The sequence below is a fragment of the Pristis pectinata genome, chromosome 3 (assembly GCF_009764475.1).
Source record: "Pristis pectinata isolate sPriPec2 chromosome 3, sPriPec2.1.pri, whole genome shotgun sequence".
Taxonomy (NCBI): domain Eukaryota; kingdom Metazoa; phylum Chordata; class Chondrichthyes; order Rhinopristiformes; family Pristidae; genus Pristis; species Pristis pectinata.
In genome coordinates, this window is record NC_067407.1 from 55474523 (window position 1) to 55546611 (window position 72089).

At 40.5% G+C, this 72089-nt stretch overlaps 2 protein-coding genes across 4 annotated transcripts; one reads left to right on the forward strand and one right to left on the reverse strand.

Annotated features, from left to right (window-relative positions):
• Nucleotides 1–7183: 7183 nt before the first annotated feature.
• Nucleotides 7184–19649, reverse strand: fam78bb (family with sequence similarity 78 member Bb). Its single transcript, XM_052010994.1, has 2 exons — nucleotides 18749–19649; nucleotides 7184–9661 (listed from the first exon to the last, which is right to left on the reverse strand). The coding sequence occupies exons 1-2, from the start codon at nucleotides 19009–19011 to the stop codon at nucleotides 9139–9141; spliced, it is 786 nt and encodes a 261-aa protein (XP_051866954.1). The 5' UTR covers nucleotides 19012–19649; the 3' UTR covers nucleotides 7184–9138.
• A 9533-nt stretch (nucleotides 19650–29182) lies between these two features.
• Nucleotides 29183–52533, forward strand: plpp6 (phospholipid phosphatase 6). 3 transcript variants are annotated; one of them, XR_007955953.1, is made up of 3 exons: nucleotides 29183–33253; nucleotides 39547–39687; nucleotides 47439–47574. XR_007955953.1 is itself a non-coding variant. In XM_052010993.1 (2 exons), exons 1-2 carry the CDS (start codon nucleotides 32764–32766, stop codon nucleotides 49256–49258), a joined length of 519 nt encoding a protein of 172 aa, XP_051866953.1. In that variant the 5' UTR covers nucleotides 29184–32763; the 3' UTR covers nucleotides 49259–52533. The 3 variants fall into 3 exon arrangements, 2 of the variants coding, with proteins under 2 accessions (XP_051866953.1, XP_051866951.1); XM_052010993.1 differs by lacking the exons at nucleotides 39547–39687; nucleotides 47439–47574 and adding an exon at nucleotides 49230–52533 and having other exon boundaries at nucleotides 29184–33253; XM_052010991.1 differs by lacking the exon at nucleotides 39547–39687 and having other exon boundaries at nucleotides 29185–33253; nucleotides 47439–52533.
• Nucleotides 52534–72089: the final 19556 nt, after the last annotated feature.

The following is a 72089-nucleotide window of genomic DNA, read 5'->3' on the forward strand; positions in this document are numbered from 1 at the left end:
ATACTTATGTTTTGAAATTATCTCTCTGGATGGCTTGCAAAACAGAATTTTTCACTGTATCTCAGTACACATGCCAATAATAATTATCAATTACCATAGAGTCATAAAGCACAGAAACAGGCCCTTCGGCCCAACTGGTCCATGACAACGAAGATGCCCCATCCAAGCTAGTCCCATTTGCCAGCGTTTGGCCCATAACCTCCTAAACCTTTCCCATCCATGTACCTGTCCAACCTTCTTTTAAAAGTTGTTATTGTATCTGCCTCAACCACTTCCCCTGGTAGCTCATTCCACATAGATACCACCCTTTGTGTAAAAAAGTTGCCCCTCAATTTCCTATTAAATCTTTCCCTCTCACCTTAAAACCTATGCCCTCTAGTTATTGATTCCCCAACCTGGGAAAAAAGTCAATCACCCTATCTATGCCCCTCATGATTTTATACACCTCTATAAGATCACCTCTCAGTCTCCTACACTCCAAGGAATAAAGTCCTCGCCTGTCCACCCTCTCCCTATAACTCAGTCCCTCAAGTCTTGGCAACATCCTTGTAAATCTTTTCTGCACTCTTTCCAGTTTAATAACATCTTTGCTATAGTAGGGCGACCAAAACTGAATGCTATACTCCAAGTGCAGCCTCATCAGAGTCTTGTAGAACTGCACCGTGACCTCCCAACTTTTATACTTGATGCCCTGACTTATGAAGGCCTGCATGCAAAAGCCTTCTTCACCACTCTGTCTACCTGTGACTCCACTTTCTGTGAAACATGTACTTGTACTCCAAGGTCCCTCTGTTCTACAACGCTCCCCAGGGCCCTGCCGTTCACTGTGAAAGTCCTACCTGGATGTGACTTTCCAAAATGCAACACCTCGCGCTTTTCCAAATTAAACTCCATTTGCCATTCCTCGGCCCACTTACTCAGCTGATCAAGATCCCCCTGTAATTTTTGATAACTTTCTTCATTGTCCACTATACCAAATACTTTGGTGTAGTGTTACTATTCCAATTATTCAGAGAGTGAGGTTGTTGTATTTCTGGTGTTAATGATCAATCTCCTTTCACCCCTGCAGGATGTTTATGCAGAAGTAAAGGTAGCTGGTACACATGCAGGTTTCAAAGTGGGAAGAAATTACTTTCAATTCTGTTACCTACAGTAATCCCCTGGTAACTCATGCAAGAAGGTGATGGTTTACTTATGCCATAAAACTGCACTGCTAAAGCACAAGGGTACTTATTTAACAAAGGCAATCCCAAAGCAATCTGACTTCAAAGTGGATTGTCATCGCTCCAGTTACTGGGGTCATGAAAAGAATCCCTGGGTAAGAAGGCACATCCAGGCAGCATCTCAAGAGGGGCTCCCTCAATCCATTTGATGTATATGATCCTCAGCACGACAAGGTTCTTGAAAATAGGACAGAACAGACAGAGCCACCAAAACCAGCAAAAAGGCAGAATGTCAAACCTGTGGACATGAGCAAGGAACGGCAAATGGAGTTTAATTCGGAAAAGCACGAGGTGTTGCACTTTGGAAAGTCACATCCAGGTAGGACTTTCACAGTGAACGGCAGGGCCCTGGGGAGCGTTGTAGAACAGAGGGACCTTGGAGTACAAGTACATGTTTTACAGAAAGTGGAGTCACAGGTAGACAGAGTGGTGAAGAAGGCTTTTGCATGCAGGCCTTCATAAGTCAGAGCATCAAGTATAAAAGTTGCCATCCGATTACAGGCTCCACCTCTGCCTGCTCTTTTTCCTTTTAATGCTGGATGGTTTCCAGGAGGAGTTATGCCTCGTGGTGGCAAGATTGTGGGGCATGCAACATATAATGACAAAGCATGTGATCTCCCGCCATCTGCAGGGTGCCCCTGATCAGTCCTGGAAGGATGAGATAATCCTTGAACCTGAAAGGCCAGCTCTCTATGCAGTGTTGCGGATAAGCGTGCTGTGGCTGCCTGAAAATAAAAGAGTCATGCAACTCCCTGTAAACATGGCATTGGCCAGAAGAAATCTCACTGGGCAACACAGTGGCAGCATAGTTGAGATGCTGCCTCGCGGTGCCAGAGACCCAGGTTCAATACTGACTACGGATGCTGTCTGTATGGAGGTCACAGGAGATCTCCCTGTGACTGAGTGGGTTTCCTCTGGATGCTCCAGTTTCCTCCCACATCCCAAAGGTGTGCAGATTGTGAGTTAATAGGCCACTATAAATTGCTCCTAGTGTGTAGGTGAGTGGTAGAATCTGGGGGAAGTTGATGAAAATATGGGAAGATTAAAAAAAAGTAGAGTTAATGTGAACGGTATGGCCAAGGAAGCACAGCAGTGCCTCTCCTTCCTCAAAACACTAAGGAAATTCGACATGTCTCCAATGACTCTCAACAATTTTTACAGATGCACCAGAGAAAGCATCCTATCCAGATGCATCACAGCTTGGTATGGCAACTGCTCTGCCCATGAAAGCAAGAAACTGCAGAGAGTTGTGCACACAGCTGAGCACATCACACAAACCAGCCTCCCCTCCATGGACTCTGTCTACACTTCCCGCTGCCTTGGGAAAGAAGCCAACATAATCAAGGACCTCTGCCACCCTGGTCATTCTCTCTTCTCCCCCCCTCCCATCGGGCAGAAGATACAGAAGCTTGAGAACATATAGCACCAGGCTCAAGACTCTTGAATGGAACTCTTATACGCTGAAGATGAAATCTTGATCTCTTAATCTACTTCGCCATGGCCCTTGCACCTTATTTATCTACCTGCGCTGCACTTTCTCTGTAACTGTAAAACTATATTCTGCATTCTGTTTTTTACTCTCCTTTTGCACTACCTCTATGTATTTATATATGGAATGATCTGTCAGGATGGCATGCAGACAAATGCTTTTCTCTGTATCTTGGTACATGTGACAATAATAAACCAATTACCAACTAATGTCGGACTAGTGTAAATGGGTGGTTGATGATGGTGAGCTGAAGTGCCTATTTCTGTGCTGTATCTCTCTATAGCTCCATGGTTCTATCTTTTGGCTGCAAAGAGAAATAGTCCTTGCAATGCATTAAGAGCTCTGGGAAGCTCCCTGTGAATGCAGTCCATCATTCACTGAACTTTCAGCAAGCCCACAGACCTCACAAATCCATGAGCTCACTGAACCCACTGGTTGCTCCTCAAGGAGAAGGAGGTAAAGTTGCTGTTCCTTCAGTAACAGCAGAACTGATGTTCCTAATGCAGTGGAGAGCTGTTAATGGAGATATAATAGTGATCAGCCCCTGCCACTCACCATAGTTCAGAATTAAGAAGTACAACATGTCATGGGTTTCATAAGCAGGGCAGTCTAGACCCAGATTCATGGCTGCAGCTTTAGTTGCATAAGGTTACAGATCCATGACACCACTAATTCTGAAAACCTTAACCTCCAGATAAGTTGCTAAGGGTAGAAGTGTTGTTCCATCTATATTCTTGGGGGATAGGGTCAGTAGACATGAGCCCTTCGTTCCTTAGGTTCCTTACGAGCCCTTAGGGTTCTCAGGCATGCCAGGTTTATCTGTCACACCTTGCCTTTAGCTCCTACTTGTGGAGCACTGTGAGACCATGGTTGGCAGGGAAGTAAAAACTGGAGAAATGACAGCACTCACCAGAAGCTACTCTGACTCCACTACACAGGCCCCTGCCAGCTTTTATACTCAGGTGCCAGACACTCCACTAAAAGTGTCTGTTTAAATAATTGGGTGCCAGTCGTGAAACACTGTGAAAAGTTAGCTCCCTCTGGATGACCTAAGCCACTTACAAATATGATACGGGTTCAGCAGAGGAGATTCAAAAAGAGGATTGAGTCACCCGTGTACGTCCTACATTGTGACAAGCACACAGAAATTCTATCAAGAATTGTCACACAAATCATGGAATTTATCAGGTTATGATGTACAAGCATTCAATCATATAGCACATGAACACTTTGCATTACCTGATAGGAGTGTTTTTCTTAGAAGTTCTATTTATTAATTTACTTTCTTCACCAGGATTGTCACAAATCTAACATCTTCAATATCTTTAAAGGTACGAGATCCAAATCATTGTGTACTTTTAAACACATAATACAAAACTACCAAGGAATCATGTAAAACTACAGACTAGATTAATTAGGCAGATCTTTAAAAAAATGTATCTGCAGCCTCAAGCAGATTACACAGGGAGCACTATCTTTCCAATATTTCTACAATGAGAATTTCTGAAAATATTGCAGCATCGCGTCTCTCAGGCAATAGCTTTAAAACCACCTTTTATCTGTGTTTGAAGCATGTGACTGAAAACAATTGATGCTAATCTGTTCGCTGAGCTGTTGAAATCATTTATAATTGTGAAGTTCACTATATCCAAGATGCATGGTTCCTAAGTTGTGTTGAGCTTTTGGGCATAGAGCTTTTTACAATTGCAAAGATGCCCATTTTGTAATTTAAACAAATCCAGAGATCTATGTGATATATAATTGGATGAGAAGTGAGCTGCCAGTTAATTGATTTATTCAGAGGACAGCTGGCTGCTGAAGTGAACTCTAGTCTGCCTCAACACTCAGGGGACCTGGGGGAGGATCCAGTGCAGACGGTTGAGAGGGAAAAATCTTCTTGCTGAAGGTAATTAAGGGACCTAAAAGAAAGGCAAGTTTGATTATCTTAATCCAGCTCCCGAAGGTATCCATCAATCTACAATGGGATTCATTTGAGAAACTTCATTCAAAGAGCTATTTACAATAACTGCTAAATAAAAGGATAATGTTATGCTTCAACATTTGGGGTGTCTTTATGAGACTGAATGTTATTAGGCTGATGGTTAAATATCTGAATTGTGGAATTCAATGTAAAACCTCTTCTGAATTGAATTTATGCTTTGAGTAATGTTTCTAACATTTGAGAATAAATTGTGTATACTGTTTTAATTTACAACGTTTTTCTCATTCTCTGCCAAATTTTCCTCCACGCCTCCTTTCTAGACAATCTTATTTTGATTGGGTAAAGACCCATTTCAGTTACTCAACCTCCTATTCTTTATCTTGTGGCTATTATTTGGAATAGGAGAGAAATTCCTTCCACGTTGTCCCCTTCATAATCTGAGAGACACTGAGGCCAAATGCAGTATCTGCACCACTGATAATGTTAACCTTTGAAAATTATAATGAGTTAGAGATTTAGTAAGTTTTAAAGAGTTAATAGTTGTTAAGAACAATTCTGGGTTCCAGGGCCTTTTAAGCATACTAATCAGCCCCCAGTGGCCCTTTCACAGGGGTATCAGACAGAACTTAACAGCAATTCAAAGAAGGAGATATTGGGATAGATGACCAAAAGCTTAATCAAAAGACAATACAGTGCCGGAACAGATAAAGCTGCTTCAGCACAGTTCCTGCGACCTGGGTTCGATCCTGACCTTCAGTGCTGTCTGTGTGGAGTTTGCATGTTCTTCCCGTGCCCATGTGGATTTCCCCCAGATGCTTCAGTTTCCTCCTACGTCCCAAGGATGTGTTGGTGGTTTAATTTGCTACTGTAAAATCTCCCGTTATTGTAGGTAAATGGCAAAAGAATCTAAAGGGGAAAATGATTATTATGTGAGAAAGAATAGGTTAGAGGGAAATAAGTGATTCAGTGGGACTGATTGGAATTCTCTGAGAGCTGGCATGGACTCATGGAGTCATATAGTTTGGCAATGGACCCTTTGGCCCAGTGAGTCCATGCTGACCATCAACCACAGGTTTACATTGATTCTAAACTAATCTCATTTTATTCTCCCCACATTCCCATCAACACCCCCTGCCCCAGATTCTACCAGTGACCTACACATTAGAGGAAATTTACAGTGGCCAATTAACCTGCCATCGTGCACACCTTTGGGATGTGGGAGGAAACCAGAGCACCTGAGGGAGACCACGTATTCACAGGGAGAAGGTGAAAACTCCACATGGACAGAAATGGACATCAGGATTGAACCTGGGTAACTGGAGCTGTGAGACACCAGTTCTATTGGCTGCATCACTGTGCCACTCCTCAATGGGCCAAATGACCTCCTTTGATGTTGTAAGAAAATTTAAAAAAGGGACACATGTTAATGAGTGTCTTAGAGGGTAGAAGGGTGCAGATGTAGTGAGAGGTAGATGGAGACACATGTTCAAGGAATTCCAGAGCTTAACACCCAGAGGGCTGCAGGGCAAAGGAGAGGAAGGTGTACACAAGAACCCAGAGCTGGAGGAATACAAGGTTTACAGGAGGTCTGTAGAACTTGCAAACTCTTTGATGGATAAGACCATTGATGATGGAATAGGAATATCTGAATTCTTAAATCTGTCTGTTGAAGAATGATGTCACCCAATATGAATACATGTAATGATCATACTGTAATATAGCAAAGTGAATACGTTAGTCATGAGCAGAAACCTCCTTATGGACTGGCATTAATATAATTATAACTCTCAATCTTGTTTACTTTTACTTTGATGCATTTAAGATACCCATTCTACATTTTAAAAATATAGATCCAAAAATATTATTTAAGTTTTGTCTCATCGCATCTGACTAAGATACTGGGACAAAGACAGTTCTTGAACTGCAGTCCAAGTAAATTCTGCATTAAATGAGTGAGCAATAAGATTGTAATACTTCCATAGGTCTCAGAAAATCATAGTTAGCCTGGACTCTATATAAGTGGAGAACTTTAAGCTGCAACTACTAGAAATTCAAACTTTAGTCAATAGAATGTTTTAATCATGCTAGAACATTATTTTTGTCCTTCCCCTTTGTCCAAACTGTTCATTGTTTCCAGCCTTTTATTTTCAGTTTTTATTATAGTCAAGGTAATTTGGATGCTTTGTTCTGGCCTGCACGAAAACAGAATGTATATGCCGTTCTCGAATGATGTCAATAGTCACCTAAGAGAGCACAAATTTCACAAACTAAAGCTCTCTCCCACCCAAATAACTAAACAAAATTTGGCCAAATCATTAGTTTTACTGGGACATATGTGATGCCTGAAGCCCAATATCCCTTTTGTTTTGAAGTGCATTCAGGCTTCTCCCAGATGTATATTTGTAACACACAGGGATTCCATTCAATTTTAGATCATACTAATGCAGGTCTCTCCAAATGAAAAACACTTATAAAGGAAAATGTCTCATTGCACTTAGAAAAAAATTGCATTTTTATTCCATTGTTTTCCAGCAATGAAAGTGACATGTCATATTCCAGTATAAATGAACAAAATCAAAGTGCAAATTTCTCAGTTACAGAAATGCATGCAATCCACCAACCAACAGCTTGTCACCCTTCAACCTTCAAGTAACAGATTAGTAAGCCAAACATCTGCCAAACATCTGTGCTCCAAGGAGAGCCAGGTATGCTACAGATCTTACTGTATATAAGGCACACTGCAGAGCCAAGTTTAGCAACACAACAAATCAGTTAATCTTTTTCCAGGTATTTCAGTATACTCCCATTTGAGTTCAACATCATGGTCTCAAGTTGCAGTTCCTTAAAAAAAAAGCTTACTTTAAAAATGTGACATAAAAGTGCAATATAAATAAAACACAATTTGTATAACATTCAGATGTTTCGTACAATTTTACAATATTCAGATGGAAGATTATAAATGAAGTTTTTAACATAATGATCTTGATTCCTGAATTTATGTTGAACCAATCACACAGCACAGAGGAAGGTCTTTGGGCTCAAGGCGCTTGCTCTCTGAAAGAGCTTCTAATTAGTGCCGCTCTCTTGCTCGTTCCCCATTGCCCCGCATTGTTTTATATTTCATTTTAATTACGTACCCAATTCACTTGAGATCTAACCAAAGCTGGGAATCAGACTGAGATGGCAGGTGCTGGTTTTGACACATTGTCACTCTGCTCATCCAGGTCCTCACTTCATGCTTTTGAGAATAGTTATTTATACATAGAACAAGTCCGCTCATGTGCGTGTTTATGGCTACTTCTTATTGTCCAGTCGGAACACAGGCAACAATATATCTTATTAATACGTGGCTGGACAACCAGTACATGACATGTACTGCAACTGATTTGTCATCAGACCATTGCCACTTCATCAAAAGTGCCAAGGTTACAATGAAGGGACCATGTTAAATAACGCTCCTATACAGATATCTGATTGACAAAGAACTCGGGTGTTAGCAGCTCGTAAAAATAGCACGTTTGCTGAAAACTCTTAATCTTCCCAAATTAAGTTGGAAATCTTCAGAGCCAATGCACAACCTGGCAGAAATCCTATAAGCAAACATCTGCGTTCGGTATTGTGGCGGCGTCTGCTAAAAGAGCATCGTTATATGCGCCGAGGTAAAAGGCGTGGATGTTGTGAAGTAATCTTCGGTTAAAACCACCAAGATCTATGGTACAGTTTGTTAAGATCCCAGTCACATTGGCACCTAACGTTTGAAAAAACGTTCACAGCAAAATAAATGCAGAAGGTCAAATGGGAGCCTTTTTTTTTCAGTCTCACTTCTTCAAAGTTTCAATGCTGACCCGGAAAAAAAACATTCCAAAAAAATTGCTGCGATGTTAAAATAAAATTCAATTGACTGCAATACATGTGACAAAGGCTCGAAATTCCTCAAAGCACACATATTTGAATGGACATGGATATTCCGAACCATTAATTTCCTTAACAGGAAGTGCATGCAGAAAGGTTATCAATCAATCCGTCGAATAAATACTCAAGTACAAGAGGAGGAAGCATCTTCCGACCGAAGTCTGCACGTGGAGCAGCACAAGCCAACCCCAACCCAATTCCTAGGTAATTATAAAATAGTGAAACTTTCTCCCGTCAATTTCAGCACCACGGCCAGTTCATCTGGACTGAGAACTTTGCCTTATCAAAACAAACACACACACACACACACACACACACACACACACACACACACACACACACACAAATTAAATGTAACCAGAACAATGGAATGACTTCTGTAAACAGCCAAGCAAGACCCCGTGATACACAACTGAACCAAGGTTTCATTCACTTCCTCTAAAAAGTGCATAACTTACATATCAAAAAAAATTAAAATCCAACCTTGTTCATTTGTTGCTGCTGGATGAAATAGGAGATGTATAAAAAATTAGGTCCTTATAAGATTTCTTGAAGAGCGGCAGCCTGTATTACTATTTGGGAGGTATGACAACTAGAGGTAGACCACGCTTAGGTCTCCACATTAAAACCTGGGCGTCGTTCGCGTTGGGCTTCACCAAGGCATTTGGAGGTATGGGCTCCATTCTAGCTAATATCCGAGGTTGTTCCTGCTGTGTCCTTCCAACAAGTTTAGCGCGATATCCTAATGGGTTCGTTGGGTCAACCTCTATGTCAACGCGCATTCTCCATTTGATTGTCTGAAGTATAATCTTCTCTTTGCTGATTGTGTTCATGGCTACCAGCCAGGTGGTGAAACTTTGGTCTCTTTTAATCCTGGTTAGCTGCGACACGTTGCTTTCGCTCACGGGTACCGCCCATGTCACACTCGGGTAAAAATTATCATTCATACTGACTGAGAACCGGGACACCCTGCTTATAGGACCGACGAGCGTCACTGTTTCTGTAGTATTGCCATACCACGGATAGCTCACTCCGTCAGAATCACTGATAGCTTTAACCCTGCCTTCTCGCAAGTCAGGAAGTTCCCAGCTGGACCTAGATAAAGATGAATTTAAGTGAGCATTATTTGTAAGCAAGTAGCACTTACTCATCAAGAATTCGCTCAGACGAATGTTATGGACCAAATAAAAAGTCAACGTTATAGATAATATAAGCATTCAAAACGTAACTGGTTATTATGGTAGAGAGTTCGCATCTTGCAGGCTGAAATGAATTCAACTAACTGAATTGTTTTTACTGGAATGTTGAGATGGAATTTATAGGAGGGTTATATTTAGACTATAGATAGGGTTGTGGATCTTTGAGATCCACTATTCCAGAGGTATGTGGATCCTCCACCGTTGGTTATCTTCCAGTAGACATTTGGAAACTAGGAGAATCCATGGATATGGGGATAAGGTGGGAAAGTGGAGCTGAAGAAGATCAACAGTGTCTTGTCAAAGGCTGGGAAGCCTCGAAGGACTCTGTGGCCTACTGCTGGCCCTATTATGCTCTTATCTAAGAATAAAGACTTTGTGCTAAAATGCTCTTGGTCGATCAAATTTTAAAATATCATACTAACATAAAATTGGATATTGTGGCAAATCTAATTAGTTATAATTGTTAAGAAGAAATAGCAAGGATCTCCTTCAATCATTTCATCGGCCCAACACCTCTTTGAGTATTACTCCTTTGGATGTACTTGAACTTCAAGGAAGTAATGCCATGAAGACCGGGCTGTTTCATAACATGCTACATTTTAACTATAATACTCTTGTCAAGTGACATTGTTGGAATGTTTCTTTTTTCTGATTTATACCAGATTAATTCCGTTGAAACTGAGAAAAGGCAATTGATGAATCAACAGAAAATGTTGAAGTATCTGTGGACAGTGAAAATGAGTTAACATGTCAGGTCTGTGACCTTCTTCAGAACTCCTTCAACCTTAAATAGTTTGCAAATGCTGTCTGATCTGCTGAGTTTTCCCAACACTTTCCATTGTGTATCAGATATTTAACACCCTAAGTATTTTGCCTATATATTGTGCAATTGAGGAATCAAGTTGTGTTTGTTCATCAGAATTCTCCATTTTACTTTTAAACATGCTGAGGAGCAAGGCAAATTATTTAATAACAACACCACCTACAGCTGAAAAATGTATAATTTATTATTCTGTCTATCAATAAGTATAAGTTGCAGCAGTCTTTGTTCTACTCCACGGAGAAGATAATTTGAATGCAAATATAAATTATTTCCACTGCATCTTAACTGCCTGAAAGTACCTTCCAAGGAAAGTTCATCAAATTTATCCTAGCTCTATTCCCTTTCTCAGCTCTGCAACCTTCCTAGATATCTGTGATGCACCAATTATCGTCTCTATTACATCCCTTACTTCCTTTGTCCCACTATTGAAAGCTCTGCTTTCCTCTCTCTGGATGATAAGCTTTGTGGTTTGTTAGCCAAACCTTTCTACCGTTTCCCATTTATTTTCTTTAATACATTCCATACACTCTACCACTCTGACCTATTGGACATTTGCCATCGTGTCTCCTTCTTTGGCTTTATGTCAATTGCTTTCTGTTTATATTTCCGTGAAGTGTCTTGAAACTCTTTAAGGATGTTAAATGTGAAAAATTTTGCCAATGTAACTCACTATAAGCTGTAGCTTTAAAAGAGTCTTGTGCTCATCTTTGGAATATCAATCATGTAAAATGCATAATTAATTATAGTGGAATAAATGAGTTTGTCAAGTCTCATCATATTGGTATCTCATTAGCAAGAACATTCCAACTAATATGGTTTAGAGAAACAAAGAGAAAACATATAAAATATAATCAGACTCTGCTTTGTTTTAATTGAAATTACATGAGAGAAATGCAAGTAATAAAAAGATTTCCTAATGTGTCAATGATGGATTCAATGGCAACTTTCAATTCTATAATGCTGCTACCTCGAAAAACAAAAGGAACAGATGCATGAAAAAGCCACTACTTGCAAATGCCTCTACAAGTCACACAAGTCCTGACTTGAGAACATCCCTTCATCATCAATGGATCTGAATTCTGTAACTCTCACCAGCAACACTATGGGAGTACTTCCTTTATACAGACTGCAGTCATTCAAGATGATGGTTAAGTTTTTTCAAGCAATGCCCACATGAAGCAAATGGATGATAATTGAAGCTTATAACTATCATCTAGACCAAAAATCAGTGTACATTATCTGATAGACTCATCCCTTGTCTGTATCTAGCAAGAAACAAGTTGCAGTTTACAGGTAACATTGCAACATTGCTGTCATTAGAAAAAAATTACAAATTTAAACCATAGTAAAATTTGGACAAAATATGCCTGAAAGTCAAAATAAAAACATTTTTTTAGAATATTTAAGATTTTAAAGCAAAGTGCCTTGGGAAAATAATTTGCAATGAAGTCTCTAAATCAAATAAGTACCATTGATAGGATTATTTCATATAGCAAACTAGCCTACAGAGGCTTGCGTTTTAACATTTCTAACTATTTTAGATAAACTAACCAGTTTCAACTGTGGTAAATGTAAGTCCATAAAATCACTCATAGTTACCAATAGTTGCATTACATTAACATCAGGGATGTGAAGCAGAGCAAATGTGTAAAATGGAACAGCATTTTCTGATATGCTTCAGCTACCTTGACTGAGACTGGGTATCCAGAAAACACATTACTGGGAGTATTTACTCTGCTTGCACTCTGTGCTAATAAGCAACGCCGAAAGTGAAGATTGTATTATTCCACAGTGTTAGCATATTTCATAAGGCACACTTCCAAGGATAACCACAATTTATAAGGCAGCTTTAAGCTCAGAAAACTTCTTGTTTCAAAGGAAATAATTAAACAAAAATTGACACCAAGCCACATTGGAAGACATTAATACAACCAAAAGCTGGATGGCCAATGGTTTCTAGGTGTATTTTAAAGCTGAAGAATGAGAAAGGGAGTTTTATGGATGAATTTCCAGAACTTAAGACATTGTGGCTGAAAGCACAGACACCACTGGTGAAGAAACTACATGTGTAGAATCTCAAAATGCATAGATTTAGGAGAGTCATACAACTGGAGAAGATTAGAGCAGTATGGAGAAGAAAGATTGTGAAATAAATTGTAAAGAAAGGTGAGAATATTGAAAGAGAAGTTTTATGTAACCAGATACCAATGAAGGTCAGCAAGGAGAGGCGCCAATGGAGAAATAGGACTTAATGCAAGCTGAGTCACAGATAGCAGAGTTTTGGATGACCTTTAGTTTGCAGAGACTACAATGAAGAAAGCTAGTCAACGGCAAACTGAAAAAAGATCATGTCTGAAGCTAATGAAGGTATAGGTGTGATTTCAGCAGTAAATGATAAATTTAACACAAATCAGAAATCCTTGCAAAATATATATTTCTAACTATTATAACCTGCAAAAAAGTGAAAAGAATAACACTAATGATTGGAAGACATGGTTTTGCAAGAAAAATATGAGAGCATATAAGACTACAGAGTCTCCATGTAATGAAGGTAAATTGTATGATTTTTGCCCTGTAATGTAAATATTCTTGTGTCTGCACATTTGAGAATTTCATCCCTCAGGACAGTGGTCTTCAATTGTAATCAGCACTGTTTTCCAGTCATACATTTTAATGGATTTGGAAGTCACATGAACGTGAGCAGGAGTGCTAGCCCCTTCACCCAAATTTCTGCAGTTTGCTCTAGTCGGGTGTCAGTCATGACACTGGGTTGATGGACATGTGCGAGAGAATAGATTACAGGTAAGTACGTAAGTGGGGGAACATGACTGATAGGAATGCTCTGAGATCTGGCATGGACTCACTGAGCTCAATGACCATAAGAAGGGGAAGGGAATAGGAGAGAAGTTAATTCCAATCAGTTCTGTCTCACAGGGGTAGTTCTGAAAACAATAGTGCCATCAGAATATTGCAACATACAGAATCTAGTCACCTCTCACTAAAAAGGAAGGTGATTTCTTCTTTGGGTAAAATACACCATTCACGTTGATATAAGAATACATCATTTCCTCATCCCAGCAGTTAGTACATGGCACAGAAAAAAATATTAAAATCTGGAGAAAAAAATCTGAGTATAGATTGAGGTTTACAAATTAAGTATATAAAGTTACAAAGCTATGGGGTTTTACTGCTCTTGGAGTATAAAGAAATGACAGCATTTTTCCATTTAGATGTATTATCTGTGGGAAGACTCTTGGCAGTACAAAATGAGTTTACATCTACAGAATACAGTAATTGCCAGCCTTCCCTTTCTCTCCCCACTTCAATATATTCTTATTGATTTTAAGAGAAAAATGACCAGGCTGATACTGGTATGTCCTGTTCCTTCCGCTAATGTAACAGCAATGAGGTGGAATTGAAAAATGGCTGAATACTGTTTTAGCTTCGAAGAATATCACAATAATATTACAATATCTCGACTACACTCTTCAGGTGCAGAAGAACAAGGGGATTTTATACAGATTTTTCTACACTAAACATAACTGAACACATAAGGTTCAATATTATAAATACCCATTTGGAAAAGTTAGATTACAACAGAAGCACTCCTATGCTGTCCTTTCATGACTTAGATCAATGCAAGAAATTGAACAGTTCCCAATAAATTTCAGTACTTTCGAAGCAATTAGTTTCCTCCACTTTCCGTGCCTTCAATGTGACGCTTTTTATTTGATTAAAGCTGCTTTTTATTGATGCTGCTACAGTGAAAACCTTTTCATTGGACATTTCAATTTGACCTCCGTCTCCTCTCTGAAGAAAGCCATAAGTTCAGCAAAACCACCAGCAAGCCTTAACTCCAATGAATGTTTGAATAAATCGCTGTGCAATAAAAACTGCATCATGATATAGTGAGATTGCTTCCTCGGAGCAGTTGATTTGCGGAGATTTTGATTAGGTTGTCAGTTGAAGGAGTTCCATTTGGCTGGTGCGAAAGCCAACGATAATGATGTATCTGTGTACAGAACTCTTGTTGTACAAGAGGTGAAATGTGCAGACAATGATACTGAAGTACTTCACTGCTGCATAAAGGCGATTGTCAATTTAGTAACTTGGGTCCTTCCTGGCAGATTCAAGGGCGGAGGGAGCGGTGGAGAAAACTAGAGGGAGTGGCATAATGATACCAAGTGGGCTGCTAATCTCTGTTGCATGGTGGCATGTTAAAGTGAGATTCGTTGCACAGGATCTGAGCTTGGGTCTTTATTCAATCATCCAACATTATCCCCCTGATGAGCAAGCCTTAGACATCAGCAACACACGGTGTCACTCGGCATCCTCATGTCCACTACTCTCCAGTTGGATATTTCCACTTTTCAAAAAAGAAAGGATCAGTAATTGACAGCACCCCGGCCAAATGTTAAGCAAATGCTTAATTGAATGACCTGAGACCTCAGTAAGGGAAAACAATATTTAGAGGTTGTGGAATATTTTATTGGCAAGACCGGGAGAGGACTGCGATTGTGAATGGGAGAAAAGTAAGTGGAAGGGATTCGTGTCTTGATCGGTAGGAACACCATGCACACAAAGCAGTAAAACAGTGCGTAGTTAACTGCACCTGTCTCGCTGTAGCGAGCACAATAGCTCGGGGTGAATACATTGATGTTTAGCGTTGATGAACTTATTTCTATTGAAGAAGTCGAATGCACCAAATAGTTTGCTAGTTGTTTCCCGTGTATTGCATTCTTGATCCCGAAATATCGATCTACCAATCTTGAACTATCCGTTAATTTGTATCTCTTACGTTGCTACGGTAGAAGACCTGCTGAATATTATAATGCCCCCATACATTGAGAGAGGTTAACAAAGTAACAGATTTTTAAAAATTAAACTGGAAAATACTTTGGAATATATTTGCTAAACTGAGTTTTCCCCCTCTACAGAAACGTGCCACTACCATGAAAATAAATAGGTAAATCCCACGAGACGTTCCTTCAGAGGCAACTACATAAGCGCATATGGTAACGCAGTGGTTGTTACTGGACTAGTACCTAGACTTCGAACTGTAATGATATACTCTTTATCCAATAGATATTCTGTAAAAATATAAACAATAACAAGACAAGTCAGTTGGACGGCAGAATTATAATAAATTGATTAAATCCAGATGCTGCCTGGATTGGAGAGCATGTCTTATGAGGAAAGGTTGAGTGAGCTAGGGCTTTCCTCTTTGGAGAGAAGGAGGATGAGAGGTGGCTTAATAGAGGTGTACAAGATGATAAGAGGCATAGATCGAGTGGATAATCAGAGACTTTTTCCCAGGGCGAAAATGGCTAACACGAGGGGGCATGATTTTAAGGTGATTGGAGAAAGATATAAGGGGTATGTCAGAGATAGGTTTTTTACACAGAGAGTGGTGGGTGCGTGGAACGCACTGCCAGCAGAAGTTGTGGGGGCAGATACATCAGGGATATTTAAGAGACTCTTAGACACATGAATGATAGAGAAATGGGGGACTATGTGGAAGGGAAGGGTTAGATATTAGAGCAGGATAAAATGTCAGTACAACATCGTGGGCCGAAGGGCCTGTACTGCGCTGTAATGTTCTATGTTCTAAATCTTTCAACTATTGGAAAGGGTTTCAAAAAGTTGTGGTTTTAGGGTGAAGGGAAGAGTGGTGGTGAGGGGAGGGATGTTATAGAGCAGACAAGTGCCGGGAAATAAAAATGAGATGGCGATAATGGGTTCATTTATAAAGAACAATATCCAAGTTGTACATCAAATATCTTATATTTTACTATTTAAAGTTAATTGCTGACCATTCTTCTGTTCGAATGAGTTAATAATTTCGTCCTGCCTCCTCCAACATTACAAACTGCCCCAGAATATTCATCCTCGGTTTCTCGTCTCCCCACCTTTCCTCGTCTCGTCTCGCCTTCAGCTATCTAGGACAAAATTCAATATCCCTTCCCCAAACTTTTCTGCCTCTCCCTGCTCTTCTAAGCTGACCATGCCTTTTTTGACCATCGTACTTTTAATAACGGGTTCAAACTATCGTTTCATGTGGCCCGTTAACAACCCTTGATAAAGGCTACAATGAATCCCAGTGGACGATTTTGCTTCTTTAAAAATCTCTATCTACATACATCATGGTTGCACAATGGTTAAGTTACTGGACTAGGAACCTAGATCATTGGTCCGGAAATATGATCAAATCCCCACATGACATCTGGGGAGTTTAAATTAAGTACATTTGGAATTTTTTTTAAAAAGGCCTAAGAACCGATCTAGTTCACCAATAGCCTTTATAGATGAAAATCTGCCATCCTTACCCGTTCTGTATGTGATTCCAGGCCCACCAGTGTGGTTGACTCTTAACTGCCTCGTCAGCCCATTAGAGATGAACACTAAATGTCACATGCCATGAAAAAAAATAAGCTGTTGACAGCCGTAATTTATTAACATTTGAGCTACTGAAGTAAATTGATCTAGTTGGTTGGTCTCAGCAACCATGCAATTAAGTATCTTCCGTTTTCAGCTTTATTTGATTCACTTTGTTGCCAAGGAAGGTGACAGATACCTGCTTGGTGAACATGAAGATATAAATGTGAAGGACAACATTTTAAGGAATCTTCCTCGCAAGGACAATATGATGACATAAAAGACAACAGAAATCTATCCATATCATATCACTGTCTCTGCTATGTGAAGCACTTGGAATTGTTCCATGTTAAGCGCCTGCCTGAACTCTTGCTTATCATCCAATTCCAACTGGGATTTTATACAGAAGATTCACTCATCAGAAACATTTTCTCCCCTATTGTCTCCAGATCTGTCCATGCCAGATTATTTTCGGTAGGAACGCTGCCAATATAGATTGGTGACGCTATCTTCTAACCACATTTTCGTGTAAAAGCCATAAATCTTTACATTTCGAAAAGAGAAAGCAAACTAGAAAATGGCTTAGTTTCTTCCAATTACGTAATTTAGGGTAACACTAGGCGAAATTAACATTAAAATATAGTTGGTAGATTTGAATATAAAATAGCAATGTCATAGAGTCTTGGGAGTGCATGGTGTAGTTGGTGAAAAAATCTTTAAAAAATGCTTCAGACATATGTAGTATTACCCTCTTAAGTGTGAAGGCAGGATTTTGAACCTCCAATTTTACAGTTTTCTAAACAGTCGCGACCTGCATTTCCAGCGTCTAACAAGGGAAATTCAATAGAAATCTAACAAGTTATGTCATTTGCAGAGTGAAGACTGGCTTTTCATCACGATTAAAGAGAATGCGGAAGTTCGAAGTGCAATATCTGACTTTTCCTGGAGTTTAAATACAAAAATGCATTTGATGTTTATAGCCATTCATTTTTTTTGTACTTCAACCACTTGACAGCAGTGATCAATGATAAGTTGCCTCAGATATTAGCCCGTTGATCATTGCCGTTTTAAGTATAATTTGAATTATTGGAACTAATTTGAAACCATTATAGCAGTTATTAATAAACCTATTTGAATATGCACCTTGTCTTGTTTGTTTAAACGTAAGTCTAGTAGTTTGCGTGGTAGACATCTAATCCAATTGCATTAACCGCCGCTCAAAACTGACTCCATTCCCTAGAAAGAAACGTGGGCAGGTGAACAATGTTTAGTCTGAAAGTGTCAGTCTGCACAGAAATTAACCGTTTAGTTACATCAAGCGACACACAGTTAAATACACTTCTATCACTAAATGTAAACATAGGTGCGTTAGACATGCATTTTGCAGCAAAAAAAAAGAAATAACAGGGACGATCTATCTGCCCTGCTGGACTAAATTAATGAAAACCCGGCAGAGAACACCACATTTTCACTATTCCCGCACCATGCTGTCGAAGAATTACAGTCAGTCCTCAGTATTCCACAGTAATTAAGGTTGTTAAAGCTACAACGCCTATCCACCACAGCCGAATTGAACACTTAGCACAACAGACGCGCAAGTTTGTTTAAATAAAATGAGGTAATATGTAAATTCTGTGCACTGAAATCCATTTACCGGCGGCGGTGTTTTCTTTTTTGAATTGGTCATTTTGCGACCCCACTGTGACTTTTATGACGATAACACGGTGCATTGCAGAATTGAACGGTAGTGCATTTCATATACTATACCGTGTTAAATTCCCTTACATTCCGAGGTCGCTGTAAGTGTTGAAAAATTCCATTTGGTTGCAAGCTTGAATCCATCCAACCACCCACGTTTCATTCCTGGGGATGGGAGGCATCACCACTCGAGCGGACGCCTTGAAGTATGGTGTCTTGTACCGTAAAACAATAGGGGAATTTTCTTCTATTATAGTTGGGCATTGATCAATCGTTGCAGAAACGTCATAGACCACAATATTTTCTCGCCGTATTCTTGATTTACAAGTTATACTCTGAATGCAGCCCATCGTTCTAGGGTTAAACTATATGAAGGTATTTATATATAGTTTATAAAAGCAAAGGGTTGGAAAATAGAGGCTGTGCAATATTCAGCACTGGCACGAGTCGATCTTGCTGGACGCGTTAATTTAGACACTGTCGTTTGTCTTCAGATTTGATTTTCTGTTTGAATTCGTCATTCGTTCCAGGCTAGTCCCTTTTTTAATTTTTTTCTCCTCCTTATTGTCATGTCACAAACGGCAGGAAGCAGGAGGAAGACGAGGCAGCATATTGGCAAAAAGATAAGAGGAGCGAGAGGATATGCTGGCTTCCCGTTGAAATATAGTAGCACTGGGAGCAGAGGAAGCGGACTGTAGCCACTGATTCCAGCATAGTCTGCATTTGTTTTCGAGCCACATAGAATAACGCAGCCTTTCTCCTGCCTTCATAGATAACGGTTAAGAAACTCTCGCGTCCAGTCCTTCGTTGAAACAGAAATGAATCGATCGCCAGACATCAAAAAATAAACCCACTCCTTTTTTTTTCTTGCAATTATGCACGGCAGATTTACCCGACTACTGGAAGCTCCCTTCATTGTCTGCCCTTACCGCACGCTGTCCATTGCTGTGTTGCCGGAGACGAATGCGATCAGTTGCAAAAAAAATGCTTTTTGTTTTATTCCTCCTGGGACCCAATAGGCTGGTGATCCCAGTAAAGCAGGGATCAAGAGAATGCTTTCCCACTGGATCAGGATTCCCAGAGATTAGGCAATCGAGCGGCGCCCCCTTATGCACGGCCGGTTCCTCGTTTGCGTAGAGGAAAGAATCGCGTCGTTCCTGTGTAATTAAATCAGTAATTATATGTTGCTCGGATATTCATATGCTAAATTAAATTGTTCCAACCATTGGATTAAGTGCAACGGATTACTGCTTGCTGCCGCTTTCACCCGATAGGTAAAAACGTTTGCGTTTGGTCCCAAATAACTGTTGTCTGGCTCCTGAACAACCACGGGACCGTAATATATTTAAATACAATCTCACGCAGCTCCGTGGCAGAGATAAAACAACAACTGTATAAAACTGAAAAAAAAGATGCACAGTGGGTAAGAAGTAAATGGGCAAGTTCCGATCTGATGAAAGGTGTGCCTGTACCGTTAACCCTTGTGATGACATCTCCTCTATATTTCCAGCATATATATTTCAGCTGCACAGCACCCGCATTAATTTGCCATTTGATCATCTTTGTTCGTAAATTCCACAGCAAATGAACAATCGAATCAATTCAGATACAAAAATAAATGCTGGAAATATTTAACAAGCAGGCACTGTGAAGGGGAAAACCAACTTAACGTTTCAGTATGTTAATTTAACTCTTCCTTTCTCCAGAGATGCTTCTCGGCCTGTTGAGTATTTTCGGGTTTTATTTCAGATTTCCATTACCCGCAGTTTTATTTTGCTTTGTTAAACATGATTTACAAACAAAATGAAAAATGGCTCTGTAAACTTTCTGAGAGGTAATAAAAGCAGGACCATTTATCACTGCCTATGGTGACATTGTGCCTTTGGTGTTCCCAGTACACGTTGTGCTTGTAAAAATGTTTGATGACTTTTATCTACCAAAGAAATAGGATTGACAAACGATTGAATCTTCTCTGCAGATGTCAATTGCGGCTCAGTGCTAACATCCAGACGTCTGAGTTAGAAGGTTTTGTGCTCAGAGCACTAGTTCAAAGACGTGAACGTAAAATCTAAAGTGACAATGCAGTACTGAGAGAGATGAGATCATTAAATGGAGGCCCTAGAAGGTCCCAGTGACACTATTGGAAGAACAGCAGCATGTCCCATGGCTAATACTTATCTCTGAGCCAAATACATTCTGTATGCTGCATTTGCTGTATTACAATAGGAACGGCAATACGTTATTCAGTCCTGTTTCGGTTATGATGGCGGCATAAGGAGCGCAGCACCTCACAAACAACCCCCTGGCCTGCTCCATCAGGTTTCCTCTGCCTCCTCTGTGGAAGTATCAATTGTTGCCACTTTAGCCTCATCAGTCATCTCAAACCCTGTAAAAGTGGAGTGGAAGCAAGTCATTCTCTATCCGGAGGGATTGCCTAAGAAGGAAGGCTGGTTCAGTGAAATCAAGGCTGTAATCCTAACTTAACGTCCCTTAATACCTTTGGTTAGCAGAAATCTCTCTTTTCAGATTTATGGTTATTAATTGAGCTAGTATTTGCTGCTTTTTAGGGAAGAGAACTCCATGCTTTACCCACTCTGTACATGAAGTATTACCTAATTTGTCTCTTAAATGGCCTGACTCTGATTTTATGATCATGTCCTCTTTCTCTAAACCACTACCTGTGGAAAACAATTCAATTATATTATAAATTCCTTTAAAAATCCAAAGAGCATCAACAAATTTACAATACAGCAGCTATAGTACAGAAAATACATTGCTGGGTTTATGTAATCTAACCCTTGGACCCAAAGTAAAATTCTGATAAATATGGTCTGAACTTTGTCCAAGGACAAAATACAATTCCTAAGATGCAACAACCAGAATTGTATGGAGTATTTCAAATATAGTATAAACAAGGGTTTATATAGCTGTAGGAAAACTTCCTTTTCACACTCTAGTCTTCTTGTTATGAAGGCTATCATGCCATTAATCTTGTTAATTATCTTTTGTACCTGGCTATCAGATTTTAGTGATTTCTTTACATAGGTCTTAAATAATTTTGAACCATTACTGTTCCTAACTTATTAACATTTAAGTAATATATGGATCTACATTTCTTGGTTCAAATTTGGAGACCTTGTACTCACCTGCATTGAAATTTATCTGCTGTATTATTGCCTGCTCAAAATCTATTTCTCTTTGCAAGTTTATCTTCCTGTCTAACCACCCACTGTGCCAATAATCTCTGGTCATTGGCAGACTTGGATGTACTGCTCTCTATTGTGCAGTCCAAGTGTTTAATAAATGCAATGAGTACTTGTCCATGCACTATATATACTTATACAGAGAATAGATTCTTGTGAGATATTGAGCCTTCCGTTAAATTTGAAGAAACTTGGAGCCCATTTATTCAGCATTTTCATATGATGTAAGCTGACCTTTTCCGAATCCTTTTCAATAACTTTCTATTCGAATATAGAGGAGCAGAGTTAATGACATAATAATGCTTTTAACCAATGAAATACGACAGCCCAGCTTTTGTTTAGTTTTTGTTTATTATTACTATTTGGTTTGTTATTGTTCTTTTTTTTGGTTTGGGTTTTTTTCATAAAATCAAATTTCTTTTTAAATCTTTTTCATGCTCAATTATCAAGGGATTGGGAGGTTCAGATTACACATTTTACTCTTTGTGTCTGTATACGTTAACTGTTGTTATTATTATAATCCCGATCTCTTTGTATTGTGTGTATAATTACTACTGTTATAGAACATAGAACACAGAACAGTACAGCACAATACAGGCCCTTCGGTCCACCATGTTGTGCCAACCTTTAAACCTCACCTAAGACTATCTAACCCCTTCCCCCCACATACCCCTCTATTTTAAACTCCTCCATATGCTTATCTAACAATCTTTTGAATTTGACCAATGTACCTGCCCCCACCACCACCCCAGGCAGCGCATTCCATGCCCCAACTACCCTCTGGGTGAAAAACCTTGCTCTGATATCTCCCTTGAACTTCCCACCCATTACTTTAAAGCCATGCCCTCTTGTATTGAGCATTGGTGCCCTGGGAAAGAGGCACTGGATGTCCACTCTCTTTTCCTCTTAATATTTTGTACACCTCTATCATGTCTTCTCTCATCCTCCTCTCCAAAGGGTAAAGCCCTAGCTCCCTTAGTCTCTCCTCATAATGCATACTCTCTAATCCAGGCAGCATCCTGGTAAATCTCCTCTGCACCCTTTCCAATGCTTCCACATCCTTCCTATAATGAGGCAACCAGAACTGGACACAGTACTCTAAGTGTGGTCTAACCAGAGTTTTATAAAGCTGCATCATTACCCTCCTCCTAACTAGATGTTCCACCTCTCTTGTCACCCATGGTTCCTTCACCTTGTCATTCTTTCTCTGCCTCACTGGGACAAATTTATCCCTAACATCCTGCAAGAGGTCCCTGAACAACGACCACATCTCCATAGTATATTTCCCTTCAAAAACTTCTTCCCAATGTTATGTTTATTAATTTGAAAATTAATAAAAAGATTGGAAAAGAAAAAAAAGTTTCTTGTGGGACACATTAAGCAACTTCCTTCCAATTCAAGTATATAACCATTAGGCAGCCTCTGCCTTCCTTCATCTGGATTAATAATGTGCCTTGAATTCCATGAGTGTTATCTTTAATGGTCTTGCATGTGGAATCTTATCAAATGACTTCTTTAGGTTCATATAAGCTGCATCCATGCATATATCCATAGACAGCCCTCTATTTTAATGCTTCCTCAAAAAAAGCAATTAGATAACACCAACCCTTTACAAATTCATGTTGTCTTCCTCTGAAATTCCTATGTCAGCTGTTCCTTTGTCCCATATTGTAGATTTCAATAATTGCCCACCATAGATATTAGCAGGCTTGTTATTTCCTGCTTCCCTCTCACAGCTTTCATATATAATGGTATTGCATTTTAAAATTTACACTCTGAGAGGACAATTCCTGAACCTAGGGATTTTGAAAGATAATGGTGAAAGTATGTACAATTTACTACCCATTGATAAAAGACTGTAAATACTTTGGGTACAAATGGTGCTACCTAAATGCATTTTAATTTTTTAAAAAAAATAACGTACTATTAAGCCTAAATCCATGCAGGTCTGGTGCAGCAGTGTAATCAATATAATGTATCATTCTGTTATAGTAATCACCTACAATTCTGGTGCTTTGTGCATACAGTGCTAATACATACTGTATGCAGTGCTATCATTATTAATACATGCGTACATGTTGCTGCATTTAATTCATTATAATATATACATGTCTGTTGTTGCAGTTCATTCAAAACTAATCCATGCAGATCTGCTGTTGGTGTATTGAACATTGATTAGTGCATAATTGCTGCTGCAGGTCAATCATTAGTAATAAATGCACATCAGCAGTTCTTTCATGGTCAATACATGCAACTGTAGTTGCAATTTATTCAATGGCAGCAAAAGCAGGCCTATTGCCACAGTTAATTCAATGCCATCCCAGACAGTTTTAGCTGGTTTGATCAACACTACCCCTGCAAAATCTTGAAAATCCATTGGCAGTTTAGACAAACCAATGTCACAATATCCTCCCCAGGGCAACATCCCCAGCAGTGAGGCTCCGATCATGCACAACCAGGTTCAGGGCAGGTGGGGGGAAGGAGACAGTCGGGGAGTCTGCATTCCTGACACCAGACTCCCAAAACACTCTACTCTGAGCTTGGTTACAGCAAGAGGTTTTCAGAAGGACGGAAAAATACTCTAAGGACATAGTCAAAGTCCCCTTGTCAAAATGTACTATCTTCACCAACTTCCTGTCCTAACCCACTCAAGATGATAAGGAATATCTGGGAAGACACTGAGTGTCTCAAGTCTTTATGAGACCATTCACAAATAGCAGAAGGAACACACAACATCCCAAACAAATCACCATTCAGCTCCATTAAGCACCACTTGCCCCATATGTTGTTGAGTCTGCAGATCCCATATAGGAGTTTCAGACACAGCAGAACCCGTGGAATGAAGTGGAAGCAAGTCATTCCTGACTTCAAGGGACTGCATATGAGAAGTCATTCAAAACCATTATGTACATCTCCGCAGCTGTTGATTTAATGGCGATATGTGCGTCTGTGTGGCTGCAGCTTATTCAATGCTAATAAGTGCAATTGTAACTGCAGTTTATTCAATGCAAATATGGCAGCTTCATTGCTGCAATTCACCCAATGCCATGCAGTTCCATTAAGAACATAAGAAATGCAAGTAGGAGTAATCGCTCAATCGTTTGGACCTACTCTGTCATTAAATAATACCACAGCTGAGCCTTCACCTCAGCACCACCCTCCTAAATTAACCTTATATCTTTTGATTCCCTTAAAGTCAAAACCTATCAGTCTACATCTTGAGCATATTTATTAAATGAGCCACCACAGCCCTCTAGGGTTGAGAATTCCAATGATTCACTGGAAGAAATTTCTTTTCATGCTAGTCCTGAGTTGAATTCTGGTTAATGTGCAGCCCTATTGCCACAGCTCATCAAGCTCAGTTAACAGAGATTATTCATTGCCAATGTAGCATCACTATAGCTGCACTTTATTCAATGCCATTATAGCAGCTCTGCTGCAGTACTTTTATTACCAGAAGGTATAGCTCTGCTTCTGCAATACATTCAATCCCATTACTTGCAAATATAGTTGTAGTTTGTCCAGTGTCAATGTTTGTAAACATAGCTGAAATATATTCTAAGCAATTTAAGCTGCAGTTTATTTAACACCAACATCTATGTCTATGATGCTATTAATTTATTCTCGGCCATTAGACGTAAACATGCTGCAGTCCGTTCACCTCTGTTACACACTAGCATATCTGCAGTTCAATAAATGCCAAGGCATGCAGCATAGTTGTGTATTCCACATGTAGGCATTGCCGTAGTTAATTCGATGCCTGTATATGCAGCTCTGCTGTTGCAATCCATTCAAAACTAATATATTCATTTCTCTTTCTGCAGTTTATTCTGTGCATTTTTAGCAGCTATTAACATCGCATTTCACTACTTGCAAATATTGCTGCTCTACTTTCAATGCCGGTACAAGGAGCTGCGACTGTTCAATCAATGCCAACACATGCAGCTTTACTGTTTCAGTTTATTTAGTCCCAATTATGAGTTTCTGTTGTTCTGGTTCAATCAATTCCATTAATTGCAGCTCTGGTACTGCAATACATTCAATGCCAGAAAATGCAGGTGTATTTTCAGTTAATTCAGTCCAATACATACAGTTGTAGATGTAGTTTATTCAATGCCAAAATATGCTGTGCGTTATTTAAAATAAATGCAAGCAGTTCATTTACTGCCATTCATACAATGCATGTAATAAGACCAAAAGAACTGGAAACAGGAGTAAGCCATTCAGTCCCTCAAGCCTGCTCTGCCATTCAATAGATCATGGCTGAGCTGACATTCCTCAAGTCCATGTTCCTGTCCTTTCCCCAAAACCCTTCATTCCCTTACTGATTAGACATGAATCTATATCAGCCTTAAAATATACCCAAGGACTCAGCCCCCACAGCTCTCTGTGCAAGGAGTTCCAAAGACTCACAGTCCTCTGAGTGAAGAAGTTCTTCCTCATCTGTCTTAAATGGGTACCTCCTTATTTTGAAAACATGTCCTTTGGTTCTGGACTCCCCATGAGAAGAAACATCCTCTCAACATTTATCCCATCTAGCTTCCTGGGAATCTTATATGTTTCAATAAAATTCTTCGCACTCTTCTAAACTCCAAAGAACAATGTCCCATCCTGTTTAACCTTTCTTGTGGTCAATCCCTCCATACCTGGAATCATCCTGGTGAAACTTCTCGGAACTGCCTCCGATGAAATAATAGCTTTCTGTAAACAGACGGACCAAAATTGTTCATGATAGTCTAGAAGTGGTCTACTAGTGCTTTGTGCAGTTCCAGTAAGTCTTGCCTACTTTTATACTCCAACTCCCTTGAAATATTCTATTAGGTTTCTCAATTACCTGTTGCAGTTGTGTGCTAAATTTCTCTGTCTCATTCGCAAGAGCTCCAAATCCCTTTGTGCTACAGCTTTCTGCATTTTTCTATATTTAAATAAACTCTGTTCTTCTGTTTTTTCCTTCTGCTACTATATATTCCGTGCCAGTACCTGCAATTGTAGCTTCAGTTTATTCAGTACTCGTATGTGTGGTTATAGTTACAATTTTCCCAATGATAAGACATATTGCAGTTCATTCAACACCAGCATGTGCGGTTATATTGCAGCAGATCATTCAATACCAATAACTGCAGCTCCTTTCCAGCAGGTTATTCAATGCCAGTGTATGGAATTGCTGCAGTTTATTCAATCAGTATACAAAAACATTGGAATTCATTCATTGCCAATGCATGCAGTTCTGCTGCTACAGTTCATTCAAAGTCATTATGGTCAGTGCAATGTCAGTATGTTCAGGTATTCCTGCAGTTCATCCATTGCTAGTATATGCAACTCTACTACTGGTATTCATTCATTACAATTATATGCAGCTTCAGTGCTGCAGTCAATATGCAGTTCAATTGATGCAATTCCAGTGCTGCTGCTCATTCAGTGCCAGTACTTACAGCTCCATCACCACAGTTCATCAAATCCTTGAAGCAGCAAAGCCACTCAACAGGTAACTTTCATGTAGGGCACAACTGTTCTAGGCAGACCCTGCCTCTGATGTCTCACATCATGGCCAGATTCCAAGATGCCTGAAGGCAGCAGTGAACTTTGTTGACCTCTTCTGCACCGATGGCACAGTGCAGCATATAGGCACGCTGCTGAATCTCTCCAAAAATTATTTGCTAATTAATTCCATGATCGCTAACAAACAGTTCCAAGTACACTTTTAAAGAGCAAATCAACCACTCACACACAATCAATAATGAGCTCCCGCAGGGATCAGTCCTGACACTGGCCCTATTCCACATAGATACTAGTGACCTCCCTCTCACAATGTCATGTCTTTTTTTTGATAACTAGTCCTTGGTGTGCCAGGCTGAAGAATGTCAAGCTATTGAAAAAAACACACAGGAGATGTTCATTCTCCAGAACTCTACTTCAGAAAATGGAGACTTCAACCTAACACTGACAAGGTTGTCATTTCAGCATTCAATCTGAACAACCTGAAAGCCATTTATGAACTTCATGTCCATAGAACATAGAACACTATAGCACAATGCAGGCCCTTCAATCCACAATGTTGTGCCATCATTTTATCCTGCTCTAAGATCTATCTAACCTTTCCCTCTCACATAGCCTCCCATTTCTCTATCATTCATGTGTCTAACTAAGAGTCTCTTCAATGTCCATAATGTATCTGCCCCCACGCACCCACCACTCTCTGTGTAAAGAACTTACCCCTGACAACCCCCTTATATCTTTCTCCAATCACCTTAAAATTATGTTCCCTCGTGTTAGCCATTGTCACCCTGGGAAAAATTCTCTGACTGTCCACTCGATCTATGCCTCTCATCATCTTGTACACCTCTATCAAGTCACCACTCATCCTCCTTCGCTCCAAAGAGGAAAGCCCTAGCTCACTCAACCTATCCTCATAAGACATGCTCTCCAATCCAGGCAACATCCTGGTAAACCTCCTCTGCACCCTTTCTAAAGCTTCTACATCCTTCCTATAATGAGGCAACTGAAGTGAACACAATACTCCAAGTGTGGTCTAACCAGAGTTCTATAGAGCTGCAACATCACCTTGCGGCTCTTGAACTCAATACCCCAACTAATTAATGAAGGCCAATGCACCATACGCCTTCTTAACAACCCTATCGACCTGCGCGGCAACCTTGAGGGATCGATGGATGTTGGATTATATAGATCTATGGATCTATGTCCATTTCTGTAGCTGGCCACTCTCTCACAATCCAGTACCCAACTACCTCGGCAATATCCTTGATCATACACTGAGCTACTGGCAACATCTCTGGGACATCAGAGCCAAGGTCAAGGGAAGAGTGCATTTTCTACAGGAACTGATGGATACCTCCTGGGGCAGTAGATCAAACATGCTATGCACTGTTTTCACTTATCCTGATCAATCCAACAGCAGAGGACTGCTGATCAATCTGGCACAGGAACCACCACACAAATGTATTAGATATCTATCTCCAGGATGACGTGAAGATCATCTCTAGAGCACTGTCGCTTCCCTGAGCCTCATGTACCTCGTTAAACCTCCTAAAACTCATATAGCAAAAAGGACCCTTAAAAAAAAACCTGCTGCTGTTCATCCAATGCCAATAAGTGCAGCTCCCCTTTGCTGCAAGTCATTCCATGACAGTGCATGCAGTTCTGATGTTGCAGTTTATTAAATTTCAATACGTGCACCTCTGTTGCACAATTCACACAACGTCATCTCATTCAGGCATTGCTTCAGTTCAGTTAATGCACAGCTATGTTGCTGCATTCATCTGATGCCTGTACATGCAGATGTTGCTGCAGTTCATGCAATATCAGTGCAGGACAGGCAAGCATTGCGGCAGTTCATTCAATGCCAATACAGGAGGTATTGCTTAAGTTCATTCAATGCCGGTTCATTCAATTCTGTTGCTGCAGCTCAAGGCTCATTCGGTGCCAATCCAGGGAGGCATTGCTGCTGTTCGTAATGGTATCAACACATACAGCTCTGTTGCTGCTGTTCATTCTCTGACTATGCCCAGCTCTGTTGCTGGAGCTCCTTCAATGTCAGGAGATGGAGGCATAACTATGGGTTACTCAATCACACTGCATATAGGTGTTGCTATAGTTCATGCAGTGCCAATGCACAACAAGCAGACATTGATGTGGTTCATTCAAAGGGAGTATAGGTAGGCATTGCTGCAGGTCATTCAACAGAAATGCAGTACAACCTTTATGCAATTCATTCAATGCCACTATGTGCAATGCTGTAGAGAATTCCAAAGACTCACTTCATTTTGGGTGAATAAATTTCCTTTCATCTCGGTTCTCAATAGCGGACACCCTATTTTGAGACTTCGACCTCTGGTTCTAGATACTCCGGCCAAGAGGAGCATTAGCCCTCACATCTACCCTGTGAAATCCAGTAAGAAATTTGTAAGTTTCTATGAGATCATCTCACATTGTTCTGAATATTGGTGTACATACACTCAATTAATTCAGCAAGACAGCTGCACTATTGTCATTTAATGAACTGCAGCAGCATTGCTCTGTTGCTGCAGTTCATCAAAGTCATGGGACGGAGGTGATACTAGTTTACTCAAGTGTTGCTGAAAATTGTGTAATGCCTGTATAGGGTGAGCAGGCATAGCTGCAGTGCATTCAATGTGAGTATAGATGCATTAGTGCTGTTAATTCAATGTAAAGTAGTTGCAACTGCAATTTATTCAATGGCATATGCAATGTAGTTGCAGTTTATTGAATGTGAACAATTTCAGTTTTGCTTGCAGTTTATTCAATGCCACTAAGAAATGAAGCGAGGAGAATTTTTTTTCACTCAGAAAAGAACATGGAACAGTACAGCACAGGAACAGGCCCTTCAGCCCACACTGAAGATGATACTGAATTAAACTAAAGCTCTTCTGCCTGTACAGGATCCGTATCCCTCCATTTCCTATATATTCATGTGTCTATCTAAACAGCCTCATAAACACCACTATTGTATCGTATTGGTGATTCTTTCAAATTCTCAACCCCAGAGGAAGCTCAGTTATTCAAAACTGAGACTGATACATTTTTGGTTAGCAGGGATATGGGGATAGGACAAGAAAATGTGGTTGAAGTGGAAGATCTGCCATGATCTTGTTAATGGTAGGGCAGGCTCGAGGGTGGCATGGCCTTCTCCTACTTCTATTTCTTATGTTCTTAAAACATGTTGCAGCTTATCCTACATCATTTGGTGCAGCTCTGTTGTTCAAGTTAATTCAAGGCACTCAGATGTTGCTGCAGTTCATTCAACGCTAGCACATCAACTGAGCATGTACACTCCAGAGTTCAAAATCCGACCTCATAGAAACTTACAAAATTCTTATGGGACTTCACAGGGTAGATGTGGGAATAAGGCTTCATTTGGCTGGAGTGTGGAGGATCGGGGTCACAGTCTCAAAATAAGGCACCAGCCACTCAGGATTGAAATGGGAGGAAATTTCTTCACATAAAGAGCAGTGGATCTTTGAAATTCTCTGCCCAAGAAGGTTGTGGAGGCTCATTCATTGAATATATTCAATACAGAGATCAATAAATTACAGTATAATTAGGGGCATCAAGATATATGGAGTTAGTGCAGGATATTGATGCTGCGGTAAAAGATTATTGGCCACTCCCCTTCGGATGATAAGCGGTAGAATGTAGGGGTAGTTGATGACAACATGGAGAGGTTACAGGGGAAAATTAGTAGGAGGAATGGAATTGCTCCGTGAGTTGGCATAGACGCTATGGGCCAAATGGCCTTCTTCTCTGTCATAAGTCATACGGAAATATTGAATTTGGCAGAGCAGGTGCGAGAGATTGATGCTCCTCTACCTTGTGGCATTGTGGATAGTGTAGAATTTTGCTAAAGGATGCAGCAGGATATAGATCAGTTATGGATATGGGCAGAGGAATGTCAGATGGAGTTCAATCTGGCCAAACATGAGGTGTTGCTCTTTGGGAGATCAAATGTAAAGGGACAGTACACAGTTAATGGCAGGACCAGTGTTGATGTACAGAGGGATCCAAGTCAGTAGCTCCCTGAAAGTGGCTCCATATGTTAATAGGGTGGTAAGGCATATGGCATGCTTGCCTTTATTAGTTGAGGCATTAAGTTCAAGAGGCAGGAAGTTATGTTGCCGCTTTATAAAATTCTGGTTAGGCTGCAGCTAGAGCGTTGCTTTCAATTCAGGTCGCACCATTATAGGAAGGATGTGGAGGTTTTGGAGAGGGTGCAGAAGAGGTTTACCAGGATCCTGCCTGGATTAGAGGGCATGTTGTATAAGAAGAGGTTGGACAAACTTTGGTTGTTTTCTTTGGAGTGGCAGAAGCTGAGGAGAGACCTGATGGAAGTTTATAAGATAATGAGAGGCATAGATAGACAGCTGGTACCTTTTTCACAGGGTCGAAATGTCCAGTACTGGAGGACATGCATTTAAAGTGAGAGGGGGTAAATTCACAGGAGATGTGCGGTGCAAGTTTTTTTTTACAGAGAGGCGTGCCTGGAATACGCTGCCAGGGGTGGTTGTGGAGGGAAATACAACAGAGGTGTTTAACATATTCTTAGATCAGTACATGAATGTGCAGAGAATGAAGGGATATGGACATTCTGTAGGCAGAAAGCATTAGTTTAGTTAGGCGTTCAATTTTAATTTGTTCAGCACCACATCGTGGGCCGAAGGGCCTGCTCCTGTGCTGTGCTGTTCTATATTCTACTTCTCAAATCCAAATCCTTTGCTGCCATTCATTCAGTGCCAAAACAGGTGGACATTGTTGCTGTGATAAGACTATTGAACAGTTCCTTTATACAGTGAGATGGACTATGACCTCACGATCTACCTTGTAGTGACCTTGCACCTTACTGCACTGCACGTTCTCTGTAGCTGTGACACTTTGTACTGTTATTGCTTTTTTTACCTGTACTACATCAATGCACTCTGTACTAACTCAATGTAACTGCACTGTGTAATGAATCGACCTGTACGATCGGTTTCTAAGACAAGCTTTTCACTGTACCTCGGTACAAGTGACAATAATAAACCAATACCAATAGATTTAACGCTGCAGGTGCCGTTCCGTTGTTGCAGAACGTTCAATGTCAGTGCATGCGGCTCTTGTCTCTGCAGTTTATTCAATGCCAACACAGCAGCCAGGCACTGTTGCAGCCCATTTGATGCCTGTGTCAGTGCGTACGGCTCCGAGGTTGCAGTACCTTCAATGTCAGTGCGGACGGGCGCGACTGCGAGCGTTGATTGACAGGTGACGCAGCGGCGCCGCCGCTGGTCCCGTCCCGTGGGGCGGTGCTGCTGGAAGATGGCGGCGTCGTGTCGCACCGGGGGAGCCGGACCTTGAGCCCCTGACACCAGACCCCAGCCGCCGATCGCGAAGATGCCGGCTCACTCTCCCAAGTCCAGGAGCCGCGAACGGGAGACGCGCAGCGGCGGGAGGCTGGAGTTCCTGGTGCAGAGCCGGCCGCCGGGCCTTCTGCAGAGACCGGGCTCGGAGCCGCCATCGCCACGGCACCGGGCGACGCAGCTGGAGGGCCACGGCCTGCGCCGGGACTCGGGCTCCTCCTCCTCCTCCTCCTGCCTCGCCGCGGCCGGCTGCTCACAGTCGCAGCTGCCCGAGGAAGACTGCATGAAGCTGAACCCGTCGCTGCTTGGTATCGCCCTGCGGTCATTGCTGGCCATTGACCTGTGGCTGTCCAAGCGCCTGGGCGTGTGCGCCACCGAGGACTCGCCTTGGGGCAGCGCCCGGCCTATCATGAAGCTGATCGAGGTGTCGGGCCACGGCATCCCCTGGATAGCGGGCACCTTGTACTGCCTGTGGAAGAGCGACAGCGCCGCCGGCCAGGAAGTGCTGCTCAACCTACTGTTGGGTAAGAGTCATTGAGCAATACAGCACAGAAACTGGCCCTTCGGCCCACGCTGTCCATCCTGACCATCGAGTGCCCAGTTATTTACCAATCCCATTTATCAAGATTTGGTCCTTGGACTCTATGATTTGGAGATTCAAGTGCTCGTCTAGATACTTTTTAAATGCTGTGAGAGTCTCTTCTTACACCACTCTCTTAGGTGGTACATTTGAAACTCCAATCACTCTGTGGGTGGAAAAAAATTTCACCTTCAGATCCCCTCTATGCCTCTTACGCTGAACTTTTGTTCTTTGGTTTACTATACCTCCACCATAGGGAAAAGTTCCTTACTATCCACCTTGTATATGTGTATATGCCCCTCAATTTATTATACCTCCATCAGGTATGCCCTCAGCCTTCTCTGCACCAGGGAAAACAAGCCGAATTTATACAATCTCTCCTCATAGTTGAAATGCTCCATCCCAGGCAATATCCTGATGATTGGCCTCTAACCTTTCCTGTGCAGTCACATCCTTCCTACAGTGTGGTAACCAGAACTGTACACAGTAGTGGCCTAACTAATGTTTTATAGTGTTGTTTCATAACCTCCCTGCTCTTATATCACTCTCCCAAGTCCAGGAGCCGCGAACGGGAGGCTGATATGATAAGGTCTTTCAAGAGACTGTTAGATAGGTACATGGAGCTGAGCAAAATAGAGGGCTATGGGTAAGCCTAGTAATTTCTAGGGTAGGGACATGTTCGACACAGCTTTGTGGGCCGAAGGGCCTGAATTGTGCTGTAATTGTTCTATGTTCTATGTTATATTCTATGCCTTGGCTAATGAAAGCAAGAATCTCTTATGCCTTCTTATCAATTTATCTACCCATGCTGCCACCTTCAGGGATCTTTGGATGTATGCCAGAGTCTCTCTGTTCCTCAGTACTCCCTAGGGCTCTACCATTGTTTATGTTCTAGCTTTATTAGTCATGACAAAATGTCTCTCCTCACATTTATCAAGACTAAATTCCATCTGCCCATCTTACCAACTCATTAACATCATCCTGTAGCTGAAGACTGCCCTTCTTACTATCAACAATGCCACCAATCTCCATGTCACCTACCAGTTTATTAAACATACTTCTCACATTCATATCCAAATAGTTAAATGTATCGGATAAAAAAAAAATAAGGGTCCAAGTACTAATCCTTGTGATACACCACTGGGTTACAGGCTTCCAGTCACAAAAGCAACCCTGCATCATCACCCCTTGTCTTCTATACCAAGCAAATTTTAGTTCCAATTTGCCTGCATCCCACAGGCTTTACATCAGTCCTCCAGTGTAGCATCCTGTCAAAGGCCTTACTGAAGTCCATGTGGACTACATCAATTCCATTGCCTTAATAAATACACTTTGTTACCTCAGAAAAATTCAGTCAAATTGGTCAGAGGGGATCTTCCCCAAAACAAACCAATAGTGGCTGTATAAAGCCATGCTAAATCCAAGCAAGAAGTGGAGTTTAAACAGTTTCATTCACATCCATCCTTACCCCATTCATTAGCAATGGGAAAGGGATCGTAACCAGAAGGAAGATGAGGTTTTGTTGATTGGAATTTGCAGTGATGTGGAATGTACTGCCTGAAGAAGTGTTAGATTTAGTGATATCAATCCCAGTAGCATTCAGTATGTGGACTAACTATAGGGGAAGGTGATTAATTGGAAAACTCTTTCAGTGCCACAAGTGGATTGAATTGGAAAACATTCAAAGGTATGGCATAATTCTTGGAGGCTGCAGTTTAATAAAAGATAAAACTTAAGGAATGGTTATCTCTCCCCTAATTGATAAAACTTTTTGAGGAGCTGACAGAGTCAGAAGGATGTTTACACAGATTTTAGTAGGCTCTTGACAGAGTCTTTATTGGCAAAATAATGAGAAGGGGAAAAGAGAAAGTGGAAGTAAAGTGGATTCAATATTGGAACGGTGACTGAGAGCAAATAGTAATGGTCAGAAAGTGCTTCAGTGTCTGGAAGAATGTTTACAGTGTGGTTCCAACAGGAGCAGTGCCTGTGCCCCAAGTGTTTTTGGATTATATTGATTATTTAGAAAAGTGGAAGCCTTCTGTGCCAATGATTCAAAAACAAGCTGTAAACAAGAGCACTATAGATGGTTGGAAGATGTCAGTGGATCAGTTTGGCAGAAAGGTGATAAATGGAATTCAGTCTGGAGTTGTTGGGTACTGCATTTAAGGAGGTCAAGCAAGGTAAAGGTATATATGATTAAAATGCTGATTTCTATTTCTCCACACAATTCAGAATCTTTTAGAGCGTATGTTCGTAAGTCCCAAATGATAGCAGAAGTGAAAGATGATGTGAATATGAAGGAGTACAGGATATTTGCCTTCATTGGCAGAGTATAGAATATATATGGTCATGCTCGAACTATTTAGTACTGTAATAAGGCCACAGTTAGAATGCTGCATTAACAAGAAAGATGTAATAACATTGAAGGGGTTGCAGAAGGTTTACAAGAATGATCTCAGAGCTGGTGTGGCTTAGTTATGAAGAAGGTTTAGCTAAACTTGGATTGATGGGAAATTTAATGAAATTATCATCCGGCTGAATAGGATGAACAGCAAGGATTTATTTCCCTTAATAAAAATGACTAACTCACAAGCATAGATTTACAGAAAAAAGTAGGTTTAACTTAACGCTGATGATATTGGAACAATATAGAGTTAGTTATCTCAAGTATTCACATTAGTCACAGCATACAAACCCAAAAATGCTCTATTCATCTCTAATGTTTTCTGTCTGTTTCTCAATCCCCAATCCATCCCCTGATACTATGTGCTCTAATTTTATTCAATAGCCTCTTGTGTGTGTGGCACCTTTTTGAAGGCCTTCTGAAAATCCAGAAACAGCACATCCATTGGTGTTATCCATCTTGTCTATTCTAGTTATAACCTGAAAAATCTTCTTTGGTCTCTCCATGTAACTGGTTCCATTCTAATAAATCTCCTCTGAACTCTTTCTAAGACCTTAACATCTTTCTTAAACTGCAAAATCGTAAGTTAATACTTGAATGGAGCCTAACCAGAAATTTATAAATGTTTAGCATAAGCTCTTCGCTTTTATCTGGTGCCTCCTTTTATGAGGTTGTATGTGTTTTAACAGTCTTAACAACTTATCTGGGCACTTTCAAAGATTTTTGGATGTTCACCCCTAGGTCTTTTTGTTCAGTCTTCCCTTTTAAAATTGTGACTTTCATTTTGTATTGCTTCTGCACAGAAAAAAAATAATCTGACAAGGCAGTTTTAATTGAGTTTTATGGAACCTTCCAAGCTTTACCTAGCAATTCCCAAAATCTGAAGTTTTTACTTGGACACACTGATACCTTTCAATATGAATTGCATACATCCACACAGCCCTGAGTTAGTGATGGTGAGACTGTGGGACAAGATGATCATACACTTGGATTGATTTCAAGAGGGGTAAAATTGAAGCACAGGTATGATAACTTTGGTTAGACCAGACTTGGAGTGCTATGACCTGTACTGGTCTCCAAAAGTAAAACTGATAATGGAATCACTGGTGAAGGTACTAAATGATTTACTTGATTCATCCTAGAAATGAGGTTAAATCAAATAAAGAAATATTAAATGGACTGGGGCTCTCCTCTCCTGGGGGAAAAAGATTGAGAGGTAATCTGGTAAAAGGTCTTTAGGATTATGAAACTGTTTGATAAGGTAGACTTAGAGAAGATGTTTCCATTTGTGGGGGAGATCTGTAATATAAATTAATCAATAAATACAGAAGATAATTTGAAAGAAATTCTACCTAGAGCTTTTTATAAAGTTGAAGTCTCACCTTCCTTTAAGGGTAAGTATGTGTGAATGAGAAAGAAATACAAGTTGAGGGGAGAAGAAAGGGCTCACATAGACCATAAACACAGTCGTGGACCTGTTGGACTGAATGATGTCTCTTTGCTGTAAAAATGATATAATTCATGTATTTCATCTGTACTTTCTACAGCTATACAGCTCTGCCCATGCCATTAAATACAACAAATGGGAGGACAATAGCTTCAAAGCAGATTAGACAAATTGAGTGAATAGGCAAATATATGGTAGATGCAAAAAAAAAGGTGGATAAATGTGAGGTCATCCACTTTAGTAGGAAAAACAAAAAGGGCAGAGTATTAAGTAGTGATCAATCCCTTTGTACATTAACATTTCCAAATTTAGCAGTCCTAATACTAAATTTTGCAGCAAAATTGCAGCAAACAGTTAAGAAGGCACATGATATGTAGGTCATTGCAAGAGGTTTTGAGTACAGAAGCAAGGATGTCTTACCAGAATTATACAGTGTCTTGGTGAGTATTATTGAATAATTTTGGTTTCCTTACTTAAGGAAGGATATACTTGCCATAGCGAGTGCAAAGGTTCACCAGACTAATTCCTGGGATGGCAGGACTGTTGTGTGAAGAGAGGTTGGTTGAATAGGCCTGTATTTTCTACCGTTAAGAAGAGAGGTGATCTAGATAAGATACCTTTATTAGTCGCATGTACATTGAAACACACAGTGAAATGCACCTTTGCGTAGAGTGTTCTGGGGGCAGACTGCAAGTGTCGCCACACTTCTGGTGCCAACATAGCATGCCCACAACTTCGTAACCTGTACGTCTTTGGAATGCGGGACGAAACCAGAGCACCCGGAGGAAACCCACGCAGACATGGGGAGAACGTACAAACTCCTTGCAGACAGCAGCCAGAATTGAACCTGGGTTGCTGGCGCTGTAATAGCATTACGCTATTACTACCGTGCCTTTGTGAGGTCCCACTGAGATTTGAACTTGGGTCGCTGGATTCAAAGTCCGGAGTGCTAACCATTACACCATGGGACCAAGTAAAATTATGAAACAGATATGGCAAGCAGGATGTTTCCCATGATCTTGGGGGTCACAGTCTCAAGATGTGAGATAAGACATTTAGGATTGACGTGAGGAGCAATTTTTTTGCTTGGGATGGTGAATCTATAGGATTATCTCTCACAGAACACTGTGGAGGCCAAGTTGCTGAAAGATAATAAAAAAGGAGACAATATAGTACTGGACACCAAAGGCATCAAAGGATTTGGGGACTGAGCAGGAATATGTTACTGAGATGGAGAATCAGCCATTAAGTCATACAGCACAGAACAGGCCCTTCAGCCCAACTGGTCCATGCCAACCAAGATTCCCATCTAAGCTTGTCCTATTTGCCTAAGTTTGGCCCATATCCCCCTAAACCTTTCCTATCCATATACCTGTCCAAGTACCTTTTAAATGTTTTTATTGTACCTGCTTCAACTACTTCCTCTGGCAGCTCATTCCATATACTGACCACCCTCTGGGTGGAAAAAGTTGCTCCTCAGGTTCCTATCAACTCTCTCCCCTCTAACCTTAAACCTATGTCCTCCAGATCTTGATTTCCCAACCCTGGGAAAAAGACTGTTCGCATTAACCCTATCTATGCCCCTCATGATCTTATACACCTCTGTAAGATCACCCCTCATTCACCTACGCTCCAATGAAAAAAGGCCCAACCTGCTCAACCTCTCTCCATAACTCAGTCCATCAAGTCTCAGCAACATCCCAGTAAATCTCCTCTGCACTCTTTCCAGCTTAACGGCATCTTTCCATCAGGAGGGTGACCAAAACTGAACACAGAATTCCAAATGCGGCCTCACCAACATCTTGTACAATTGCAACATCACATCCTAACTTCTATACTTAATGCCCTGACTGATGAAGGCCAGCATGCCAAAAGCCTTCTTCACCACCCTGTCTACCTGTGATGCCATTTTTGGGGAACCATGTACTCTTAGGGCCCCTGTTCTACAACACTCCCCAGGACCCTACTGTTTTGTGAAAGTCCTACTTTCATTTGTCTTCCCAAAATACATCAGCTCGTCATACTAAGTGCCAGAGTATGTTCAAAGTGCCAAATGACCTCTCTTTTTTAATGTTCTCTGTTTCTATCTTTCTGATTGTCGTTTTTTTCTTGAGTTTTATTCTTTAGATGTGATTTTCAACAAAAAGAGAATTTCAGTTTAAAGCCAGGTGCTGCAGGCATAGATAATATGTGGTGCTTGTTGCTGGATGAATACGGGCATCCAGATCAAATCCTACCATGGTAGTTTAAGAATCTAAAAATAAATTAATATTAGTTTTGAATATTAAAGTGAGCAAAAAGGTATTGGTTTGTCAGAAATACAACAGCTAGTTCACTAGAGAGGAAAGCTTGTCATCTTTAACTTCTCTAGTTTTTGTGATTTCAGTTCTACAGCCATGTACATGAAGACATGAAGCTTGCTGCCTCTGAAATGTCCTAGCAAACCTTCTCAGTTCAGGACAATTGGGCAATAGATGCAGCCTAGATAATGGTCCTCATTCCAGGAATTAATTTTGGAAAAGACTAGGTAAACCAGTTACGCAATGTCATCCATTTAGCTGATTAATCCTGCTTGTAGCATATGCTTATCTAACATTAAGCCATCCATATCTAAATATATATGCACTGTATAGTACAATTGGAAGTAGCTCATTAAAAGTTATAGTTCCTTTGGTCACTCCAAATGGACATCTGTTAATTCTAGAGCTAATGCATGCTGATAATCACTGACCTTCATTGATTTATGGGACCATAACCCAGTCTACTCTTAGCTGATTTCGTGAGGGTAAATTACCTCATTCTAGGCCATTAGCAGGATTATCCCCATTAATTTTGAGAACAGATGTTTTATCTAAATCTTTGTTTCACTTGGGAAAGGAAACTAGCCAATTTTATTGACCAGTCTGTTGATAGTCACTAACAGAGCAGAAATTAGCATCATAGCCCCTGGGAGTACATGGAAAGGAACAATAAAAGAATACTTTTTCTAACAGGAACCACCAAGGTTTAGGTCTGAAGTTTTTGTCTGGTAGTTAAAACTGAGGAGTTCTGATGAAAGATCTTTGACCTGAAGCATTAGTTCAGTTTCTTTTTCCACAGATGCTGCCAGACCTGCTGTGTGTTTCCAGTACTTTTTGTTTTTTTGTTTCAGATTTTCAGGATCTGCTGAATTTTAATTTTCATTTGAGTACTTATTATTAGTCTGAAATTAAATTCATTAACTTATCCTATGAAAGGACGAGAGTCTATGGTTTATTATTTTCCCCATGTTTTCAAGGAGAGAAGCAAGATTCTTCTGTGGGGAATCTATGTAATTTGGCTACTATTCCATGCAATAAAACATGAATAACTTACTATCTGGTTTGTCTAACTAAAAGTAACCTAAAGGAACAGTTCAGATTACAATAGTACCTTCTATTAAATCCTAGGATTAGAACACTGTATAAATTGGAACTTGGTTAGTATAGGCACACTAGAATGTAATATATTTTACCAGCTTGTAAGACTGACAAGCATATGCAGAATGCCAATATTTCTCCACACACTGCAGTGATTTTTCTTTCAGTTCCTTCTTTCCTATACCCTTTGAGAAAAATAATTGACACACTAGTTCAGGTTCCAAGTTGTTAATATGACCATGCATTTCATTGTAGTGGATATCAATGAGCATTTCAAACAAGTGAAACACATTTTGCTGTTCCTTTCACATCGAAAATGTTTATCATGGTATCATTTTATTCTCAATTTGATTTTGCCTGTAAAAAAATTATTGTGCATGGAAACAAATGTGATATTAATTGGAAGAGCAAGTTAGCCACATGGTAGTTCAGAATTCATGCTCTTGAGGCATTTTGTGTTCAAAATTTGAAAGTTGTCTTTGCTGATATTTGTTCATTCTTGGCCAAACACATGCAAGACATTCAATTTTCAGCATAGGAACTTATTTTGATTTCTGTTGTACATTTTTCCCTACCCAAGAACAGCTCCTGTGCTTGCATCTATCTTGCGTAAAAATGGAAGTTTTCTTCCCTGACCATCTGCCCGAAAAAGGCTGAGTACAGAAAAACAAATTCTTTTTCTTGGAAACGGAATTGTTTTTTTTAAAAAAGAGCTGCAGATGGGGAGTGAGAATGCCTAGCACACTAAGTCAGCATCTCTTTAATGACAAGCCTCAGGCATGCAGACTCTTCCTGCTTTCCCTTTGCCCACAGTTTGTGATAAACAGAATATTCTATGGATGTTGTGACCCAAGATAAAATAATTTTGCATTTGGGCTCCCTTTATTAGACGGACACAAATTCATTGCTTTTAAAAAATTAATCAATTTTTTTCATGGTATTTCATTATTCATTTATGGAAAGTGAATGCAGGTTCCAAGACCTGAACTTATCTATAGAGAAAGATGTGATCAGATCAATTAAATGTTAATTGTAAGGGAAGTTGGCATATTGGCACATCCTTGTAAATTTTTGGCTCTAGTTGAAAGAAGGTAACATGAAATGACTGCCCTTCTTGCTCTTTTTTCCCCCCCTAAAATGATCAATTAATATATTGTCATTATATGTTTAATTCTTGTTGAAAACTTTTCTTGTATTTTGGTTTTTTTTGTGGAAGTTTTCTAACATCAATTGAATATTCTATTTTGCACTTTCTGGTTAAGAGTCTCAGGCAGAATTCTTCAATATGATTTGTATAGGAGAAGCACAGTTGCTTCACTGTGTTCCTATATCACCTCCAACAGCCACTTCATTGTTCTGGTTCTTTAATTGCAGAACATTGCTATGCAGTTTCTCACAGAAATTATAGGCAAGCGTAAGGAATGATGAATCATGTTCATTCACCACCCACTCTATGAGCCATAGAGTTTCCTCCAACTTAAGATGGGCATTACCTTGGCAGATCAGCTGGTGTGTATGTAAAATATGACACACATCCTTTTCAGTCTGACAAGAGAGGTGTAGGTTTGAGCAGCTCTTTAATATCTAAAGTTGCACTTTGTAATCCTAATGCATGAAATGTGTTTAGTATGTTATTTTCTTACAACTGTACCACCACATCATAAATGATTTGGTCCATGCAGCTTTCATGTTTTCAGAATGCTTATTTCTGTGCATTAGTTGGTACAGACTCATCTCAACCCTGATAAACATTGAAAGGAAAGCAAATTTTGTGCATAGCTTGTGATAATTATAATTTTGTCCCTCTCAGAATGAAGACTTCATACTGATAGACTACCAGAGTTCGTTGCCTATCCATATATTAAGCCTTCATGCCTTCCTTGAATGGGTTCTAAAATAAATGGTTTAAAAATAGCTTTATTTAAAAATGAATGGGGATTGAGAATTCTGTACTCTGCATATTCATGAAATGGGGGGGTGTTGTCTGTGTTTGAGGAATAATTTAACATATGCATCTCCTTATGATGTGCAAGAGGCTAGCACCATCTATAGAGGGAAGTGGTGATTTAATTATAGTCTTTCTCACAAATGGAATCAAATCCTAGTCAAAATTGCTTGTGAAATTAGGCCATTCAGCCCATCGAATCTACTCCACCATTCGATCATGGCTGACTTATTTTTCCCTCTCAACCCCATTCTCCTGCCTTCTCCCCGTAACCTTTGACACCCTTTCTAATCAAGAACCTATCAACCTCTGCTTTAAGTATACCCAATGGCTTGGCCTCCACAGCCATCTGTGGCAATAAATTACACAGATTCACCACCCTCTGGCTAAAGAAATTCCTCCTCATCTCTGTTCTAAAGGGACATCCTTCTATTCTGAGGCTGTGTTCTCTGGTCCTAAACTCTCCCACTACTGGAAACATCCTCTCCACATCCACTCTATCCAGGCCTTTCAATATTCGGTAGCTTTCAATGAGATCCCTCCTCATCCTTCTAAACTCCAGTGAGTACAGGCACAGAGCCATCAAAAGCTCCTCGTATATTAACCCTTTCACACCTGGGATCATTCTCATAAACCTCCCCTAGACCCTCTCCAGTGCCAGCCTTCCTTAGATATGGGGCCCAATACTGCTCACAGTACTCCAAATGTGGTCTAACCAATGCCTTGTGAAGCCTCAGCATTACATCCTTGCCTTTATATTCCAGTCCTCATGAAATGAATGCAAACATTGCATTTCCCTTCCTTACTACTGACTCACCCTGCAAGTTAAGCTTTAGGGAATCCGGGACGAGGACTCCCAAGTCTCTCTGCACCTCCAATTTCTGAAATTGCTCCCTGTTTAGAAAATAGTCTACACCTTTATTTCTTCTACCAAAGTGCATGACCGTAAACTTCCCTACGCTGTATTCCATCTGCCACTTCTTTGCCCATTCTCCCAACCTGTCCAAGTCCTTCTGCAGACTCCCTGCTTCCTCAACACTACCTGCCCCTCCACTTATCTTTGTATCATCTGCAAACTTGGCCACAAAGGCATCAATTCTGTCATCCACATCATTAACAAATAACACGAAAAGTAGCAGACCAAACACCAACTCCTGGGGAACAACACTAGTCACTGGCAGCCAACCAGAAAAGGCCCCCTTTATTCCCATTCTTTGCCTTATGCCAGTCAGCCAATTTTCTATCCATGCTGGTACATTTCCTGTAATACCATGGGCTCCCATCTTGTTTAGCACCCTCATGTGCGGCACCTTGTCAAAGGCCTTCTGAAAATCAAGTAAACAACGTCCACCAACTCTCCTCTGTCTATCATGCCTGTTACTTCCTCAAAGTAGTTGAAGACTTTAGGAATTAATGTCCACCAAGCAGTTAGAATGGTAAAGAAATATTGCAGTTAAACGATATTGATACTGATATTTTTCATGTCATGACATCTCTCTTCTGGGTTTTACAGTGGCTTTGGGTTGCATTGGAGGGGTTGGTCTTGCAGTGATGAGTCGGCTGACTTGCTTGATTCAATCATGTTAGCCTTATTCACTATCAATATTGTCAGCTTCCTTTGGTACAGTGGTTGAAATTTACCCAGTAAGTTGTAGATCCCTTCAGCTCTGGTCAGCTTCTGCTTTTGAAAGTCTTGCTCCACAAACCGAGCATGACTCTTTATCTTATCACCCGAGGTTATGTATTTTACCGTCATTATACTAGCAGCATTTGATTTATTGGCAGCGACAGCTGGGAAATTTAAATCAATAATTTACATCATCTAATCTGGATTCATAATTATAAATTGATTATAAATCAATAGGAAGCTATCACATTTATTCTACTTAAATGACTTTTGACTATTTAACAGTTGCAGTAACTCTACTTCATTATTGTGATCTTTCGATTAGCAACTTTCACTCATCTCAGCACCTTGACCTCAATATGTTGGATTCAGCAATCTACATCCACCTTTACACCTCTGACTTTAAATCTAATTTATCTTTGCTCTCCAAGTACTTAAAGGTGTGGTTTTATTATATCCAGCGTGTAAGCACGGCTATATAATTTAGCCTTCCCTGTGTTATAGCTGCTGCTCAAGACTTGATATTTGTGCTTCTATTTCCCATTTTCCTTTTTTCCTGTTCCACCTGCATTGTGCCCCCTTTATTGTCTCCACCCTTGCATGTTCTTTAGTCCTAAACCTTAATCTTTCAGTGCTCATCTTTCTCTATGCCTTCCCAGGTTTGATTCCCTCTTGGATTATCCAATATTTTCCCCTCTGTATCTGTCTTGGCATTCTCTACAAAGCCTATCAGTGTACTCATTGTTGCCTTGTAGTGAGCAGCAACCTCAATTCCCACGTCATATTTTTCTACCTGTCTTTCATCTCCTTATTCTCATCTCCTTCATCCTATTCACTACTTTCCATTCTAACCCTTTGGATTCTACAGTATAACTCACTCTCACTGCCCCTCTGCATTCTGCTCTATAATGTATGACCTTGAATTTGATGGAGACATAGCTGGGGAGTGATAAAACCTTTCCCCTATTGTAACTTTGCTATCCAGGTGTGCCCTGCCCAAAACCTCTTAATCATACATTGGTAAGACCAATGTATGTTTCTCTATTCCCTTGGTAACTTCTCCCTCAAGCCTTGTTCCACTCCTCACTCCAATCATTCAATATTCATGTCCTTGATCATCTTTCTAAATATGATCAAGTTTCTTAAGTAGACAGCCTTTCAACTTCCCCTGACCCGTCCGTAACTCTCAGCTGATTAGCTTCACTCCAAGTACACTATCCTTTTGTCCCTAAATTACTCCTTGCATATAAACCCTCCTACCTGGACTTATGGCCTCACTATCAACCTTGCCTTTTAACATCACTCACGCATTTATCACCAAAAAGGGAATCGCAGATCAGCTTCCTGTTTCGTTCTTCATCCTCGTATCCCTTAATCTTCCCAATGCCACATATCCACCCTGGAAAAATCTCTCAATTATCTTACTTTTATAAAATTCCCCACTATTTTTGTGTCTAGCCCATTATTCATCATGCAGCTTCTGATCTGCTGAACCATTGTCTCTCTAGTAATTTTGATACCCCCGTCCATTTATTCTCTCACCTGAATGATTTTCATCCTCATCATCCTCTGTATTATACATCCTCATCAGCTCTCCTAAGAGTTCAATGAAGTAGGCTTGTACATCTTTGGCAGAATACTGGTTTCACCACACATCGCCAAATTTGGCTGCAATGCATTAAGGATTATCATGTTCTTTTTCAGTTAGTAGTGGATAATTATTCAAAGGTTAGCCAGGAATGCAAAGATGACACCCAGTTTCTTTCTGCCACAAACTAGTAAACTATCCTCTCCAATCTTCTCCAACAGGTACAAGGCGATGATGGACTTTTTTCATCAATTATGATAAAGATTATCTGTTTAGACACCTGTTACCATTTCCCTCCTTTTGCTTTGCCCAATGGCTCAAACCTCTCCAAATTTTCTTTGCTGCCCTATACCTAAAATTGCATTTATCTCTTTGTTCTATACCACCTAGTGCATTCTCTCCCCAAGCTCAAATTGCCCCCACTTCTTTTTTCACGTAACTCTATTATGATCCACTGTTGACCCTGACTTCCCCTCTCGTCTAATGTTACCGATATTGCTAATGGTTCCCTTTCTTAGATACCACTTTCCATACTGTTCTTCCATCCTGTATCTCCCTCCCCATGCCCCCCCCCCAAGTCAGCTTTCAAAATTTCTATAATTAATTCTCCCTTCAGAATAAAAGCATGCATGCCTCGCTGTCCTTGGAAGTTATTGCCTCTTTCTTTAGACCCCTTTTTCTTTTCATCAAAAGTTCCTGAATAAGGTTATTGCATCCTGAATCCTTCCAATCTACCTTCCAGCCACATTACTGCAACTAAACTAAAATAGCCTTTTTAAAGTCACAAAAGGTGCTCTTTGCAACCTTGGCTGTGGTAATCTGTCTGTCCTGAAACCCGTGACACAATTGACCATTTCATCCTCCAATATTTCTCTTTTATTATCCATTTGCTTTTGCTTGATACAATTTTTGTATTAGATTGTAGCCACGGAAATTAACTTATGATGATTCCCCTTCCCCGTTAGGTACTTTTTGTTTCCTTTTAAGTCCACTAAAGATCTGTCTTTGTTCCCCTCTTATTTGTCATTTACACATTAGATGCTTCTCTTCAGTGAAATCATCAGAAGATACATCATTATTTATGCTCATACTTTCAATTCTGGCTCACCAGCACTCCTCTGGACCACTCAAGTGTCTCAAATCACACATCCTTACCATCAGCCTTCCTCGGTTTATCTTCTGAAATCTGCATCCATATCTTACCCCGAGGTTTAAGTATTCCAATCAACTCTTGATTGGCATCTCATTTCCTTGCCCTACGTAATTGTACTTGTCCAAGTCTCTGCTGACTTCTACTTTTGCAATTTTCGGTGTTAAAGTCCTCATCCTTCTTTTCAAGACCTTTCACAGCCTCACCACTGACCACCACCTCCCATCTCCAGCTGTCTCTTCCAGCTCTTCAAACCTATTCTCTGCACTGCCTCAGTTGACCCTTTGTGCAGTCCTAATTGTCCCATTACTGATGAGCATGCTTTCTACTCCCTTGGACCCAGGTTCCATAATATCCTCTCTAAAACTTCACCTCTCTGCCTTTCATCCTTTATGATGCTCCTCAAAACGTACTTCCTCAACCAAGTCTTTGGTCATCTGTCCTAATCTGCTTCTGTGGTTCTGTCTCAAATCTGTTCACTGTTTCAGGGTGCTTTGTTACATTAGAAATGCTTTATTTGCACAAGCTGTTATTATGTATATAATAATAATAGTTTGTTTCCTTGTTTAGCTTTAATCTTAGACCTGGTCCTGGTTGGCATTGTCAAGTCATTGGTCCGCAGGCGTCGCCCCACACACAACAGGATGGACATGTTTGCTACATTTTCTGTGGATAGATACTCCTTCCCATCGGGACATGCAACCAGAGCAGCAATGGGAGGCCGATTCTTCCTTAATCACTTGGTTTTAGCTGTTCCACTGCGCATTTTGGTTGTGCTGTGGGTGTGCATTGTGGGACTCTCGAGAGTGATGCTGGGAAGGCACAACGTGACAGATGTTCTTTGTGGATTCATCATGGGGTATTTACAGTTTAGCCTGGTGGAGTATATGTGGTTGTCATCCAATAGCCTGCAGACCCTCCTGAGATTATGGGGACTCAAATAGTTATAGTAGTGCAAAATGTTTGATTTTTATGTATCCAACTTTACAAAGGTACTGTATTCTCAATAGCGTGGTAGGGTTGAAGTATGGTTACTTAATTTGCAGACATAGTAATCTTTCATTTAGGAGAACATCCTACTTCGGTCAACCTAGGTTAATGTACAAAATTGGTAAAACATATTTTGTTAAAAGATTATGATTTTCCACATTTCTTGTATATTATCTGTTAAGATATAAGAAGCCAAGTTAAAATTATGATTCCATTCTTCATCGGAATGCTGATACATCATCATATTACACATGAATGTTGGTTGGATACACTTTCCAAGCTTTTGCTTTGCAAGCTTCCGAAGTAATATTAGTGATATTACTACTAGGTCAGTGTTACATTACGCATTATGACCTTCCATGTTATAAATTTAAAGTAGTGATATATTTCAGGTTAAATTTTTTTTAATGGGAATTTTTTTTTCCAAGGCACCATGAGTAATCTGCTTAAATTAATTCCAATCCTGTTGCAAGAAACTCTGTCTACCTGACCTAAATTTTAGCCAGGTCCCAGAGGCAAAAGCAGTCTTCGCACATGGCTTTCTATGATTTCTATACTTAGGTTTCACATAAGTTTCTGGTTAACATGAAACCTAATCTGTAAATTATTTTTTCTAATTCAGAAATAACAAAAAGGTAAAATTCAATAAAATGCAAGCCTTTAACTGCCTTTCTAAATTAAATCATTTTCCATTGATATTTGTAATTCCTTTTCAGACTAAGTATGTGAAAAATATTGCCTTTTTAATTAAGGTTTAACCAAAGCGGGGAACCATTCGGTTGTCTGATTTTGTGTTGATGTCTGTTTTGGGTCTGTCAGAGATCTGAACCAACATTTTTTTCCACAGGACGTTGCTGTTATGTCTTGATCATATTTTTACTGCTTTTAATTTTTTTTCATGATAAACTCCTTTCTGTTTCTCTGTATGTATCTTCTGAATGACAATCCCAAAAAGTAAAATGGCTGTCCATCTTATGCTCATGCAATTTTTTTTTGTGGAACTTGGTTTTCTTTTTCAGATGATTTACTTCCTACTGTGATACCTTTTAAACTATTCCTGTCACTCTGGCTCTTCTTGCTTGTGTACTCCCATTCTCTTTATTTACCACTGCGTCCTTTTGTCTTTGTTCCATGTAAATGCATGTTTAAAGTATATCTTTACGTATCAGTTTCTCTTTTTCTCTCCCTCCTCTTCCACTCTGCCAACTTCTTACTCCTCTTTCTGATAGTCCTTTTCAAAGGTTTGGTGTGAGGTTTCTATGACTAGACAAACTACTGTTCCAGTTACTTCTCTCTCTCTCGCTCTCTCGTGCCCATTCACATCCCATCCCTTCTTACATATATATTCACTTTACTGTGTTGTCCTTGCAGCAGCTGTCAGGGAATGCTACGGTAGATGAGGTTGCTGCAGCCAACTCTACAATGTTTGAGCAGATTACTAAGAAAATGGACTTCATTCATATCGGGACCTCTGTAAAGTCTTGCCCCTTAGTGGGCCACCACTTTTGAAAACAGAAAACCCAGTAAATACTACTTTGAATCACGGGGATTTTCTCATCTGATTGCGAGAGATTGATTTCAGTGATTAGCAACTCAATTATTGTATAATTTAATTACAGAATCTTTTCCATAAATGGTCAAAGATGAACTATATGGGTCTTGTTCTGTTTTCCATATGCTACTTACACAGTTGTGCTCTGAGAGGAAAACCCACAATGTATCAGAATCGGTTTTTTTCCTTCCCTTCACCCTAAAATAAAGTTTACTGTCCAGGGAATAACTGTGGTGCATTGCCCAGCTATAGAGGGAAAAATCAGCAGTATAAGATAATAATTTCGTAAAAGTCAGTTGCCTTTCCCTTTTTGTTCCTGTCCCCACATCCATTAGCAAAAATAAATTATTTTGTGTGTATGAAGCCAACAATGATATGTATGTCTGTTCATTTTATTTGTATATTGCTTTTCTTCCTTATTCAATGAAATAATTGAGCCTCCATCCAGTGCCTTTATTCTTGGCAGCTACTGGCATATGTTATGAATGGGTAATGCTGAATTCTATCATTCCTATCAGGAGTTTAAAAAAATCCTATTAAAATGTCTGTTCCAAAACTGCTTCTGACCAAGTGGTTTCAAAACATATGGCACGAATGCAGTTACCAGGAGTTATTTCCCCAAGCAATATTTAGGTATGACTGTTGTGCAAAATATATCTGTCCTTGCAGAAACCTTTTAGTTAACTGTCAACTAGGAGCAGTTCCGACATTTGGTGACCAACTCTGACATTCGAGAACCTCAATGCGCCGTGTTAGTAGAAATTCAAGATCCAGCTCCTTCCTGTCAGCATGTACAATGTTAAATATTTGTTTAGCTGTGACAGTACTGATCTAGTATTTGTACAGCTGCTCTGTCTCTGTTGTTCCTTCTCTGCTGAATTACAATATAGAGTAAATTGAGTCTGCTTTATTACATAGCAGTTATACATATTTCTGCAAGACAAGCACAGCTAGTAATGAAACCCCGTAGCTCTTGTATGTCCATTAGATGAGGCAGCAGGCAAACTGATTTTCCCCCAAAATCACCAGCACAGCTTGCTGTGATCATAAATATTAGTTTATATTTTGAGGGGTTTACAAATTTCCCAGATTATACCAGGATGTGCCATGTAGTCTCAACAGATATCGAGGAAGTTGTTGCCTTCAAATCAGTGCACAGTATGTATTACAAAGAAAGCAAACTGTGGAGTTAAAATCTTTTTAATAACATACCAATTTAAACCTGTTCTGCTATATTATGTTTTTATATCCATATCTCGTTAAAAATATGGACTATACCAGCAGTATACAGATGCAGTTATGTTCCGTGTCAGCTGCTAGGGTTATGTTGCTTCCCACCTGAGTAGACTTGTTTTACACTCAACTGAAACACACCATTGATCGCATCATGTAGGAGACTAGCTTTTGAATATTTTAAAATGTTTTTATTTACAAGAGAAATGAAAATGTTATAATATGTTGGCATTGTTTTTTAATTATGATCTTCAGTATGGCAGCTAAAGTGTTCAAATAAACATTTAAATAATATGATTTATGAAGTGGACAACTGAGTAAAGAAGGTTCAGTTATGTATCTTGAATAAATCTTTGATCATCCATAAAGCTACACTGTTTTGAACCTAGTATTTGTGGTGTGTAGTTGTACTTGTGTCTGTTCTGAAATATAATCATATAACTAAAATATATTTGTGCTGTGTAATTTAGGAAGTAGAATGAAAGTTTTTTTGGAACACTTAATTACCATATTAAATGTTTATATTAAGAAAATAATGTTCTGTGAAAAGTTACACCTGTGTTGTAATGCAAGTTAGCTGAAGCTTACTAAACAAACTTTGTTTGTATTACTATTGCAAATCTCAGGATTAGTATTCCATTCAAGAGTCAACCCTCCTAACCCAACTGTTATTCAGCAATTCTTTTGCAGGCTCTATGACTGTATTTGCTGCTTTTCCAAAAATAAAGTGACGGAAACACAGCATTTCCTTTTTGAATTCTGACTGAGCCTGCCTTATTTACTCAGTGCCTGCAGAAATAGATTTGACTACTATATCTTCGCATCACAGTTTGGCCAAACTCCAAATAGCTTTGATTAGTCACAAGCTTGGAACATTTTAGACTCTGTGGACTGGCCAGTCACTTTTCCCTCAATGTCGGAAGAACTTCAAATATAATGATCAAAGTGTTAATAAATATCAGTGCTATAGTAACTCTATTGTACAAAAATGCATCATTTAATTTTTTGATGATAGTTAAATGCCCCACCTCACTGTATCTTGTCTTGCCTGCCCTATTTTTATTGTCCAATTTTTCAGTCACCTTTTGATTCTACTCTGAGCTTGCTTATTGATTTAAAATGCTTTCCTGTTTTCTTGGAAGTGGGAACCATATCAAATGAGTACTTGAAAGTCTAAAAGGGCTTCATAAAGCAGTTTCTCAACACATCATTGCTTTGGATCATTCCTAACTCGGGGGCTCATAATCCAAGTGTGATGCTTTATGAAGTTTTCTGGAGTGGTGGAAAAGGAGGTCAGTTTCCTGACTGGCATTAATTGAAAATCTTTTATGTATGATTAGAAAAAATCTTGAGTGATATTAACTGAGATCATGTTGGAAGAGGAATTTCTTTAATAAATCCAAAGTGATGTGAAATAATGCAATGCACTGAGCAAAGTATTTGTTAATATGCAATAGCAAAGGGGTCTGTCCACCTGCAAGTCTTTTCTGGCATTGTTCTGGATTTGGGAAGTACTTTTTTTGTAGACTACGACATCATAAGTGATCTGCCAAATAAATGTCTGCTAATTGGTACCTTGGATTGGCAATGTCTGTTATTCAGTAGATGCCAGTAGTCTGATAAATCACTTTCTTTTGTGATAAATTCAGAAGGATATTGGAAAGCACATTAAAAATTGATGAAAATAAACCAGGATTTTTTTTATATTTGCTTGTAATATTTTTTCCCAGTTCTTGTTAGTTAAAAATGATTCCTGATTTTGAGATGCCTCAAATTTATCTTCTAAAGTAATAGAGTACAATGTTATGGTAATCTGTGTTATTTTTAATTGTTGGTCGTTCTTGCGACTGTGTAAATGTATCTAAATATTCCTAAATTATTTTCCACAATAAAAAAATCATATGAACTTCCTTTATTTTGTGTTTTACATTTTCCCTGTTGAATGTGTAAACAACTTGAGTGTCTGAACAAAATATGCTCAGATTAAAGGTCCCAATTCACTTAAGTAACAGTAATGAAATGTATTACTGTACTGTATTTGCAACTCTGAGGACCTTGGGCCTAGGATTCATTTGCTTGGCGCAGATTCTTTTTCTTGTGAAAATTGTAGCCATGACCATTTTTGGGACAAATCTCAGTCCTTACAATGTCAGGGCCCTTCTGGTCATAATTTCATGGGCAAAGCCCAAACGTATTACTCCAAGGAATATGCACTGTTGGTCACTCCTGGAATATCAAGTTTTATAGCACTGGTAGACTAACAGCAGTGATGTTTAAAGGGGTCCTGCTGAAGCTGACTTGATCCCAGCACTGGGAATCCAATCCAGGAAGGTTCACTTTATTTTTATTAAAATTTACATACTTATGCTCCCCACAAGTTCTTGAACACTGTCAATTGAAACCTGTAATAAGACCTCCAATGAAGAGCATTTTAAAAGTTCATGAAACTAATGAATTGCAACTTGATTACATTTTGTTTTGTTCAGTATTGACAAGGTAAAACAATACAAAATGCAGGGTAAAGTGTCACAGCTACAGAGAAAGTGCAGTGCAGGTAGACAATAAGGTGCAAGGTTATAATGAGGTAGATTGTGAGGTCAAGTGTCAACCGTTCAATAGTCTTATCACAGTGGGATAGAAGCTGTCCTTGAGCCTGGTGGTATGTGCTTTCAGGCTTTTGTGTCTTCTGCCTGATGGGAGAAGATAGAATGTCCTGGCTGGGTGGGGTCTTTGATGATAAATGAAAAACAATGACGCTGGAGGAACTCAGCAGGCCAGGCGGCATCCATGGAGAAAAGCAGGCGGTCAACGTTTCGGGTCAGGATCCTTCTTCAGGACTGAAGATAGGAAAGGGGGAAGCCCAATATATAGGAGGGAAAAGCAGAGCAGTGATAGGTGGACAAAAGAGGGGAGGTGGGGTGGGCACAAGGTGGTGATAGGTAGATGCAGGTAAGAGATAGTGATGGGGAGGAGGGGAGAGCAATCAACTGGGGGATGGGTCAAAGGTAAGGAAAGGGGAAAAAAAAGGTAGGTTAGGAAAGGGAAGAAGCATGGTGGGGGTGGGGGGTGGGGGGTGGCAGGATTACCTAAAGTGGGAGAATTCAATGTTCATGCCATTAGGCTGCATGGTTCCAAGATGGAAAATGAGGTGAAACCAAACGCAGACTAGGTGACCATTTCGCAGAACACCTGCGCTCTGTACGTAACCGCGATCTGCATCTTCCCATTGCCAGTCACTTCAACTCCCCCTCCCACACTATCACTGATATGCCAGTCCTCAGCCTCCACTGCCAGGAGAATTCCAAGCGCAAACTGGAGGAACAGCACCTCATTTTCCATCGTGGAACCTTGCAGCCTAACAGCATGAACAGTACATTCTCCCACTTTAGGTAATCCCCATCCTGCTTCCCCACACACAACCCCCCCCCCACCATGCTTCTCTTCTTCCCTTTCCTAGCCTCTTTTTTTCTACCTTTTATTTTCCTTTCTCTCCTTACCTTTGACCCATCCCCCAGTGAATCTGCTCTCCCCTCCTCCCCCGCACCTGCCTATCACCATCTCTTACCTGCATTTACCTATCACCACCTTGTGCCCACCCCACCTCCCCTCTTTTGTCCACCTGTCACTGCTCTGCTTTTCCCTCCTATATATTGGGCATCCCCTTTCCTATCTTCAGTCCTGAAGAATGGTCCTGATCCGAAACATTGACCGCCTGCTTTTCTCCACAGATGCTGCCTGGCCTGCTGAGTTCCTCCAGCATCATCGTGTTTTTCATCTAGATTCCAGCATCTGAAGTCCTTTGTTTCTCTGGGGTCTTTGATTACGCTGACTGCTTTACCGAGGCAGTGAGAAGTATAGACAGAGTCCATAGAGGGGAGGCTGGTTTCTGTGATGTGCTGAGCTGTGTCCACAACTCTCTGTAGTTTCTTGCGGTCCCAGGCAGAGCAGTTGCCATACCGAGCTGCGATAGGGTACAAATTTAGTTTACAAGTAAAAGGGAAAATATGTGCAACAAACTAAGTGAGGCAGATAAAGTTGGTATTGCACAATAGAAGGAAAATTCATTAGCTTTATTTTGAAACCTAAAGATGAATTTAACTAAAAGGAGGAGAATTTTAGTTGTAGTTGTGGAATTTAAGCAAATTGCAAAAATAAACTTTAAACTACCTAAAATATAATTTGAATTTCTCATTTATTGATCTCTGATCTCCAAACACAATCCCTGATCTCAGGACTTCCTCTTTCTCCATCCCTATCCCATGCTCGATCTCCAGCCACCCCTTCCAAGGCCACAGTTGAATTGTCAATCATCTTAAAAACTTATCCACTCCCAATCCCCTAGATTTGGTTTCTGCACTTCGTAGTTCCTCACTCAGGAGGGTAAATAGCACTGGTGGTTGCAATTTCAGATTGATACCTATGATCCCCAGTCTGTTGTGTATCCCTGGTGAGCATTCTCAGAGCTGTCTGGATTTGACCCAGTTCCCATTGATTTCTGAAAGCTACCAAGGCTCTGAGACTTTGGAACATGCTCCAGGTCACTCCAAGAAGCCATCCTTGATCTGATGTTGCAATTCTGTGTGTCTGAGTTTCATTGGAAAGGATAAACTAAAAATCTACAATAGTGACACAAATCCCCTCAATTTTATTCACATTCTTTCAGTCAAGCTTGTGAATACAATGCTGGAATTGACTGCAATTCTTTAATACTCATCACTTTTACTTTATAACTATCATCCACTCCATTTTGTAGAAATAATCATGTTATTACCTGGAAACTTTCCTGTGGTTTCAGTCGTGAGCTCTGTTTGCTTTACTAAATAAAGACCATTGAGTAAATTGTCTATTGTAAGACTGACTGCTCTGAATGTCCTGCCCCACCTCCAATTCACTGGTTTACACATTGGTGTCAACGCTGCATTGCTGTAACTTCTCCATCCAAACGGTGGGTAGTATGTCAACACCTGCTTCCATGTTTGGCTGAGGTAACACAGAATTTTGGAATGTTTGAAACCACACTCAAGCATGACGTACCACCTTTGCTTGCAGAAGGTAGTGTGCCATGCATAGAAACAACTCATTAAATTTTTTTTTAAATTTTATTTACAGCATGGTAACAGGCCCTTCCGGCCCAACGAGTCTGCACTGCCCATTTTTTAAACCCAAATTAACCTACCCATATGTCTTTGGAATGTGGGAGGAAACCGGAGCACCCGGAGGAAACCCACGCAGACACAGGAGAACATACAAACTCCTTACAGACAGCGACGGGAATCAAACCCCAAACACTGGCGCTGTAATAGCGTTGTGCTAACCGCTACGCTACCGTGCCGCCACAATAAGTATTGTCAATTTGTGCTATACTGAAAAGGGCTGCATCAAAGTAACTTATGTCAGGAGGTGAGGAATGAATCTGGAAAAAAAATTAAGTGAAAGGAGCAAAGTAGCAATAAATTATTCTGTTTTTTGATCTGCTTGTCACTTATATGGGATTCTAGCTTTGGATGATGCAATGGTTGTTTTTGTCACTGCTGATTGGCTTACAAATAAGGATTTCCTTGTAATATTCTGATTTGCTCATGTCTTTTTATCTTAACGGCAGATTCACCTTGTGGGGCTTTGACATTCACTTAATTTTGGGAACTGTCATTCCAACTTTCACTTCTGCATTCCAGTCTGAAGCCTGGTCTCTGCCCTCCTTTTTTGGTCCATTAGGGACTACATAAACACTGAAGCTTCATGCATCCTGTCTGTATTCATTGTGATCAAATCTCCCATGTATACATCATCGAACGTTCTATCCCACAAAAAAATCTCCAAATTTGCAACCAGTTCCCCTCCACTAACACACTCATTTGCCTGGCTAAACTTGTTCTCACATTGAAAAACCTCTCCTTCAACTCCACTCACTTCCTTCAGAGCAAAGGTGTAGCTATGGGCACTTACATGGGCCCAAGCGATGCTTGTCTTTTTGTGGGATATGTGGGATTTGTTCCAGTCCTAGCCAGACCCACTCCCTCAACACTTCCTCTGACACATTAATGTTGCATTGGTGCTGTTTCCTGGACTCATACAAAACTCAACAGAGTGTGTTACCAAAATACTACCAGCACGTCTCCTGTCCCACCAGGGACCCAAACACCCTTGACCATTGCTATACAACCATCAAAGATGCCTTCTGAGCCATCCCCCGCCCTCACTTTGGTAAGTCAGATCACAAGACTGTGCTCCTTCTCCCCACATAAAAACAGAAGCTGAAACGGGAGAATCCAGTACAGAAGGTGGTACAGTGCTGGTCTGAGGAAATAGATGAGCTTCTACGTGACTTTCTTTAAGTCAGTGGACCGGTCCATGTTCAAAGACTCAGCTGCCAGCCCAGATGAGTATGTCACCATCACAGACTTTATCAGCAAGTGTGTCGAGGACTGTGTACCAAAGAGGACAATCCGGGTGTTCCCAAACCAGAAACCATGGATGAACTAGGAGATCCACTCCCTACTGAAGTCTAGGACTGCAGTATTCGAATCAGGTGACCCTGATCAAAACAAGAAATTGATACATGACCTCTGTAGAGCTATCAGAGATGCTAAGAGACAATACCAGTCCAAAATCAAGTCCCAGACCAGCCGCCATTTGTGGCAAGGCTTACATGCTATAACAGGCTACAAAACAAAGTTGGGCAGCATCGCCGACAACAGCGCATCCCTTCCCGATGAGTTTAACACATTCTATGCACATTTTGAACAGAAGGGGATTGGAATGTCACCAACCAGCCCAACAGCCTCCAATTCATGTGAACCTATAGTCACCGTTGAGGACGTAAGATCAGTCTTCCGGAGAGTGAACTTGTGGAAAGCATCTGGCCCGGATAGTGTCCCTGGCCGTGTCCTTAGATCCTGTGCAGATCAGCTGGCAGGAGTATTTGCAGACATTTTTAACCTCTCCCTGCTTCAATCTGAGGTTCCCACATGCTTTAAGAAGACCGCTATCATCCCGATACCTTAGAAAAACAAGGTAATGTGCCTTAAATGACTACCACCTGGTGGCTCTGACATCCACCATCATGAAGTGCTTTGAGAGGCTGGTTATGGCACGTATTAACTCCAGCGTCCCAGACAACCTTGACCCACTACAATTCACCTACCGCCGTAACAGGTCTTCAGTGGACGCCATCTCCCTGGCCCCACACTCATCTCTGGAGCATCTGGACAGTAAAGACACCTATGTTAGACATTGTTTATTGACAACAGCTCTGCCTTCTATACTACAATTCCAAGCAACTCATCAACAAACTCCAGGACCCGGGACTCAACACCTCCCTCTGCAACTCGATCCTAGACTTGCTGACCAACAGACCACAATCAGTAAGGATAGGCAGCAACACCTCCAGCACGATTATTCTCAACATTGGTGCCCTCTACTCTACTCCCTATACGCTCATGACTGTGAGACCAGATTCTGCTCCATCTACATCTACAAGTTTACAGATGATACCACCGTAGTGGGCCATATCTCAAATGACAATGAGTCAGAGTACAGAAAGGAGATAAAGAGCTTCGTAACTTGGTGTCATGACAACAATCTTTTCCTCAATGTCAGCAAAACAAAAGAGCTGGTCATTGACTTCAGGAAGGGGGGCAGTGAACATGCTCCTGTCTACATCAATGGCGCTGAGGTCGAGGGGGTTGAGAGCTTCAAGTTCCTAGGAGTGAATATCACCAATAGTCTGTCCTGGTCTAACCAAGTAAATGCCACAGCCAAAAAAGCTCACCAGCGCCTGCACTTCCTCAGGAGGCTAAAGAAATTTGGCATGTCCCTTTGACACTCACCAGTTTTTATTGATGCACCATAGAAAGCATCCTATCTGGATGCTTCACGGCTTGATATGGCAACTGCTTTGCCTGTGACCACAAGAAACTGCAGGGGCTTGTGGACCCAGCTCAGCACATCACGGAAACCAGCCTCCCCTCCATGGACTCTGTCTATACTTTTCGCTGCCCCAGTAAAGCAGCCAGCATAATCAAAGACCCCAAACTCCCTGGACATTCTCTCTTCTCCCCTCTCCCATCGGGCAGAAGATACAAAAGCCTGAAAGCACATACCACCAGGCACAAGGACAGGTTCTTTCCCGCTGTTATAAGACCAGTATGATAAGATGGATTCTTGACCTCACAATCTATCTCATTATGACCTGGCACCTTATTGTCTACCTGCACTGCACTTTCTCTATAGCTGTGACACTTTACTCTGCATTCTGTTATTGTTTTACCTTGTACTTCCTCAATGCACTGTGTAATGAATTGATCTGTATGAACGGTATGCAAGAGAAGTTTTTCACTGTACCTCGGTACAAGTGACAATAGTAAACCAATTCCAATTCCAACTTCTACCACAGTCTGCCTTCAGTGGAAACCAACATGCAAGAATGTATCCTTTGCTTCATAAAATTGAGATTCTGTGATCAGATCTCCAATGAAGAGCATTTTAGAAGTTTGTGAAACTAATGAATAGGAAGGCAACTTGATTATTTTCTTTGTTCAGTATTGACAACTGTACAAATCTAGTTTACAAAATATGTGCAACAAACCAAGTGAGGCAGGTAAAGTTAGTATCACACAATAAAATGCAAATTCATTAGCTTTAACACCTAATGCTGAGTTTAACTAAAAAGAGAAGAATTTTAGTTGTAGTTGTGGAATTTAAAAACTAAGGATGCTTGGAGGAAGAAAATGCTTGAAGCCATTTTTCAGCTATTAAGACCTATTTAAAAAATTGATAAGTTGGATCTCAAAGTGATGATCAATCTTTCTTCAACAAGAAACAGTGATATAAATTTAAACAAGAAGAATGCTGTCATGGCATAACTTCAGTGGCTGGTAACATCAGAATACCAGAATTTGCTGGGGAGAAAACTCTATGAATATCAATGTCCATTGTGGCAAGGTTGAGGCACCTCATTATCTGTGAATCATTGCAAGTTGAGTGATTTGCCTTCATCTTTGAAAGTGGCAACTTGTCCTTAATCTGAGTTTCATGAAGTTGCTGCCTTTGCACATTAATTGGCTATTCAATTTGGCACAGACAGTTAAGTCTAGTAATTACTATTTTATTAATGAGATAATTTTTCTTGTCAGTTATTCATCTCTCTTCCCTATAAAGTAAAAAGTTTGGAACTTTGTTTCTTTGGGTATGAAGTTGTTGGAAATGTTTTAAATGAAAAACTAATCTCTTACTTTAACTATAACTTTTTCCTTCTCTGTCCCTATCTCAATCCAAACATTTTGTTTCAGTAGAGGAGTCCAATAGAGCCCAATGGAGCAGCCTACTGTTGAAGGTGGATTTAAATTGTAAGGGTGCTATAGATAAATGTTTGTCAAATGGGGCTACTGATGCCTAAATCTGACCATTAGTTCTTTGTGCTGCTCTTTGCTAAATTGAGATATGAAGAATGGAGCCAGGAATAGTTTAACCATACATAATGATGTCGGAAGTAATCATTTCCTGAAACTGGATATACTTATTTCCCTTTTTTTGATTCCCCTCAAAGAGTAAGCATCACAAATTTTGTAAAGAGTGCTGTATTAGAATTCTCCTATTTTGGGTACCCTAAAATGGAATTGCATTTAGTACTTTTGCCAAATTGGGTCCCCGTTAATAAGTCATTTATTAATTGGGTAATTTAAACCCTGAAAGAAGTGCTAAAATGGGAACAGTGTGCCACTCCCAGTGGGACCTGGCTCAAACAAATGCGGCTTCTGACACTTTGCTGCACAGAAGTAGTGGTCAGCGTAACGCTATTACAGCGCCAGTGACCCGGGTTCAATTCTGTCCACTGTCTGTAAGGAGTTTGTACGTTCTCCCCATGTCTGCGTGGGTTTCCTCCGGGTGCTCCGGTTTCCTCCCACATTCCAAAGATGTACAGGTTGGGAAGTTGTGGGCATGCTGTGTTGGCGCCGGAAGCGTGGTGACACCTGTGGGCTGCCCCCAGAACATTCTATGCAAAAGATGCATTTCACTGTGTGTTTCAATGTACATGTGACTAATAAAGATATCTTAAAAAGTTGAAAAATGGCATCTGTCCTTGAAGGCACACTGCCTTGGCAGATAGAATCATAGGATGGTTATAGCACAAATGAAGGCCTTTAACCCTATCATGTCCATACTGGCTTTCCACCAGAGCAACTTCCTTGTGCCACCCCTGGCCCTATCTCCGGAGACTTGCAAATTTTTCTCCGCCATATTTTTACTTATTCTTGAAAGTCACAACAGAACCTGCCTCCACCACATCAGCAGGTGGTGCATTCCAAATTCCCAGCCACATGCTGCATAAAAAGAAATCCTCCTGTTGTAACTTGTAGTTCTCTTTCCCTTTATGTTATACCTGTGACCTTTGGTTCTCAGCCCATCCAACAAAGGGAACAGTCTCCCACCATCCACTCTGTCCAGATTCCTCATCATTTTGTACGCTGGCCGCCAAGGAGGAGGGGAGGCTCCCAGATTCAATGGAACGCATACCTGGAGGAAACTCCTGTGTGCCAACAGGACCAGGAGATCTGCGAGGGCACCATAAGAGAATTCTGATGGAAGGTGGCTGCACTTATCTTCCTGAGTAATGAGACTACCCATACAATGCAGCCATGCATGTATAATTTTTTTCCCTCACAAGATATATCAGGATGAGCTCCTGCTCCAAACACATTCCCCTGCATCCCATCCTCTCCCATATTAGTTCTCACCCACACCCAACCAATGACATCCTAACCCGTCCAACCCCACACAAAGCTACATATGTTGGAAAATGTATCTTTTATTGAGCGGCATGAAGTCTCAGTGGTCTTCCAGTCGCCTCAACTAGCAAGGCCGCTAATGTCATTTATGGTCAACTGGCTTCAGGTGAACAGTAATTGATGGTAGCCAGTGAGAAATGCTTTTTAAATAAAAGGAATGACCTCACTGCAGCAGAGCATGTGATTGCCAATCAACATGACTACAGATGACGTGAAATTTGTTGTTTTGCAGCAGCAGCACAGTGCAAAGACATAAGATTACTATAAGTTACAAAAATAAATAAATAGTGCAAAAAAAAGAATAACAAGGTAGTGTTCATGGGTTCTGAATCGTCGAGTGTAGGTCTTCAGGCTCCTGTACCTCCTCCCCGATGGTAGTAATGAGAAAAGAACATGTCCCAGATGGTGAGGTTCCTTCGTGATGGATGCTGCCTTCTTGGGGCACCGCCTCTTGAAGGTGTCAAGATGCAGATGCCTTAGCTGCCGTGTTATTCTTACAGTTAATGAGTAAGACCTCTTGTAAGGTTGCCATTATGAGTATTGTAAGAGCACACCAAGCAGGGGAAAAGGCCAACTTCTGCAAGAGACTGAAGAATATGAACAAGATCGCATGTTGCCTGTTCTCTAGAACCCCCTGTTTAAGTGTGATATTGAAACACTGGGAATAAGTGAGAGGGGGTTAGCTAAAATTGATTGTTTGTGCAGGAATGTCTGACATTTCAATGATCACATCCACCGGTTGTGAAACATAATGTTACCACTGATGATATTTCATCAAATCTTCCCCATTGTGTATCTTAAAATGGTCAGTTGCTACCAGGACTTAAAATAATTCTCACTTTCATTTCTATGAGAGATTTCTCATCACTGTATAAGTGTTTATTTCATTGGCTTGAAACGTTAGTTCCTCTATGTATCTCCCTACCTTTTGCATTCTGATGAAAAGATTGTGGTGTGCATTACTCTCAGCTGCATTGGCTGCAATATTGAAAAACTCATTCATTGAAAATAACAAAGCAGGTTGAGAAAGTGGTTAGTAAGGCTTACACAATTCTGGGCTTTATCAACAGAGGCACAGAGTATAAAGGCAGGGAGGTTTCACCGACCTCTATAAAACACAGTCCATTCTCAAGTGGAGTGCTGTGTTCAGTTATAGGAAGGTCATGAATGTATTAATAGAGGCTCCAGAAAAGACTTACACAAGTGGTTCTTGGGATGAGAGAATGCAGTTACAAGCTTGGACTAAAGATGCTGGAGCTGTTTTCTTAGAAGAAAAGGCTGAGGGGAGATTTGATAGAAGTATATAAAATAATGAGGGCCCGAACAGATTGGAGGATGGGAGGTTATTCCCTTTAGTGGTGGTCGCAAGAGGCCACAGGTATAAAATAGAAGAGAATTAAGTGTGACGTGAGGAAAAGCCTCTTTATGCGGTGTGTGTGCAGTTGGAATGGAGAATGCACTGTCTGCAGATGTGGTGGAGTTAGGTTAAATTGTGGCCTTCAAGAGGGAATGGGAAAATTATATAGTGAGGAAAATTGTATAGGAGTACGGAGAAAGGTCTGGCAGGTGGAGCTATTGAGTTGCTCTGCTGGAGAACCAGCATGGATAAGATGGGCAGAATGGCCTCCTGTGCTGTAACCCTTCTGTAATTCTAAAACAGTGACACTGCAAATACTCCATTACTGATGTCCAGCACTCAAAAGTCCGAACAACTCTTTACAGCTGCAGCTGTAGAAAGTATATTTGGCACATAGATCGGAGTTCTTTAACTGAGCTGCCACTCATCAGGAAATGCAGAAATGTTGCGGCAAGCCATTTCAGTAATTGGATTAGGGATTCACTCATTCAAGTGTGATAATGTGTGCAGATGGACCTGCAAAGCCGGATGTGAGCAAGTATTATATGCCATCTGGGCTTCCCTGCCTTATTATTGGTGTAGCTTGTTGTTAGTATTGATTGGAGTGTGGAGATGGTCACTTGGTTTGTACTACGGGCTATAATTTTGCAGACTTCTAATGAAAAGCTTCACACTGTTACAGAGTCCCTTATATCCCATGCAGACATTGCCTGATTCCTGCATCCGCCTGGTTCATAAGAGCGTGGATAATGAGCAAGGGCAATCCCCTTCCTCCTCCTGCTTTCCAGGCTCTGCGGCTCCTTCCTGCTCTTTCTCTTGCATCGGATGCTGTCTTCAAAGGGCAAGGCTATGCAGCATGCAACACAAGATGAAGAAGTCACGGTAGTGTAGCGGTTAGCGTAATGCTATTACGGCGCCAATGACCCGGGTTCAATTCCGGCCGCTGTCTGTAAGGAGTTTGTACGTTGTCCTCATGTCTGCGTGGGTTTCCCCCGGGTTCTTCGGTTTCCTCCCACATTCCAAAGGTTAGGAAGTTGTGGGCATGCTATGTTGGCGCCGGAAGCGTGGTGACACTTGTGGGCTGCCCCTAGAACACTCTACGCAAAAGATGCATTTCACTGTGTGTTTCGATGTACATGTGACTAATAAAGATATCTTATATAATAGACAATGCCATTGGTCTCCTGAGGATGAGATTTTGATGCCCGCATTAGTCTGCCGTGCCATGCAGTACACTCCAGGCAGTTGAGCAGCCTTTTTTTAAGATATCTTTATTAGTCACATGTACATCGAAACACACAGTGAAATGCATCTTGTGCATAGAACGTTCTGGGGGCAGCCCACAAGTGTCACCACGCTTCTGGCGCCAACATAGCATGCCCACAACTTCCTAACCCGTACACCTTTGGGATGTGGGAAGAAGCTGGAGCACCTGAAGGAAATGCCTAGCACTATGGTGGCTCTTGTATTTGCACTCAATTACTGTGGTTGGAGGGGAATGTTTGCTTTGAGCAGCCACAGAGGCAGAGAGTAGCCTTTGTCCCTCAGGATCAATCTCTTAGGGAGGCCTGGCCATTGTAATCGTTCATCGGTGCAGGCTTCTTCAGTCATGTGTGCTTCCATGATCTGTGGCACACACCATCAGGAGATTCTTCTTGTGAACCATAACCAGCTGCACTTTCAGTGAGCTAATAAATTGATAAATTGGTTTATTATTGTCACATGTACTGAGGTGCAATGAAAAACACTGTCTTGCATGCCGATCATTTCATCACATCAGTACATCAAGGTAGTACAAGGGAAAAGCAGCAAGAGAATGCAGACATAGTGTTACAGTTACAGAGAAAGTGCAGTGCAGGCAGACAATAAGGTGCAAGGCCACGACGAGGTAGATTGTGAGGTCAAGAGTCCATTTTATCGTAGAAGGAGACTGTTTAATAGTTGGATAGGAGCTGTCCTTAAGCCTGGTGGTGCGTACTTTCAGAGTCTTGTATCTTCTGCCCGATGGGAGGGAGGAGAAGAGAGAATGTCTGGGGTGAGTGGGAGCCAAACGTGCATTTAGTGGCTGCCAGCACTTGTGGGAAGTTAGCAATGTTGGCAAATCCAAGTGCCTGAGGTGCCACCTATTGAAATCAAAGTAGATAAAATCATTCCTTCATGCACACAGTGCCTGAGTGGCCTCTCTGATGCTGCAGAGAGCAGCAACTTGGGAGGCATGACAGAAATCTGCTTCAGCCACTTGGCAAGATCCCCTGCTGAGCAGGTTCAGCATCAATATGACCCAGGCCTTCAGGGAGAGAGCATAGTCAAAAGTCTTCTTGCAGAATATCTCAGAGATGGCAGTGTTTGAAAAGCCAAACCTGTGAATACATAGGTAGAATGTGGCATCTCTGAAGGCTCAGTAAAAGTAGGCTCTTCGCTGATGGACTTGCATTTCTTTCTTCCCTGAGGTCCCCAACCTGCCCTGAGTGGCCAGTCATAGCCATAATGTTGAATCTATTAAGGAGTGCTGCTGGTAGTGTCACTACTGAAGCACCAATTGAATGAGTATCTCAACAGCTACATGCTGGAAAAAAAAGCATTCGATGTTTAAGCATACTTTGTGGACTACGGAAGATCCTTGAATCTTCAGGTTGCCAAGTCAGGTTTCCCAAATTTCTCAGAATTTCTCATTAAAGAGAAGCACTTGGCAATCTGATTTCAAAGCTATACTCTCTAATACACAGACTGAATACTGAAAGGCTTAATGGTCTCTTTTCAACTTAACTTCCTCACTCTTTTTTCATAGGATGTGGGTATCATTGGCAGGCCAGCGTTTATTGCCCATCCCTAATTGCCCGAAAGCTGCTCAAGGTGACCTGCCTTCTTGAACAGTTTAGTCCTTCTGGTAATAGTAGTTGCACAGTGTTGTTAGGTGGGGAGTTCTAGGACTTGGCTCCAGCAACAATGAAGGAATGGAATATATGTACAATTCAGGATAATGTGCAACTTGGAGAACCTGCTAGTGGTGGTGTTTTTACGTGTCTGCTGCCCTTGTCCTTCTTAGTGATATGTATACATTTGTAACAGAAGTCTAAAAACCTGCAACGTCATCAAAATCCTGAAGCAGACTGGAATGTGATTTTTTTGATAATTTTACCTTTGTCTTGCTACAGTACAAGGTATTTCTATGTAAAATGTCAAAAATTTTAATCATATGAAATTAAACCAAATGGCAAATCTTTATGCATGTATGTGTCAGAATTGAGATTCTTACGGTATAAATTGAATCATTCCTGAACTGCAGTGCCATAACCATCAATCTTTCCTCTGTGCTTATAAATATTTTAGTATCAGGAGCCCTCTCCTTTGCAGCTTTATGCTAAAATTAATGGACCAAAACTGATCATGAGCATTACTGGAATATGAGTGTGTTTCCATGCCTATTATACATTGCATCATCACCAACAGCCAATCAGTGCATCACATTAATGGTGTGAGGAGACATATAATTTGGCGCAAAGCTGAACGTCAGCTGTTCATTTTCCACTGTCCTTCCTAGAAAGTGAACCCAACAATTTAACCAGCTGGTAGCTCAGCGGTTCCAGTATCCCAGTGTTCTCATTATCACAGCATTGAACTTTTATTGCAGGGTTGCAGTATTAATATTCCTGAGTATGCATATGTTGGGCACAAAAATATTGATCTCAAGTTATATTTCCGAGTGGTGCTATTTAGGATTTGATCTTGCACTGAAGTATGTGAACAACATAGGTTTGGTCACTTGGCCTCCATGATAATAAGTTTAGACTCTATCCCCTCACATCATAAACCATGGATCCATGAACATTGGGCACATCCAAGGATGAGCTTTTCAGTGATGAAACATCTGTATACCTGAGGCATTGACCTGCAGCCAAAGCACAAATAAGATTGGAAATGGCAAACTGCATATGTTACATAGATTACTGCTGACAGTTGGTCCACGCTTTATTCTGAGTTTGTTGTCCTGTCTCTGTTAATACACCTGCTCCAACTCTCTGATGCTCTAATCCTCATTTGACCAATTAAGTTTCTTGGAAGTTAGATGAAGAAGCATTTCAGCCTATCAGAGGTCACCTCAATGGGGCGATCTCACTCCAGCAAGATTGAACTTTGGCTGTTGTTTAACAGTGTCAGGTGTAAAGTATTGTTCAAAACTGTATTTAAAGCAAGTTAAATCTGAAAGAAACCTATAATGTTGGTCATTTTACCTTCCTGCACCAACACTTTCTGACCTACACAGTGTAACTGTTAGTTTTTTTTCAAATAGCAAATATCTGCAGAATTTTTCTTTTTGAAAACTCTTCTCTACCATCTCTCATATTTTAGCATAGGATTAGAAAGGACCCTCTTGTCGTCCGTCAATAAAAGATAGTGAGAACCTGCCAGCTAGCACTCTCTGATCCCACGGGAAGAACCCTGTCCCCTCCAACCACACAGCAATATCAGCAGGCAGTAAAAACATACTGCTGGCTATATTGTGACGAATATAGAAGCCACATTAATTCCAAAGTGAAATATAATTGCACCATTAATATATTTTCCCTCCTGAATGAAGAAGCTGAATTGTTCTCCATAGGACAGATAAGGTTACAAGGAAACTTAGCAGAGATTTTCAAAAAATGAGGGTTTTGATGGTGTAAATAAGGAAAAAACTGTATCCACTAATGAGCTGGCAACCAGACCACACAGAAGTTAAGCAGTTGGCAGAAGAACAAGCAGGGAAACTGGATTTCTTTTTAGGCAGTGAATGGTTTTAATTGGGAATACACAGCCTGAGATACTGGTGGAAGAAACTAGTGTAATAATATTCAGAAGGAATTGAGTTGTATACTTGAAAAGTAAAAACTTAACAGCAGCTGGATTAAAGCTAATTGCCATGCTCTCAAAATAAAACTGTCATAGGTTCAGAGGCTAAACATAAGGACCAGTGAGATTCCATAGTCCTGTTCAGTCTTAACATCTATATCCATGCAATTCCCTAAACTGCCACCTTTTCTTTGTGCCATATCTTGCTGCTCAGTATGAGAGATCAAAATAACCCCACGGAGGCCGATTATTCCAGCATTCATAATGATAGTGAGATTGCTTAAGATAAAAGCCTTATTCTTACTACATTACAATAGGAATATTAGGTAGTATCAACAATAGCCAACCAAGGGGACTGGAGCAGACAGTTTCACATATATGAACTGCTGAATGTGGGCGAGTCGATCGAATCCTTCTGCTGGAGCTGATAGTGGAATATTTGGGATGGGATCTGTGTTGCATCCCTGGTAGTAATCTACAATAGAATACCAGATAATTGATGATTATCATCACATATTCAGAGGGAATTCTACACAAAACAACGACTATGAGTTTACTTGAGCAATAACAACTCCTATGTGGGCTTACCCATCATGGACTTAGCCCAGTCATCAGATGTTAGCCATCTCCCTGGGAGATTTGTGAATGGTCACTGCCTGGATAATCCCCTTTTAAGCTCCTTAGCTGTATTATATGTTGCAAAGTTTTATACTGATGGAAACGAGCTATGGTGCAGGCTTTGGGTGCTGGAGTTCATTATGTCACATGGTGTGAGGATTATGACACCAACTTCAATCTTGGCTAGCAAAATGGCATTCTGTCAATTACCCACTGTTCCAGAAATAAAACTGGAGTTATTTTAATTCCCAGCTTTCAGTTAGATCTTGCCAACCAACCTCATGGCTGTTCTGATTGGAAATTCACACAACCCTGAGAGTATGTCATTATAAGTGTTTAGATTGGCCAGCGGGTTCAATCATGAGGTGGTGATGACGGCAGGGAGCCTGAAGCTGGACAGACCTCGCTTCATCTTTAAAGCAGAGGTTGATCTCAGATCACCTTGTCAGTGAAATCAACCTGTTTCATGGTTTTGTGTGTCGATGAGCAAGAGATTACAAGATTAAAGTTGACAAGGCTGTAGGCAATTTATAAACAAAGATGCTTATAACAATTATTGATTCCTGCTAGACAGATCAAAAATACTTCAAGTTATTATTGTTGTCACATAAGATGTACTTCAAATTAAGGTTCTTTTTATGTGGCAAAGGAGCTACAATCTTAGCGCAGAGACCATGATTACTATATTTCCATACAACACAGAAAGAGGCTATTCGGCTCATCAAATCCATGCTGACTCACAGAGCAATCCCTTTCCCACTAGTCTTCCCTGTGACCTATTCTCCCCACATTCCTGTCAACTTTCCCCAGACTCTCCCACTTACCTACACACTGGAGGCAATTTACAGTGACCAATTAACAAAACCATCTTCCACGTCTTTGGGATCTGGGAAGAAACCGGGGCACCTGGAGAAAACCTACGTGGTCACAGGGAAAATATGCAAACTCCATACTGACAGCACTGGAGGTCAGGATTGAATCCATGTTTTTGGAGTTGCAAGGCAGCAGCTCTACTGGCTGCACCACTGTGCCGCCCCAATGACATGGTCCTTATTAGTAGGTAAAAAAATTCTAATACTTGGTCACAAAAAAAAGTAATTGTCATATTATATCTTTATTACTTTGTTTATTGCTGTTGACAATTTGTAGGTAAATTGTATTTAAAGGAAAAATATATACAGTGGCTGAATTTGCACAAATCTGCTTGATAATGATCCAGTATTGTGCCAGCACAGTTAAGATTTCTGGTCAAAGCTCCCCAGTTTTGTTTAGACCCGAACAAATTCTAAAAAATTCCTATTCAGATATAGATACAGTGCTCTTAAACATCTGTGGAAGGCCAATCACAGTAAAAAAGAGAGAATTACAAATAATGAATGATAAAACTATCATTGTGTTAAGCAGGTGAAATTTAAAAAAAGGATTCTGATTGTTTACAGAGTAAATCAGAGCTTGTATTACAATAATTTTACAACTGACATACGTTAATATGTTGCTTGCTACACTTCTAACCCTTTAATCTCAAGCTGAGGATGGTAAATCTTACTGAGTTGTGAGATTACTCACTTCTTTTGCACCACTTCCCAATCTTTAATATTTATATGCTTTCATTTTTTATTTTAATTTGTAAATCATTTACTAAAGATTGGAAGGTGATTACGTATTATAACTTGGTATGTCTGATATTATTTCACTTTTTATAAAAGGGATGTGAAGTTCAACACTTCGCTTTAAAAAGGCTGAATAAATGAAAAATTTGTTTGCCTGTGAATTAAAGTAACTGGGCAAGAATGTTAAAGTGATTTAGATCAGTACTTGAAGAGCAGTAAATGGACAGTTAGTAGACCGCGCAAGCAATGTGTATATGATTGTGGATTAATTTCAGATATTAGATTACCCCCATTATACCAAGTAACTGGACCTTCAATAATTCCAGTTCTTTTACTCCCATCACTTTGTTCAGAAGATCATTCTAAATGGCGTTCAGTTTATGTATGTAGAAAGCTTTCTCAACAGTCGTACAAAATTCATTAGCCTTAGCATGTACTCCTTATTCCATTGTTTAGGTTAAGCCAGAACTCTGTGACAGCACTATTTCCTCTCAAGGTACTTGAGCACATCTGTGGACACTGCAATAAAGTCATGTGAGAGGACACTGTAAATCCCATCTCTCATGCTCCCTCACCCAATGTCCTGTTGTTCCTTCCCATTCATCTGTAATGGGCCAGTAAGTACAACAGCAGGTTGTTTGAACTCCTGGACTGCACAGTTTCCTCCATTTGCTATACCCTCATATGCTTTTACATGCTTCCTTTACAAACATGTTTCTGTTTTTCAACAAGTAACACACAGAGGAAATCTTCACAACATAGCTTCCTGTCCATGCTCAATGACATTTGAATCTGTTCAGCATCCACTCCTGGTGTCCATAGTTCTACTTCAGATTGTCCACACCTCCAACTCACAGTCATCATTTCTCCACCTCGCAGCATCCATACCACCATCTCATACCTCATGCCTCCAACTATACAGCTGTCTAAAGTTCAGCATGTCTTTTAACTCAGCTGTTCCAGCACATTTTTGGAGAATGAATGAATTTATATGTATGTGTGTATAATGTCACTACCTGCCCATACAGGTCCTCCCCTAGTAACAGCAGTGTTCCATTCCTGTGATCTGTTTGTAACCCGAACAGTTTTCAAGTCAGAAATGCAGCTGTGGACTGAGTTCTCACATGACAGAAGATGCCTGCAGCCCAGCAGCAGTCGGCAAATCCATCCCACTGGTCTCCCAAATGCTCATTTGTATGTACGGGCTGTACCTAAGTCAGGTTTTCATGAGGTGGGGAGGACCTGTATTGCAACAAATAATATTAAACCAAATCTTAACAAATTTTGCAAGTACATGTCAGTTGTGGCCAAACCCAGAGATGGAAAAATATACAATGGCCCAAATGTTCTTATCAGCTGTGAAGAAATGGTGCTCAGTGTTCATTGAATTTACACTGCCCACAAATTCTTTGATGGTTCTTGAGAGGGCATCGATCCTTTATAGCTTGGTTCCTTAGATTGGGGATTGAGGATCCAGGACAGACCAAGCAATCAAATTGAAATATAACATTGTAACAATCCAGGACAGAAGTGTAAAAGTGTAAATCAAAATATTTAGTTCAATGTAGGATCAAGTTCAGAAAGCAAAAAAAAAAGCAAAGAAAGATGGAAGTAAAAGAAAGATTTTAAGAGGAAAAGTGAATAGTAACTTTAAATATTATTTTAATAAACTCCAACTATAAATAAAACTAAAAACGATTCATTAATTTTTCAGGCTAGAGAAGCTACGTGATTGTAAATATGACTAACTACACCCCATTGTATATCTTAATGCATCAGCTCTGATTCTATATTTAGGATGATATGTCTAGGTGGGTGAGTACTGCAACTTCATGCATTTCATGCCAGTCTAGTAAAGAGGTAACATTATGACAAAGTTTATGGAGAAGCAGGATGGATCAGGCAATAACCTCTAGATTACCTGAATGCAGGTGTGCAAAAACCAGAATTTGTTGTCCTATACTATAGACAATAGCATGGAAAGAGGTACTTAGCCCATTGAGTCTATACCAGCTTTATGCAAGAGGAATCTGGCTAGTCTCAGTCCACCTTCACCTCCCCCTAGCCCTATAAATTCTTGTACAACTCCCTTCTGAACACCAAATTTAATTTGCCTCTGTAACTACTCCCGGCGGTGCATTCTGACCCAAACTCCATATAATTTTTACTTCATTTGTTAATAACCTTAATTCTGTGTCCACTGGTTCCACAACCTATTCTGTTCAAAGAGGAATAACCCCAGCT

Bases quoted from the DNA above. Each gene is read 5' to 3' on its own strand.
- fam78bb (XM_052010994.1), bottom strand. From the start codon at position 19,011: ATGGGCTGCATTCAGAGTATAACTTGTAAATCAAGAATACGGCGAGAA. The intron at 9,662-18,748 runs GTAAGGGAATTT...ATCTTTATCTAG, and splicing joins ACTTACAGCGACCTCGGAAT to GTCCAGCTGGGAACTTCCTG.
- plpp6 (XM_052010991.1), top strand. From the start codon at position 32,764: ATGCCGGCTCACTCTCCCAAGTCCAGGAGCCGCGAACGGGAGACGCGC. The intron at 33,254-47,438 runs GTAAGAGTCATT...TTCCTTGTTTAG, and splicing joins GCTGCTCAACCTACTGTTGG to CTTTAATCTTAGACCTGGTC.